Genomic DNA, 72,089 nt, shown 5'->3' with positions numbered 1-72,089 from the left:
CACATTGCTTAATATAACATATGCTGAATTTCAACTAACTTCTTCAGGAAAATGAAAGAACAGCCTAGGGGGTGGAGTTTTCCTCCAAACAGAGGGACTGAAAGCAACATGGCTGTGTCTGCTAGCCCCGCCCCCTTGCAACTTTCCTCTTGCCAGATTTAAAGGCACACACACATTCAGAAACACAAACAGTTGCAAGCCTCTTCTAAACTTGCAGAGTCTTTAAGGCACATAGTGGCTGTTGGGGCAGGGCTTCCCCCCAAGAGGGAGGAGCCTGAAAAACTGGGGAATCCCCCACCTGGACCTGGGGACTTGTAAGCCTAATTTAAAGGTTTTTTTAAATGTCATCAACAATAATGCAGACTGAGAGACATAACATCTCAAAAGGCCTGGTGGAAGAGGTGATATCAGAGCAACCTTGACAATAATTACTGATCTCCACTTTTCTTATCTAAACAGAGCCATATGTGCAAATAAATGGACCAGCATAGATTAAGTAGCAAAAGAGAGACTTTAAAAAAAAATACCTAAACCAGTGCAACAGTAGACTAGAATCCAGAGGCTAGGATATAGTACTCACATGTGATCAGGCTACATCAAAGTTTCAGGTCTACTCCCCAAATGGGTACACACCCTTTGTGCTTGAGCGTGACAGACTTTGATCTCCATTACACTTCAAACCACAGGAAGGTTCAAATTTCCCTTTCTTCACATTTTAGACGTCTCTGCCCCAGTGTCAGCAGGTTCTCATACTCCCTTGCACCTGGGCAGAGTACAGGCCAAAAAGACGGGGATAACCAGCCAAAAGAAAAAGGAGTGTTCTTAGGTTGCCCACTTCTTTCACTCCTTTGCTCTGGGATAAGAAAATAGACCCTGAAGGGAAAGGCTGGGTAAAATAATAGTGTCTAGGAATACTACATACCCCGCATTATTTCACTGTAACCTCAGCAGTTCTTGAAGATTAGTCAAATACAGATGTTAAAACACAGACAATCAACATTTTGGGGAGAAGACTATTTAAAGACCACTCACAGCAGTTTATAAACCCCTGGTGTGAGACTGGCTTCATAATTTGCATGATAGACAGGCATACTAGCAATTTGAGTGCTAGTTCAAGCATCAGTCTTGTCCTTTCCTTTATCCTTCTTAAGAACACAAGAGAAATCATGTTGGATCAGGCCAATGGCCCATCTGTCCAACACTCTTTGTCACTTCAGGTAAGCTTTACACATTTTTCAAAAAGTTGTGGGCACAAAAACACTGATTAGTTTGTAAGTCACTCTTCATCATAGGTCTTAATGGACAGCATACTCCCCACTAGGGGTGTGCATCCAGTTAGACCGAAATGAATACAGCCCTGAATACCAGCTAATTTGGCACTGAATATAGCTGAATCAGAATCAATGATGTTATCTGGGAACTGAATACAGCTGCCCAAATAAGGATTCAGCATTATACAGGGCTCCTGAATAGTTGCAGGAAAGGAGGTTTAGAAGTTAAAGTTACTTCCTTTGCTGCCATTTCTGGGCTTTTCCTGCCTCTTCCTTCACTTCCCTGAGATGGAGGGGGAAGGGAGAGGAGTCTCCAACAGCCAATCACAGCTATGCATATGCACTTTGCAAGGCTGATGTTGCTGTTGGGCTATGCCAGCCAGCTTAACGAGCTGGATGGCAACTCACAGAGACTGCTCCAAGACTTAAAGGGCCAGCAGCCCCAACATCAGTACTCCAGTGCACAGGGGCTTCCCCGACCCCCTGTGATATCTTGGAAATGGGGGACCCTGCAAGGCCACAGCTGTGGGGACCAGGTAGGGGATCCCCCAGAGCAACAGGCACTCAAAGAGGGGGCACCACAGCCTCAGGAGGTGCCAGGGATGCAATGAGGTAGGAAAAAGACAAAAATGACTCTAGCGGGGGGGGGGGGGTGCCAGCACAGGCTGAGGTAGAAGCCGCAGCAGAAGGTCAGGGGATCAACCCACCCCAGTGACCCCAAAATCTGGACAGAGACAGTGCTGGTTGCCTTAGTAGATGATCTCCGGAGATATCACGGTGAATTGTGGCAGTTCATCGCTGCTGACACGGTTGACCATGAGGTATTGGCCCATCGCCTTGCCTATTCAGGGATTAGCCTTACAGTGGCTGACCTCCTTTTTCCATAGTTGGGGACAGAGGGTCTTGGGAGGGAAAAATTATCCCAGCAGCACCCATTGAAATGTGGAGTGCCACAAGGGACAATTCTTTCCCAGATGCTATTTAATATCTATATGCACTCCCTTGCTCAGATGGTCCGAAGACTGAGTTGTCACCAATCTGCTGAGGACAACCAGCTCTATCTGCTTATGGATGGCCACCTGGACTCTGCCCCTGAAGAGCTGGTTGAGGCATTGCAAGCTGTGGCTGGTTGGTTGTAGTTGTTAAGTGCGCGGACTCTTAACTGGGAGAACTGGGTTTGATTCTCCACTCCTCCACTTGCAGCTGCTGGAATGGCCTTGGTTCAGCCATAGCTCTAGCAGATCTGTCCTTGAAAGGACAGCTTCTGTGAGAGTTCTCTCATCCCCAACCACCTCATAGGGTGTCTGTTGTGGGGGAGGAAGATAAAAGAGATTGTGAGCTGCTCTGAGTCTCAGAGTGGAGGGTGAGATATAAATCCAATATCTTCTTCTTATCCAGGTTTTGCAGGGCCTGCAAGACAGAGCTCTTCCACCAGGCTTTTAACTGATCCAGTGGGCATCCTCTGAAAATCATTGCTTCCTCCAGCACTTTATCACCATGGTGCTTATGTTGTGTTGATAGTTACCTTGTTCCAATCTTTTTGAAACTTGGTGGTTCCTTGGGGAAGAAACTTGGAGGTTCCTTGGGGAAACTTGGTGGTTCCTTGGGGAAGACAACAAATTTGGTGCCTCTTCCTCAAACGCTAACCCCCCCCCCCCCCAGCTCCCTGACATTACACTCTTTGTTTTTCCATTGACTTCAATGGCCCCTAGAGTATAATAGAGCCATATATTTGGGGATAGCTGAGTATCTCCTGAATCAGATTCAGGCACTGAATCTGATATTCAGAGATATACGCTGCCCCTAAATATCTTTGCACACCCCTATTCCCCACTTTTTATGGGGTTCAGCTGACTCTTGCAGATAGTAGTTCATTGTCTCTATTATCTTGCTTTTTATTTTATTTTATTTTTTATTTTGTGAATTTATAGTCCGCCCTTTCCCAAGATGGGCTCAGGGCAGAATACAACACAATAAACCAGTTAAAATCACACAATAAAACAGTTAAGCATTAAACAGTTAAGACTATTAAATAAAAATGAGAAAAGGCGGCGTCAGTGAAATAAATATCATTCACAGATTGAGATACAGGATGCAGTGAGTGCAGGGAGGCCAATTAGATGGTGTGAGGACTCCCACCTGCCTCAGCCAAAAGCCTGGCGTTACAGCTCCGTTTTGCAGGCCCTCCAGAATGGTAGAAGTTTTGCTGCCCTGCCTTCTACTTCTGTAATCAATTTTCTGTGTTGTTTATGGCATGTCAGTTGAAACAATAACAGAACTCTCCTCTCCTAGGAAGAGGTTGACAGGACCCTTGCAGCTGTGAGGTCCACCACTTGCCTCCTTGATCCGTGCCCATCTTGGCTGAAAGCTTGCAGAGACAGGATTCACCTCCCCCACCCCCCGTGTGAGATTATCAATCAGTCCCTATCTCTAGGAGTTTTCCCAGGGGACTGAAAGGCTGAAGGAGGCTGCTCTTAAAGAAGCCATCTTTGGATCCAATGGTCCTGGCCAACTACTGCTGAGTATTGAAATGTCTGTTCCTGGATAAGGTAGTTGAGAGAGAAGTGGCCAAACAACCGCAGGCTTTCCTGAAGGACACCTCTATCCTAGATCCTTTCCAGTCAGGGTTCTGACTTGGTCATGGGAACAAGACAGTTTTGGTTGCCCTTACAGATGACTTCTGGAGACAGCTGGACCAAGGTGGGTCAGCGCTGCTGTTACTTTTGAAATTAAATCAATTGACAAAATGGATTAAATCCATTGAAAATGGAGGTCCTGTACCTGAGTCATGGGGACCTGATTGGGGAAATCCAGCTCCTGACCTTGGATGGGGCATCTTTGATGCCTGTGTTCAAGGTCCAGAGCCTAGGTGCAACGCTGGATGCGGCCTGGAGGCCCACATCACAACAGCTGCCAAGTCTGTCTTTCCCCATCTTTGGTAGATCCTGCAGCTGGTTCCCTACCTTTCTCCTCATGACTTGGTTACAGTGATCCATGCAATGGTCACTTCCAGATTAAACTATTGTAATTTGCTGTATGCAGGCCTACCCTTGCATCTGATCCAAAAGTTACTGCTGGTGCAGAATGCAGCAGCACACCTGCTGTCAATGACACCTGTACAGGCACATATTCGGCCAGTCTTCTGTGGACTGCACTGGCTGCCAGTGGAATTTCAGATCAGCTTCAAGGTTTTGGTCTTAACCTTTAAAGCCCTGTATGGCCAGGGACCAACATACCTACAGGACCACCCCTCCCCATATGTCCTCCGAAGGGCCTTAAGATCAGCTGATCAATGTCTACTGGTAGTCCCTGGCCCAAAAGACATCTGCTTAGCCACCACTAGGATCTGGCACCTACCAGGCTCTGGCACCTACCAGGTGGAATGAGCTCCCCATGGAGATCAGGGCCCTGTGGGATCTCTTACAGTTCTGCAGAACCTGCAGGACAGAACTCTTCCACCAAGCATTTAGGTGAAGCTCTTTGCTGTGGGGCTGGACATCTGCCTGATTTGATTTGCCCTTCCTGCTATATGCTGTATGTTGGCCCAGACTGCTCTTACATTGCTTATCTTGTTAAGTGCCTGAAATGTAATTATTATTAGTAGGCTTGAGCAGACCTAAGGAACCTAGCCATCTGGTTTTACTGGTTTTATATTTAGGCTTGCCAATCCCCAGGTCCCAGCGGGAGTTCTCCCACTTTCCCAGGCTCTTCCCGCTCCCAGTCAGCTGGCTGGCAGGGGGGAAGCGCTGCCCCCACAGCCACCATGTGCCTTTCTGCTTCTGGAGGCTTCCTCTTGGGATGGTGTGCCTGTGTCTTTAAGGTTGAAGGGGGGCAGGGGGGGAGGTAGAACAACATGGCTGCTCCCAGTCCCTGTGAAAGCAGCCCAGACCCTCTGTTGGTTGCACAATCTTTTCAGAGGTCGTTTGCATAGGAAAGGTAAACTTGAACCTTTGGTTGCTCTGTGTTATCTTTGAAGACGTTGGAATTTCAGCAACTCATGAGTAGAGATGCCAATCCCCAGGTGGAAGCAGGCCCTCCCCCGCTTCAGAGTCATCAGAACTGTGGGGGGGGGAGGGAAATGTCTGCCCGGCACTTCATTATTCCCTATGGAGATCGATTCCCCTAGGGTATAATAGAGAATTGATCTGGGGGGCTCTGGAGGGGTTGTTTTTTTGAGGTAGAAGCACCAAACTTTCAGCATAGCATCTGATGACTCTTTTCAAAATGCTCTCCAAGTTTCAAAATGATTGGACCAGGGGGTCCCATTCTATGAGCCCCAAAGGAAGGTGTCCCTATCCTTCATTATTTCTAATGTAGGGAAGGCATTTAAAAGGTGTGTAGTTCCTTTAAATGTGATGGCCAGAACTCCCTTTGGAGTTCAATTGTGCTTGTCACAACTTTGCTTATGGCCCCACCCCCAATGTCTCCTGGCTCCACCCCCAAAGTCTCCTGGCTCCACTCCCAAAGTCCCCAGATATTTCTTGAATTGGACTTGGCAACCCTATTGTAAATTGTAAATTGTCTTATTGCTGATTTTTCTATGGTTTTAATGAAGTTGATGTATATGTTCTTATGCTGTTACCTGCTCTGAGCTTCCCTTGGCAGGATGGGCAGGATATAAATCCCAAAATTAAATTAAATTAAATTGGCTAATATATTTATTCTAATTTTGTAATCCTAGTCCTACTGCTTTGCTTAATGAATGTCTTATGCTGTTTGATTGCATGGTGTTTTTTTATATCTTGTAATATGACTAGAGTCTCAGTGAGAAAGCCAGGCTATAAATGAGATGAATAAATAAATAAAGTTGTAAAGGGAATGGAGAGGAAGGTATATTAATGATATCATAGACAGCAGTCAAATGATATTCCCAGACAGTGTTGCCTCTAAACTGAGTTTGTATGAGTTAGCTCACAGTTTTTTAGCCTCCAGCTCACTATTTTTGACTTGGTCCAGGAAAAATGGCCCCGGAGCAAGCTAATTTATGAAGTAACTCACAATTTTAATACTAGTAGCTCACAAAGTAGAATTTTTGCTCACAAGACTCCACAGCTTAGAGGGAGTATTGTTCCCAGAGATAAGTTTTCTGCATTTCAAACAGAATCACACAGCAGACTGACTTTTCAAAGCTTGTGCAGGAGAAAAAAATGATGACCAATTACTCACTAGCAGTCGCTCTGCCCCCAAGCTTGTGCTTTCTCGGGCTCAGGTTGCTTCATGGACACATTTTGATCTGTAGCTCCCTCCAATTTCTCTCATGGCTTCTTGCTCTTGTTTTTTTGAGTTCTGGAAGCCATGAGGGAAATTGGAGGGAGCTGCAGATCAAAATGCACCTGCTCAGCAACTGGTGAGGAATTGATTGCTTGAGTTGGGGAAAGGAGAAGCTGGGGGAAGAGCAACTGCTAGTGAGGAATCAGTCAATATATTTGTGCTAAGGGCAGCCAGGACACTTCCAAATCTATGTCACTGCATTCACTTTTATTCATTTTATTAATGCATTCTTTTATCCTGATGATATCAATTGTGGCTTTTTATTGCATGCACCACACCACAGTCAATGAGCAAAACCTTTCCCTGTAAGAACTGCAGTTACATTTACAGATACAGTTTTGGGTAGTTCTATAAGAAGAGCCTTGCTGGATCAGACCATAGGTCACCATCCTGTTTCCCACTATGGTCAAATAGATGATTTTGAGCATTAGTGATGATTACATCACAAATAGACTGCAGTCAGGATTTGCCTTTTGTGCACCACTTTTGTCAAGGAGCAGACCTTTGAGGAGCCCCCTTGACTGCCTCAAGAAGCTCTGATTCATTCATACAGGGGCAGCATCTGCTGCTTTCTCTGTCAATGGCTCATGGCTGAATGTATAGATTAGCAGAAAAGAGTAAGAGTCCAGTAGCATCTTAACAGTAGCATCTTAAGAATTAACAAAAGTTTTTGTGAGTCACTGCTCACTTCTTTAGATACCAATTAGTGATTAGTCATGACAGAGGACATTTTAAAAAGGTTCCTGTAGTGTTTTCTAACTATTCACACATGTAACTTATTGCTTGAGTTTAAATTTATCTTCTTAATGTTTACGCCATCTTTTTTTTCCCCAAAGACCAGAACATGTATCGCTTTATGAGGAGTTTTTCTAAGGTACTTCAGTCATGAGGTAAGAGACCTGGAAAAGGAAAACAGATCATCATCGAATCTGGTTCTCCTAAAATCAAGGAAGAAGGAGCTGGGAACTTTGGCAGCCTCAGAGCTTCAAAGGGTGAAGACAGGAGGGGGGGAGAGAAAAGAGCACTGTGGGCAGGGCTGGTGCCAGGCTTCTTGGCTCCCTAGGCTGCCTCTCACCCTCAACTTCCTATCCCACTGCCCTTCTTCCCTTGCTCCTCCCTGCTGCCACCACCACAGCAACAGCCTCTGCCTCCTCCTTCTAGCAACTTGGGAGGGTAAACTCTATGGTACCATAGAGTTTTCCTCACAAATTGCTAGAGCATCCAGGGAAACCATAAAGTTTTCCAGAATGCTCCTAGAATGGCCAGTGTGCGACATCGCTGGTGTGATGATGTCACTTCTGAGTGATGTCATCATGCCAACAACATCGGGGGAGGGAACGTCCAGGGTAGGAGAACCCCCACCCAGCCCGGTAACTTGGCAGCCCTATGTGTTTCATAGGGAGCAGAAAGAAGAGGTTTCCAAACAGCTGACCACTCAGCTGTTTGGTTTAAATGACTCTGAGCTCAGCAAGCCCAGGTGTAACTTTTCAAAGGGAGCAGAAAGCAGTGGTTAAATGACTCCAAGCCATGTAAACCAAATAGCTGAGCCACTCATCTGTTTTTCATGAAGAGCAGAAAGCCTACTCTTCGGTAACCACCATAAACTGCATCACAATTTGTGGAAGTTTGTCATGATTCTTCGTTCACAAGTACAAACCAGGAATCAGCCAAAATTTTTGATTAACTTTGGTATGTCAGCCGGTTTGTGCTCATCCCTATTCCGATTTCTATAATATAAATGCTATTGCATTGTGTATTGGATGTCCCATTCTGTTGTTCGTATGTCATATTCTGTGTAATCTGCCTGTCACAAATTATTTTTTCCTGTGAAACAATGGAAAAAACTTCTGCCTTACTGCTAAAAAAAAAGAAAAGTAAAGGTGGTCCCCTGTTCAAGCACCAGTTGTTTCCGACTCTAGAGTGATATCACATCAAGACCTTTTTACTGCATTGCCTTCCCCAGTCATCTACACTTTACCCCCAACATTTTACTGACCTCAGAAGGATGGAAAGCTGAGTCAACTTCCGCCGGGATTGAACTCAGGTTGTGAGCAGAGCTTGGACTGCCTTACTGTTACTGGGTTGTTAATCTGGTTTCCCATGGGCAGCTTGGCATTTGGAAGGGGCAGGGCTTTTTTGAGCAGGAACGCACAGGAACACAGTTCCAGCTGGTTTTGCATCAGAGGGTGTGACCTAATATGAAAATAAGCTTCTGCTGGGCTTTTTCTGCAAAAAAAACCCTATGCTAAATAATGGTGATGTCAGAGGGTGTGGCCTAATATGAAAATGAGTTCCTACTAGACTTTTTCTACAAAAAAGTCCCTGGGAAGGGAAATAATGGAAGGGGCAGGAAACCTGGTTCTGTGCAGAGGTAAGCAATTCCATGGGCTCTGCTATTTGAATTACAATAGAAGAAGATGAAGATATTGGATTTCTATCCTGCCCTCCACTCCAAAGAGTCTCAGAGCAGCTCACAATCTCCTTTACCTTCCTCCCCCACAACAGACACCCTGTGAGGTGGGTGGGGCTGAGAGGGCTCTCACAGCAGCTGCCCTTTCAAGGACAACCTCTGCCAGAGCTATGGCTGACCCAAGGCCATGCCAGCAGGTGCAAGTGGAGGAGTAGGGAATCAAACCCGGTTCTCCCAGATAAGAGTCCGCACACTAAACCACTACACCAAACTGGCTCTCCTAGAATACTCTAGTTCTGTTTAAATTAATGGAGTGAAAATGACTCATTCAGATCACAGTTACTTTAGTCTGATCAATTTCCTAAGGAAAACTTTTTAAAAGTAAGAAAATACTCTTGAATGGCTGATATTACTGGGGGAAAGAGGTAGTTTGACTTTTTATTTTCTTTTGAAAGAACTGCATAAATGGATATTTAGATTAACACCCTTTTCACACAGTAAAACATTTTTATTAAAATTGTTGTGGATGCTGGTGGTGGTCAAGACAAGAGTGAGTTAATCCTCATGTGCCCTATCACAAAAACTGCAGGTCTGATAACTTAGATTTGTGTACATTAGTTTTTGTAGTGAGGGCCTCCCATGCACACAAAGAGACATACACATCATGTCTTTAAAATGTGTGCAAGGAATCTCCACAGAGTTTTGGTAGAGGCTGATGAAAGGAAAGTCTAGTAATCCCGCATTCATAATTTCTGGCTATAAATATGGTATTTTAAATATCTAAGAGGACTGAAGTTTATTGTCCCTAATTTTAGAGCTATATTTACTCAAACAAAATGAACAACTCAAAATACAATTTATGGCAACTTCAAATGAATGTCAAAATCCATTTCTATGTTTGTATTGGTGGGGTTTTTATTTCCTTTTCCAAAGTGCTTTGTTCTCCAAATGTCACAAAAACTTCTGGGCCTCTGTTCAAAGCTCTTTTAGTGTTTGTAATAAGCAGCTGAGCAAAAGAGGTCTTTCTACTTCTCAAATGTCATCTACTCAGATTTATTTTGGAACTAAGAAAAGGATGATAACTACACTTACCCAGGTCCCTTTGACCCAGAAGCAGAAGGGGGGAAGTTCAGCCTTAAGGAACTCAGTCACCCCAGCTGTGTTCTGACATAATTAAAGATGGAACATAGATAAGCCTTTAATTTCTTGCCTCACGTTAATAGGGCAGAACAGATTTTAAAGGTTGAGCAATATATATTTTTTGCCCTGCCACTTTAATATCCCATGGTGCTGTTCCTCTCTACTTCACAGGGTTCTGTATCAGACCAACTGGAAAAAATATAGTTTCAGATTAAGAAGCTTTTGGAAAGGAAAAAGCACATTGTGGACACAGCACAAGAACTTCAAGGCAAAATTAAACGGTAATAGTTAAGCTTACTGAAAAACAGAAAGTATATTTTGAAAAACATATTGCATTGAAAAATAACAGTTCCAAAAAACCCTGGCCACCTTCTCACTTTATGCTAGTGATGTGGGAAACCCTACAGGGCAAGCCGGTTGAGTATTGTGTGGGGCACCGATGGGGGGGCAAGAGCCCAATTTGCTGCCCCCCGCCTCTCGGCGCCCTAGGCAACCGCCTTGTTTGCCTAGTGGGAGGGCCAGCCCAGACTGAGCCTTCTTTCGTTACTCTGACAGGATGGAGCTCTGCTGCAGTAGGTTCCTGATGCAATTCCACAGGGCCTATACAACAGAAATGTTCCATCAGGCATATGGCTGAGGCGCCAAAGTTTCCATCTAAATTGGCCTTTCCCTGCCTCCCTCCTCACCATTCACTGCTCTGTGTTGCAGCTCCTTACAAAGACACAGTTTGGCCAACCTCACCTGGATAAATTGTATTAGTGCTTGTGTCGCCATCTGATTTTTTCTTTTTTTTTAAATAACAATTTTTATTTTTTTAATCAAACAATTAATGATACATAAAAAGTCAGCATTATTCCATACCAAATTGTTAGCAAATTAGTCATATGTCCATCATACTACATTAAATAAAAATTAACTTGTCTTGTTACTTATACAAAGTGTTAAACAAAATTAGCTAATACAATTAGCTAATGTGCCAATCTCACCGCATTTCCTCCAACATTGTGGTGAAAGTGTTTTTGTTATATACGATAATTGCTGGGGGGTGGTGTACCAAAACGTTATAATTTTTAGAGTCTACTGTCTAAATTCTAATATGGGAGTGGTTGAAGCATAACTATTCCAGATTTTGTCCTAAGTCTCAACTGTAAGATTAAAACTACATAATGTTTGCCATTTTTGTTGGTATGGTAAACTTTTATTAACTAAAATGGCTTGATATATTTTAGAGAGTATTCCTTTAGAAACACCTGATTCTAGCTGTAAAAATTTTTCAAACAATGTTTATGGTTTTTTATCATTTCTATTAACTTAATAGACTCCTGGAAATGCTTAAATTGATAATATTCTAACCAATTGATTTGGAAGGATAGCTTTTTTTCTAATGATGTTTTGTCTATAAATTTTCTGTTCTTAACTAAATCATTAAAGGTGTCAACTCCACACTGATGCCATTTTTGATACTGTTGCATCTGATTTTATCTTGATTGCTATTATGTTAAATTGTTTTAATAATTTATTTTTATTTTATTGGATTTATATCCCGCCCTCACCGTTGAAGCAAGCTCAGGGCGGCTTACAACAATAAAAGTATTTACAATACAAAACAGTAACTAATTTAAACTATGAATAGTATAACAGTTAAAACATGATTAAAACAATTTGGTGCTAATGTTAGATTTCAGTCTCCTTAGCCTCCTTGAGTATCCTCATATATTGCTTTCCATTAAAAGTGAGTTGAAACAAAGCTGTCTTACAATCCTTGCGGAACTGGACAAGGTCCCGCAAGGTTCTTACTTATTCTGGAAGTTGGTTCCACCAATAGGGGGCCTCTATAGAGAAGGCTCTTTCACGGGTGGTCTTCAATCTTGCCTCCTTTGGCCCAGGGATCGATAGCAGATTTTGTGTCCCAGATCTGAGTACCCTCTGGGGAACATATGGGGAGAGACAGTCCCTAAGGTAGACAGGTTCTCGGCCATATAGGGCTTTAAAGGTAATAACCAGCATCTTGTAGCAAATCCAGTACACCATCAGCAGCCCACATAGGGAGCCCCAATAACAGCCTAGCCTCTGCATTCTGCACCAGCTGTAGTCTCCGGATTTGAGACAAGGGCAGCCCCATGTAGAGTCCAATTTGAGACAAGGGCAACCCCATGTAGAGTTACAGTAGTCCAATTTCAAGGTGACCATAGCGTGGATCACAGTTGCCAGGTTGCCACGATCAAGGAAAGGGACCAACTGCCTTGCCCACCTAAGATGGAAAAAGGCGGATTTGACAGTGGCTGCTATTTGGGTCTCCATTGTCAGTGAAGGTTCCAGTAGCACCCCCAAGCTTCTGACCATGGGTGCTGCTACAAGCTGGCAGGGGGATTCCCCTTCCCGGCCACCATGGCTCAGGCAAAGGACCTCTGTCTTTGTCAGATTCAGCTTCAGTCGACTCAGCTTAAGCCAACCTGCCATGGCCTTCAATGCCAGATCCAGGTTTTCTGGGGTACAGGCAGACCGACCATCCATCAGTAGATAGAGCTGAGTGTCATCAGCGTACTGATGGCAACCCAACCCATACCTCCTGGCAATCTGGACAAGGGGGCGCATATAGATGTTGAACAACATCGGGGAGAGCACCATCCCCTGAGGCACACCACAATTAAGTGGGTGCCTCTGGGATGACTGTCCCCCAATCACCACCCTTTGTCCCCGACCATGGAGAAAAGAGGAGAGCCATTGTGAGGCCAGCCTCTGAATCCCTGCATTGGCGAGGCAGTGAATCAGCAACTGATGGTCAACTGTGTCGAACGCAGCTGACATGTCCAACAACATCAGTATCGCTGACCTGCCTTGATTGAAATGCAGCTGGAGATCATCCACCAGGGTAAAAACCAGACTGATGGGGGTCCACGACAAAAGCATCCTCCAGAAAGCTCTGTAACTGTAGCACTACTGCCCTCTCAATAATTTTGTCGAAGAAGGGCAAATTCGAGACCAGCCGATAATGTGCCAATTTGGCCAGATCCAGTGTTGGCTTTTTCAGGAGAGGGCGGACCACTGCCTCTTTGAGGGCCCCTGGGAAGAGTCCCTCAGAGAGGGATCTATTTATGATATCCCATATAGGATATCGTAGCTCCAACTGGCAAGCTTTAATCAGCCAGGATGGACAAGGATCCAGATCACATGTTGTTGGGCGCACAGTTAAGAGAATTCTGTCGAATTAATTATGATATTGTTTTTCACTTGTTATTACCTGCCCTGAGCCTTGCAGTGCAAGGGACAATGGGCTGGAAGTTTAATAAAATAATAAATACACACATAAATCTCACCCATGTACTTTGAGGAGGAGACCTGAGCTGCAACTGCTAGCTTACTGCATATGATCAGGAATGTGAATATTATCAGCTTCAACTGTCTGCACATTACCAAGTCATCTGGTCATGTCTGGGTGCACCTGATGGATTTTCAATCCAACGTGTGTTGCATCATCACCCTTAAACTCAGTTTCCAAGTGCACTGGGATCTAATGTTCCCCAAAAGGCCACCGAGCAACCCCAGGGTCATTTCAAGTTAGAAAAAAAAAACACAGAGAAGATATAAGGCTCTTCTCCCTGCAGCCCTGATTCAAACTGTATGGAAAACAGTTTACAGTTTAAAATAAAGGCTTGCATTTTTAAGAACTGAAAAAGGGGGCAGGGATTGTGAAGGGAATAAAAAAGTAAGAATTAGATAAACTTGCATCATGTTACATGATGAAATAATACAAACGGACAGCAGGAGACAGCTCTGGGAGGGGAGGGGCCAAATGATAGTACCAGACAAGCCTTGAAGCCATTTTGGTGGCTGGCTCATATCTCCTCTTAAGCACCAAAGTGCCATGGCTTATGAAAAAATGTGCACAATGAGTTAGGTATAGGAGCAAGTGGAGAAGACTGAAGTTAACTTAAGTTGCATTGATTTCAAACAGAAATAACTTTGGATCCAGTGATTTCCATGGGCAGAAGGATTTCTACCTGTAGCACATGATTGGGATGATAGTGCTCACTTAGGGGACTAAGCCTTTCCTCAATGTAGAGCACAACTTTCTTGCTTTTCCCTTTCTGCTGCACCCCATGACTCTCCCCCACCTGATTCAGCTTGGAACCACCATGCCATGGGGTCTTCCTGCACCATATTCCCAAACCAGTCTCCCTGTGATGCTGCTGAATGGGTTCTGGTGCTGTGGTGTCGTTGAGAGTTCCCACTGGGAACTCCCTGCTGTAAAATAGTTGTGAATCTCCATGGTGGACTTGGGGATGTCATACATCCAGTTTGGCCCTTGGTTACATCTACTTCAGACATCCGCTTAGTCAGGAATGTGAACAAAACAGTTGTTCTAAATGTCCATCACTTAATCTTTCTCAATGCTCAGATCACAGAATGAAGTTCCTGGCTACAGTGAATGGTCAGCAGTCCCACGCAAAAAAGTAGAAGGTGCAAAAGAAAAGGAAAAAGCTGAAAAGCACAAAGTTTCTTCAAGATTTGGATGAAAAAGAAGTAGGCTTCCCAACCCTCCCGCCCTGGTGGGGGACCCCAGGATTTCCACCCTCTTCCCCCGCTCCACCAAAAAACGGAAGCGGGGGGAGGGGGTGGAAACGGCGCCGGGGAGCAAGGCCAGCCGCCGCATCCCGGAGCTGGCGAGGCCGCCGCACCGCTGCTGCCCCCTCCCCTCCCACCGCAGCTGCTCCTCCGAGATGGGCCCAGGCTGAGCCCATCTCAGAGGAGCAGCCAAGAGGTGGCAGCAGCACAGGGGAGGGCAAGGCAGGCCAGGAGCACGGCGAGCCGTGAATCCGGGCCCTTCTAGGACCCGGACTCGCGGCTCGCCATGCCCCCGGCCCGCCTCCACCCCCCCCTCTGCTTCCACCCCAGAGGCGGAGCGGGCGAGGCGGCAGCGGTGCGGCGGCCTCTTCTCTGCTCGCCGTGGCTGCTCCTCCGAGATGGGCTCAGGCTGAGCCCATCTTGGAGGAGCAGCCACGGCGAGCAGAGAAGAGGCATCAGCTGCGCAGCGGCGTCGCACACTCCAAGACGGGGTGGCTCGCCGTTTCCTCCCCTCCCCCCTAGCTCCACCCCAGTGTCTCCTGGCTCCACCCCCAAAGTCTCCTGGCTCCACCCCCAAAGTCCCCAGATATTTTGGGGGTTGGACTTGGGAACCCTAAAAAGAAGATAAGCCCAGTGGACTTCCATCCTCTGGGTTGCCCATATCTTCAGGTGCCCCACTGAAACAGGTAGAAGAAGTTACTAACAGCACATGGTTAAGAACTGACGAAAAGTGAGCACGTGGAAAATAATGTTTACACTAGAAAGTAGATCTGCCCTGTATCTACATTGTCAGATACCCTTTACAGTCAACTGACTTTATTACATTTATATAATATGGAGTGATAGTTGCTTCCAAAGCTTCACTTTGAATAAAACAACTTGCTGTTGATCATGACAAAACATATTAATTTTAACATACTAATTTATACAAGGTCAAAGCCACTAACTTCTCAAGTGGGGATTTGGAACTATACAAAGGTCAGCTCTGCCTGTTGAAGCATCAAATCTGGCATTCTGCCTTCAACTGATGGCCAGCCATTAAGTGTGTGTGTGTGTATACACACACACACACACATACACACACATATCCATATACACAAAAAGCACTCTCTCTCTGTATATGTGTATATCTTCCCATTTCCTGCAGTGACAGATTTGTGCTCAAAAGGCTTGCATGCATTTTAAATGCTAATTATCTTCAGTCATTTGTTTCATAATGTGGAATAGCACAGTCTTCTCAAAAAGATGTGTAATATGCTGTTCATTGGATAGCTGATACTGCTGAGGAAGAAGGCAAGCAGCTTGCATTATTTTACATAAGCTTACTATTTAGCCGGTGGCAGTGAATAATCTCCTGCCCCTGCTCTCAGTGCCCCGCCCTTGATAATTTAAGGAGGGAAAATTTAAAAATGAAGAGAATGACATCAGTGGTGACTTTTTAGGAATTCCCCCAACTCTCTAGTAAAGACCACAGAGACTGATGAGATTCATAGAGCACCATCTGGAAGTGACATCAAGTGAAACTCCTCCATCCACAGATATTGGCACTCAAATTTCCCACTCTTTGCCAATAGGGGTGTGCATTCGGATACATCCAAACTAAAAATATACCCCCATTCAGCATCCCAAAAAATATCTGGGATTTTTTTAAAAAAAAAACCTGGAGGAATCTCCACCACCACCACCCCCCAAAAAATCAAATATATGTTTGGGATTTTCTGGGAATACCAAGAGCCACCGTTTGCTGAGCTGGTTTGCACCTTATGATGGTAGGGAAAAGGGTGTTTGGTAACAGCCTTGCTAACCTAATAAGGAGGGCTTTAAACTAAATTGTATGGGGGAGCGAGACAATAATTCAAAGCCTGGTATGATGCCAGAAACTGGGGATAAGAACACTAAAGATTTGCAGAGAGTGGCGCATACACTAGGTAATGTTAACTTGCAGGTATGTTCAGAAACTAAACCCTCAGGATGCATAAAACATGGACTCCTATGTCTCTACACTAATGCACAGAGTATGGGAAACAAACAGGAGGAACTGGAAGTCCTAATACGAGAAGGAGACTATGACATAATAGGCCTTACTGAAACTTGGTAGGATGACACTCACAACTGGAATATTAGAATTTAGGGGTACAACTTATTTAAAAGGGATAGACAAATGAGAAAGGGTGGAGACGTAGTAGTATATGTGAAGGAGGTATATACTTGTGAGGAAATATGTGTGTCACATTCTCAGGGTGCAGGCAGGCAGGAGTCCAAAGCCAGTCCAAGGTCAAAGTCCATGAAGTCAAGCAGGAGCCAAGTCACCAATGCAAAATCACAAAATGGAATCAGAAGTCAATGTCTAAAAGCCAAAAGGTCAGGGTGCCAATGAAATCAAGCAGGTCAGGATCAGGAATCAGGAAGAAGTGTGGATGCAAGCCAGAGAATAGACTTGTTGCTTCCACAAGGTTACCAGGTCCTGGGTGGGAGCTATATGGGAGTCTAAATCAGCCTGCTCCCTGGGTGGCAGTGACTCTGCTAGAATTCAGGGCTGAGAGATCTGAAGCCTTGGCGTGCCTCATGTCTTCGCTCTGAAAGTTCTTTCTGGAGCCTGCTTCGAACTCTTGAGATGGGAGGAGGAGAGCTTGGAGGAGATTGATCATCAACAGCTGACACTGTGATTGATGGGCCAGCTGCTGTTTGTGCAGCTGAGGAACTGGCTGGCAACTCTTCCAGGTCTGTTAACCCTTCCAGATCCTCCTCGTCAGGGAGAGCCAGTTTGGTGTAGTGGTTAAGTGTGCAGACTCTTATCTGGGAGAACAGGGTTTGATTCCCCACTCCTCCACTTGCACCTGTTAGCATGGCCTTGGGTCAGCCATAGCTCTGGCAGAGGTTGTCCTTGAAAGGTCAGATGCTGTGAGTCCTCTCCAGCCCCACCCACCTCACAGGGTGTCTGTTGTGGGGGAGGAAGGTAAAGGAGATTGTGAGCCACTCTGAGACTCTTCGGAGTGGAGGGCGGGATATAAATCCAATATCTTCTCATGACAATGTGAACCTGAGAATGGCAGTGCAGTTGAGAGTCTCTGGGTAAAAATAAAGGGAGCTGGAAATAACAGTGATATTATGGGGGTCTGCTATGGACCACCAAGCCAGGCAGAGGACTTGGATGAGATACTCCTACAACAGATTGCAAAGTTCTCCAAGAGAAGGAACACAGTGATCATGGGAGATTTCAATTATCCAGATATCTGTTGGAAGTCCAACTCTGCTAAAAATGAGTGACTGGGCAGTAGTGACCATGTGATTTTGGAATTTACAGTTTTATTGAATGAAAAAGCTATACATAGTCAGACTTATAGGTTGGACTTCATAAAGGCAAACTTCGACAAACTTAGAACTATGCTGGGTAAAATCCTATGGTCAGAAATACTTAGAAAGAAGAGGGTTCAGGAGGGGTGGGAGTTTTTTTAAAAGCGAAATACTGAAAGCGCAATCACAGATGATCCCTATGAGAAGAAAAATGGAAGAAGCCAAGTTGGTTCCATAAACAGCTCTCTAAGGACTTGAGAAATAAAAAAGACTCTTTTTGGAATTGGAAGGAAGGCCTTATAACCAAGGATGAATATAAACAAATCACCAGTGCTTGCAGAGAAAAAGTTAGGAAAGCTAAAGCTCAGTATGAGCTTAGGCTGGCCAAAGATGCTAAAAATGACAAAAAAGGATTCTTTTCTCTTGTTCAGAGTAAGAAAAAGAGCAAGGACATGGTAGGCCCATTGCGAGGGCAGGTGTAATATAGTGGGTTCTATACATTAATGAGGCGAGGTGGTAGTGAACATAGCTCTTTTATTGAATACAGTATGGTATAGCGCTGCCTATGAAGACTGAAAACTAGGGCCGCAGGGCCCCCTATATATACACACCCAAAGTTCCCGCGCTGCCTGTGACTGGACCATTCAAACCAGTCGGGGGCTCTTGATTGGAGCAGGGCAGCAGGATTTGGATCCTGCTGCCTATTGTTCCTGAGTCCCCCAAGCTCTGTCCTTCAGGCCCCAGTGAGCCAGGCAAGAACTCCAGCTTATAGATACAATTCTAAGCACATATACAACAGCAGGAAAGTGAAATTGTAACAGGTAATGAAGAGAAGGCGGAACTGCTCAATTTCTACTTTTCCTTAGTCTTCTCTTCTGAGGAAAACAGTGCTCAACATGGCAAAAACAAAACATATAATGAGGGTATGAAATTGCATTTGCCTTTTTAGTCACCGCATCACACTGTTGACTCAGTTCCAACTTAGGATCAGTGTAGGGGTAGTACATAAACACCTAGTTTCTTTCAATGAAACTAAGTCAGGGCCAGATGAATTGCATCCAAGGGTTCTAAAAGAGCTTGCGGATGTAATTTCTGAGCCTCTGGCTAGTATTTTTGAGAATTCTTGGAGAACAGGAGAGGTGCCAGAATACTGGAGGTGGGCGAATGTTGTCCCCATCTTCAAGAAGGGGAAAAAGGAGAATCCGGGTAACTACCGACCCATCAGCTTGACGTCTATCCCTGGAAAAGTTTTAGAACAAATCATCAAACAGTCAGTCCTGGAACATTTAGAAAGGATGGCTGTGATTAGTAAGAGCCAGCATGGGTTTCTCAAGAACAAGTCATGTCAGACTAACCTGATCTCTTTTTTTGAGAAAGTGACTAACTTGCTGGATCAGGGGAACACTGTAGACATCATTTAGCTTGATTTCAGTAAGACTTTTGATAAGGTTCCACATACTATCCTTGTTGACAAGTTGGTAAAATGTGATTAGGATCCTGTTACCATTAGATGGATCTGTAACTGGTTGTCAGATCTCACCCAAAGAGTGCTTGTGAATGGTTCCTCATCCTCTTGGAGAGAAGTGACAAGTGGAGTCCCTCAAGGATCTGTCCTGGGCCCTGTTTTGTTCAACATCTGTATAAATGATTTGGATGTAGGAATAGAGGGAATGCTTATTAAGTCTGCAGATGATACTAAATTGGGAGGAGTTGCAAATACAGTAGAAGATAGAAACATGATACAGAATGACCTTGACAGGCTGGAAAACTGGGCTAAAGCCAATAAAATGAATTTTAACAGGGATAAATGTAAAGTTCCGTATTTCGGTAGGAAAAATCCAATGCATAGTTTTTGGATGGGGGAGACTTGTCTTAGCAGTAGTATGTGCGAAAAGGATCTAGGGGGTTTAGTGGACCATATGCTGAACATGAGTCAACAGTGTGATGTGGTGGCTAAAAAGGCAAATGCAATTTTGGGCTGTATCAACAGAAGTATAGTGTCCAGATCACGTGAAGTGATGGTATCGCTTTACATTGCTCTGGTAAGACTTCACCTGGAGTACTGTGTTCAGTTTTGGGCACCACATTTTAAGAAGGATATAGACAAGCTAGAACGGGTCCAGAGGAGGGCGACAAAGATAGTGAGGGGTCTGGAGACCAAGTCCTATAAAGAAAGGTTGAAGGAACTGGGCATGTTTAGCCTGGAGACGAGGCAGCTGAGAGGTGATATGATCACTATCTTCAAGTACTTGAAGGGCTGTCATATAGAGGAGGGTATGGAATTGTTTTCTGTGGCCCCAGAAGGTAGGACCAGAACTAATGGGTTGAAATTAAATCAAAAGAGTTTCCAGCTCAACATTAGGAAGAACTTCCTGACCGTTAGAGCGGTTCCTCAGTGGAACAGACGCCCTCGGGAGGTGGTGGGCTCTCCTTCCTTGGAGGTTTTTAAACAGAGGCTAGATGGCCATCTGTCAGCAATGAAGATCCTCTGAATTTAGGAGGAGGTCTTTGTGAGTTTCCTGCATTGTGCAGGGGTTTGGACTAGATGACCCTGGAGGTCCCTTCCAACTGTATGATTCTATGAGCTGCTTGAATATGTTATTTCAAAGCACTTTCTATCAGTATTGCTTTCCTCTCAGGCACATTATTTAGTGGGAAAGGAAAATTTTGTAGGAAAATAGGGAAAGCCCAAAAAACTAATTACAAATCTTATGGGATATAGATCCAGGTGAGTAGCCATGTTGGTCTGCAGCAGTAGAACAAAACAGAGTCAAGTAGCACCTTTAAGACCAACAAAGTTTTATTCAGAACGTATTGAGCATGGACACTGGTCCCAGACCTTGCAATAAACCCCAATGCCAACTTTGCTGCCGCATACATCCAGACAACACAATCACAGGACCTAACAGCATTAACTACATCACCTCAGGCTCATTCACTTGTTCATCTTCCAACATTATATATGCCATTAAATGTCAACAATGCCCTTCAGTTCCCTACATAGGGCAAACAGGACAAAACCTATGACAAAGGATAAATGGACACAAATCTGACACCAGGAATCACAAAACTGAGAAACCAATAGGAGAACATTTTAACCTTCCAAAACATTCAGTGAGTGACCTCAAAGAACAGAATGGAGAGGGAAATTGCTGAATTACAAATTACTATGAAACTTGGAACAAACACCTCCCCAGGACTGAACAGGGATACTGGATTTTTATCTCATTACATATACTAAACCTACTTTCACCAAGTATAGCTATATAGCCACAGTATTCCAATGTATTTCTCTTTTAGTATAGTGTATCAGAAAAATGTTTTTTGTATTGACATACTCAAATAAGGGACATTGGCTGTTTATCTCATTACATATACTAATCCACTATTTTAATGCATTTTTAAAAAATGGCAGACTAGAATGATGTTTTTATATGCGTGTTGCATGTTTAAATTAAGCCTCTGAGAATCTTATGCCCCCCCCTTTAACCTAGAGCAGACTCTCATTTATTGCAGAATACTTAATGGACATCAATCAGCTATTCTGGTTTTTATTACTGTTTTTGTTTTTTTTAGCCCAGTGGACACAGGCTGGCAGTCGCTAGGCCCTGGCTTGTGATTCTTTTAATCTGCTAAGGGACATTTCCATGATTTTGCATGCTGATTCACTGCCTACTTTCTCTACATTTAGGACTGCTTGCCATTCCATCCTACTGTCTGATGAAGTGTGCTTAGAGCACACGAAAGCTTATGTTCTGAATAAAACTTCGCTGGTCTTAAACTAAGTTGGCTATTTGACTATGCTTTGTTCTTATAAATACATACGAACAGTGGGTAAACATGCAGCTCTAGGACTCAAAACCAACTGCATAGGCATCCCCTCAATCTACTCTCCAAACACTAATTAGGAGATGAACAGTTAGATGCCTCATAGCGAAGTTGGTATCACCTAGCAAAGCAAGCTTCATAAGCATATATTTAAAGTATTTAGTGGGGTCATTGACAGGCATATAAAGATATTTGGGACCAGGGCCTTTTTTGTAGCAGGAACTCCTTGGCATATTAGGCCACATACCCCTGATGTACTCAATCCTCCAAGAGCTTACAGGGCTCTTAGTACAGGGCCTACTGTAAAATCCAGGAGAATTGGCTACATCAGGGGTGTATGGCCTAATATGCAAAGGAGTTCCTGCTACAAAGAAAGCCCTGTTTGGAACCCAGATCCACTTTGCAGGCTGCTAGTTTGTCGTACCTATCCAAAATTAATCAGAAGAGAAAGGTAGAAAAGCTCTATTTCTCTGCTAAAACAAGACAAGCTGATTGTGGTATAAATCATGAACTGTTAATATTGAAAAATACAATAAAGTTGAAGAAAAACACCAAAATATTCATAGTTGTCAGGCATCCCCCCTGTTCACTCAATAAACAGTCCATTTAGTTCAAAAGTTCAGTTTTTTCATGTGCTTCAGGCGGGTAGATTTTCAGACAAAGTCTGAGTTAGAACTGAGGTGAATGAGCATACAGACAGTAATATACCTTAACAATAAACAACTATGAGCAGTGGCAAGCCCCCCCCCTTTTCTTCCCATAACAACTAGTCTTTGGGAGTTTTCCCAAGGTTGCAATGTTGATATAGTTTGTTTCTGTGAAGCTTTATGCATTAGACATAAAAGCAGGCGTGCATTTGTTGGCATGGGATAGTTTGGGATGGAAACTTGGGAATGGGGGGAGGGAGGATACATTCATTGCATCAATAGCAAACACATTCACAGCATTGTGACTATTTCCAACATTAACCCTATAATGGCAAGGCACTTAACATCAGTGCCAAAATATAATCTAAACAGCATTCCCAAAGAGTTTAAAGAACATGTAAAGAACTGTTTTGAATGACTAATTTCAAGTGAATGGGAACTGGAAGAACTATGGGCTGAAATCAGAAATATTATTAAAGAAGAATGGACAAAGACTATTCCTGTAGCCAAAAGTAATGAAAAGCCTCAAAGGATAACTAATAAAACTCTTAAACTTGTTAAAGATCATTGGTATACCTAGCCTATTTGATGCCCAGAACGCATAATTTCTTTAACACCCTCCTCCTCTTTTTTTAATTTTTCTTTTTTTTGTCATCAAGTCACAGCTGACTTATGGCAACTCCATAAAGTTTTCAAGGCAAGCTACGTTCAGAGGTGGTTTGCCATTGCTGCCTCTGCATCAGCCCTGCTTAGCTTTTGAGATCTGACCAAATAAGGTTAGCCTGGGGCTATCCAGGTCAGGGTTCCTCCTCAATATGGCAAAATTATTTTCAGTAATAATCATGAAATAAAACAAATAATAATGATGCTCAGAGAAGAAATTCAGACAGTGAAAATATTCTTTCATTTAACTTTGCATAGATAATCATGCCAGTAAAAAGAAAATTCAAATTCCAAAATGCTATTCCATCACGAGAGCCAGCATGCTGTAGTGCTTGAAGTGTTCGACTAGGATCTGGGAAATCCAGGTTCAAATCCCCACTCATGCCATGGAAGTTTGCTGGGTGACCTCTGGCCAGTCACATTACTCTCAGCCTAGCCCTGACCTGGATAGCCTAGGATAGACTGATCTCATCAAATCTCAGAAGCTGAGCAGGGCCAATATGCATGTTTTGGGGAATCTAGAAATCGTATTGCCTCATATTTAACCCATACTGGCAATCTATTAGAAAACAAACAGACTGAACAGACAAGAGAGATCTTTTCACACAAAAACCCTGAAACCTTTTAAAAAAAAAACCCAGGGAGTTTTTTTTAAAAAAAAATGCAAAATAAGAGAAGCAGGTTGTCCAGCTTTAAGAAACAAATGCCCTCTCAGTGGCTGTTGCTAGGCAACCACAACAATATTACTACACTTCATGTCTTATTTTCTGTCATTAAAAGGCAGTGGAAGGAGTCAGTGCCTTTCCAGGGCTGTTTTAGCCATTTGGCGTTAGCTGCTTCTTACTGTTCAACAGCAGCCACCCCATAAAAGCCAGTGTAATCCAGTGGCTGGAGTTTCAAGCTAGGATCTGGGAGAACCACTTTGCCATAGAAGCTTGCTGGGTGACCTTTGTCCAGTCACATACTCTAACCTATGTCATGGAATTGTTGTGAGGATAAAGTGGGAAAATGGAGAATGATGAAAACTGGTTTTTCGTTGTGTGGAAAAGTGGGGTACAGGCCCGGGGCTAGGGGTGCCCATGCCCCTAGGCGACCCCCCGAGGTTTTTTGCGTGTGCATAGCGTGCTCCAAATGATGTCATAATGATGTCATTCCCCTCCCCTCCCTGTAGCCGGCCGCCACTGTTTACTTCCCCTCGCCTGCTGCCGCCATCATCCCCCCCCCACATGCCGGCTGCTGACTCAGCAAAGTCTGGGGACACTTGGCAGTGACATTACTATTACGTCACTGCCATGCATCCCCCCCCCCCCGGACTTTGCTGAGCCAGCACGGGGGTGGGCGGGGACAGCAGCAGCGGACAGACTGCAAAAGGGAGGAAAGTGACACGACAAAGCCTCTTCTCCATGCCGGAGTTGCTCAGCAACCCACCGCAGAGGTGGGAAGCGCGGCCCCATCATGCCATTTTGCACCTTTTTGCTGCTGCCTCCTCCTCAGATGCTGCTGTGGCTGCCACTTCCTGGCCCAGCTCAAGCTCCCGTGGTCTCTGGCTCCATTTCTGCGCTGCCTCTCAGGCAGCTCCCCTGCCCTCTGGGTATCGAAGGAGGCAGGAAGGGTACCTATGGGCTTTGCAGTCAGGGTGTCTCAGTTGGGGGCCTATTCAGGGTTGGAGGAGCATATTACGAGCCTTAAGGCTTGGCAGTTGTGGGCCGGAATGTGTACTCCCTCCCCTCTATGCAGTATTGTGCGGGCTGTGATGAGTAAGGTCCGGAGGTATCCCGGACCTGACTCTTAGCCAGGGTGGGTTTGCCCTGTTAGGATGCTTGCTCTGCAAGCACAATACAACCCGTGCTTTAATGTGTTGCAGATCAGCTTATGTTTAAATAAAATTCCCAGTTTAACCCATAACTTGTGTTGTGTTTCATTCGAGCGGTGGGCGGGCAATACTTACTCGCTAATACTTTCTGATACATGCAATCTCCAATATGTGCTACTGCCCATTTTTTGAAATGCAGACCTTGACTCTTCTTCTGCTCTTTCTCTCTTCGTTGTGCTGCCTCATTCTGTTCTCCAAGCTTAGGCTGTAAATTGTTTGGCGAAAAGGAAGCAGAAGAAACAAAAATATGATTCTTGTAAACCTAAATGAATGTTTCTCTTTGTATACTGAATGGGAAGCATGGTCATAGTGCTCAATGGAGCAAACAAAATTATTCAGTTCCAATATCTGACTGTGGTTAAGGGTGCATTTACAAGCTTGGTTTTTTTTTTCGTACTCAGCTATGAAGGATTTTTTAAATCAAATTTGTCTTTCTGAAACACTTCTGAAATCCTTCTTTTCTATTGGCAAGATACAATCTGAATTCATTCCATAGCATATAGCCACAAATGAGGACTCATTTGTCTACAAGGACACTTGGACAAGTTCCATTTAGACTCAATCCTTTTCACCATCCAAAAAGGAAGAGACAAGACAGGGAAATGATCACAATATTAAAAGTGGAAAGGAGGCATATCTCCTGTCATCCTTTCTGTTTTCTAAGTCCTGTGATATGGTCAGATAAGAGTGGAAAGGAACTCCTGAAGCTGCAGTAGCTATTTATTTTGCCATTTGCTATGAAGCTGCCTTCTACTGAATCAGACCCTTGGTCCATCAAAGTCAGTATTGTCTTCTCAGACTGGCAGCGGCTCTCCGGGGTCTCAAGCTGAGGTTTTTCACACTTATTTGCCTGGACCCTTTTTGGGAGATGGCGGGGATTGAACCTGGGACCTTCTGCTTCCCAAGCAGATGCTCTGCCACTGAGCCACCATCCCTCTCCTTAAAGCCAACCTTGCCAATTTAATATGAATCCAAAGAATGTGATGTCTACATTCATCTTGAAAGCGGCCATAATAAACAACTGTAGAGCTCTGATATCAGATTCTACTTCATTTATTCCCCACATAACAAAAAATTATTCTATTTTAAAAGCACATGTATGTCTGGGTACATAATAGCACAAGGAAAATATTATGGAAGCTGCTAGGGACTGCTGCATCTTGTTAGCATGTATATGTCCAGGCGCTTATATGTAGAAAAAGCCCAGCAGGAACTTATTTGCATATTAGGCCACACTCCCTGATGCCAAACCAGCCGAAACTGAGTTCCTGTGCATTCCTGCTCAAAAAAAGCCCTGCATATGTCCCAAGAATTTCAATACTAAATCTACTTGAATTGGTGAAAGTGTGGTAGCCAGGTTGTCAGGCATTTGTTACAGGGACAGTATTTCTCCTGTGCTGAATGAGCTGTGTAGGCTGCCCATCTGTTTCCAAATCAATTCAAAGTGCTGGTTCTTACCTTTAATGCCTGAAATGCCTTGGGACCACTTCCTCCCATACTGTGCAGGCCACCAAGAGTTGCCATTTCCAGGTTGGGAAATATCTGGAGATTTGGGGTAGAGCCTGGGAAAGATGGGGTTTCGGGAGGGGAGGTGCCTCAGCTGTATAATTCCATAGAGTCCACTCTCCAAAGCAGCCATTTTCTCCTGGGGAACTGGTCTTTGTATCTGGAGATGAGTTGTAATTCCAGGAGATCTCCAGGCACCACCTGAAGGTTGGCAATCCAAAGCCCACTAGTTAAAATCTGTTTCCCAAACCTTGCTCTTTATGCCCCTGCCTTCAGAGGTGAGGTGTGTGGAAACTACAGGCAGGGAGTTTTCAGTTACAGCACATTGCGTTTGGAATGCCTTCCCCCTTATGGCATTCCATACCTTAATATCTTTTAGGTAATGCCTTTTACCATAACGTCTTTTAGGAAATGTCTTTTAACAGAGGGTTTAAAAAACTTTTTTATGCTCTGCTACTGGTCTAAGGTGTGTTTTATAGAAACTTGTATGTTGTTTTTATATCTCTGTAATGTTTTTTTAAAAACTGCTTTCTCCATTATAACTTTATTGTTTTCTTTCTCTCCTTTGCCTTGCATTCTCCAGAGGCAAGAAGGGTTTTAGAACACAAACACAAAGAACCTAATTTAGAGGCAATCATTATAGAAGAAAGAAGGTTACAAAGTGCTCTGTATTGCAGATTGCACCCAGACAAGGAGCAGTGTCAGATAGAAACTTCTCAGAGTTACTGGACAGCAACTGTTCATCTTAAGCAGTTACACTCTTCCATTGAAGTCAGTGGAGCTTAGGAAGGCATAACTCTGTTTAAGGATTGCCGTATGTATTTGTTTTTGATATGCTTTGTACTTGTTTAAATGCATTCCTATAAACCAGGAAGACTAATCAAAGAAGGAAAGGGTACTTCTCAAGTAGAACAAAAAACGCTAATGATCAAAGTTTCTGAAATAGAATGTTAAGGCATCCTGCATTAAAATATCCTTGTATGTTAAAATATGTTTCTCTATTCCTACAACTAGCATAATTAGTCATTCTGGTATGCCTCATTTCTAATGGACAATAAACTTGAATTGGATCCAGAGAATCATGAGAGAACTTCACTCATGGAACAAATCTTTTCTACCTCACATTCCTTTGTCAGCATATCCAGTTTCCAACCTTAACTTGTAAATTATCACTTAGTTGTAGCCATTGATTCTTATTCTAAATTCATTGCTGATAAGTAATTCTTTGCTACTACCCACACAATGCTATTCCTTCTAGTGTATCAGTAAGGTCAGGGTACCATGATCTCTTAGCGCTTTTTGCTATGCTTTGCAAGCTACTGAGCAACACAGCTAATTGACTAATATTCACTAGCCCCATGGAAACACAGAACAGAGTGTTGTGCCCAAAAGCACTGTGTCTCCATTTTGTATGTGCAGTGTCACATCATTTATATGAATGGCTTGAAGGCATTCAGAAAGTTAGCTGCCAATTCAGCATTTCCCTGAATGCTACTATACTAACCTAAAGAAGCAGCTGCTGGCTGAGCCAAACAATCTGCCCTGTATTTTGGATCTGGTGTGCTCAACAAATGGATGGATCAGATTTGCTTGTGGCCACATCTGTTTCATGCAATTCATCACATGGACATTGTGGGAAAAACAGTCTAGTTGGAGGCTCTGGTTCAGATAAACATATTAAAATTTACTTATTTCTAGAGCACACAGTAGATTCATAGTATTGTATTACTATAGGATCTACTGTACTGAAAAAACTGGGAGGTTCCATAGTAAAAAGAGTTAAATACCAAAGGCCTGTAAGCAATAGACTCTGAAATGGCCTGTATATAGGAAAGAAATGAACATAGAGTTTTTCAGCCAAGAAAGCTGTCTATATTTTCTTTTTCCAGGATCCTTTTTCCAGGATCTTGCACTTGACCCAATTGATCTTGAAGAAGCCCTCAAGGATGTTAATAAGTGCCTGGTTTCTCCCAAAGAGTTCTTTTATATTTTCCATGTTAGTCCTACTGTACCATTTGTCAACAGTTAGCATGTTATCATGCAGTCTGTCCAAGTGTTCTAAAGCAGCGCCAAAGGCAATATATCTGGAACATCTTCTGTATACTTTGGAGACTACAACAAAAAAGTTTTGGCAGCTAATTTATGAAGTTTACATTTTATCAGTTTTGCCAGCATTATATTAAGTGTCTAGGAAGCTAATGTAGTACAGAGTTATGAGTATAGGTAATGGCAGTAGTTCACTGAATAGTCCAAAGTATATTAGGCTCATGTAACAGGATTAAGATTTTTCCTTCCCTGACAAATCAAATAAAGGTTTCAATGACTGCAAATTATCCTTGAAACCATTATTTTGCTTTGGCATTCTAGATGGCATATAGATTGGTTTTTATTGCTGCATTACAAGTGCTGACTAAACTCTTCCCTTTTCTAAAAACAATGTAGGCAAATCAGAGGTATTGGTTATCAGAACAAAGGTGTTTTCAAAAGCCACAAACACCTTTTAGTGTGTAATGTGTCCCTCGAAAATACTGCTAATGTAGACTAGCAACCAAAAGAGAGTTGGTTGTAAAGTCAGCATATGTATTATGTTGGAATATCTTCTTACATTCAAATTGAAGCTTTTAAAAAATTATCAAAATGTCACTTGTGCAGATTAACTTTCCTCCGAGTTCCCAAATCCTCAGATTTATTTTTCCACCTCCAGTTTTTTGGACCTGTCCTGTTTGGGCTTACTGCTCTCTCTCTCTGTTGTTGTCTTAGAATGCACAAGAAAATGTGTCTCTTTCACACAAGCCACAAAACTGCCATGCCAGGAATGGGGCAGTCATAGAAGGTAAATTCTATGATAACTGCTGCTGTGGGGGAAGTCTCTGCAACAACCTAGCACAAATGGTCTAATAGCCCATTTGGTGAAGTTGATGTACTCTGGCTAATACTGAACAATTATGTGATGTTTTAGAGTGTTTCTAAAGCTCTTCACATGTTTTATCTTAGTAACTTTTGTAACAATGAGGAAGTTAAATAGTAGCTTGCCTTGTTCATTAGTGAATTTCTGAGAAGATGTTTGAGGGGGAGGTAGGGTTGCCAATCCCTGGGGGTGGGCAAGGGATCCTCCGATTTGGAGGCCCTCCCCCTGTTTCAGGGTTATCAGAAAGAGGGAGGAGGGAGGGAAATGTCTGCTCAGCACTCCATTATACCCTATGGAGATTGATTCCCATAGGGAATAATGGAAAATTGATCCATGGGTATCTGGGGCTCTATGGGGGCTTTTTTTTTTTTTTTAGATAGAAGCACCAAATTTTCAGTATAGCATCTGGTGCCTCTCCTCAAAACACCCCCCAAGTTTGAAAAGATTGGACCGGGGGTCCAATTCTATGAATCCCAAAAGAAGGTGCCCCTATCCTTCACTATTTCCAGATGGAGAGAAGGCATTTAAAAGGCATGCGGTCCCTTTAAATCTGATGGCCAGAACTCCCTTTGGAGTTCACTTGTGCTTGTCACACCCTTGCTCCTGGCTCCACCTCCAAAGCCCCCAGATATTTCTTGAGTTAGACCTGGCAACCATAGAGGGAGGGCTTACTCTTTTAGCCAAATGCTACACTTGCTCTCAAGAGTTTTAATTCTTCAGTGATTTCTTTGTGTGTGTTTCTAAAATATTAGCCAGTAATCTTATGTGCACTATCATGGGACCATGGTGCTCAGTTTGAATACTGTTATGAGCTTCCCAGTTTGGTGGGTAGCAAGACGATCTTCTTCGTGGTCTGTGCTTCACACTCATGGGATAGAGCACCTGCGCCGATCCCCGAATCGGTACCTAAAAAGCCTGGGATTTTTTTCGTGCTCGGCACCAATGGGCATGCACAGGTGTCCCAGTGTGCATGCTCGCCGGTACCACCGCGAGGATCCCACCAGTTCCTTTCTGACCACTGAGCTGAGAGGATCTCCTTTCGAGTCCCTGGTCGGTAATGTAATCTTGGATATCTTTTTTTGCCTGTTGTATATAGCCCATTTGTTATTTTCTTAGTGTAGTTAGTTAGTTAGTTGTTAGATAGTGTTGTTTAAAAAAAAAGTGTGTTGGACGGGGATCGGTCTCTGTCCTGCCTGACAGACGCGGCATGGTGGTGGAGGAAGTCCAAACTCAGTCATCGGTGTCAATCCGGTCACCCGTCAGAGAGTCTACTCCGGTGCTCTCAGAACGTTCTCTACACACAGAGTCTTCATCGTCGGACTCCGAGGTCGGTACTGACGATCCAGACTGGGCTTTGGCACCTTCCTCGGTGTCTCATACGGCTGAGGATCTTCCCATCTCATCATCGGAAGATCTGAAGTTGTATGGGTACCTGGTGAAGAGGATGGCACTCTCCCTCTAGCTTCCACTGACACAGCCGCAACCCGTTGTAGATGATAACGTGTTCGACATCCTGCAACAGGATGCGTCTACAGCGGTTGCCCTGCCAGTGATGAAGGTCATCCTACAGGCGGTGAAGGAGCCCTGGGCGAAGCCTGCTTCTACCCCCGTGTCATCGAGAAGGTTGGACCATATGTACCATGTCCAAGAGTCCGGGGCTGAGTTCCTCTTTACACACCCAAAGCCAAATTCGGTGGTCGTTTCCTCCTCGTCGAAGGCCCACAAGACGCACTCCTCTCCACCAGACAAGGAGGGAAAGAAGCTGGATAACATCGGGAGGAAGTTCTACTCTGCTGGGGCGCTGGGAGTAAAGGTATCTAACTATGCCGGGTACATGGCTAGATACCAATACTCAGTGTGGGAACAACTAACCCCCCTCCTGTCTTCCCTGAGTGAGGAGAAGAGGTCGGCTGCAAAGAAGTTGCAGAAGGAAGGCTTTGCTATATCCAAACAACAACTGGCTGCAGCAAAGCACATGGTCGACGTCTCAGCAAGGACCATCACTTCTGCCGTCTGCCTCCGCCGCCACTCCTGGCTCAGATCTACGGCTCTCCAGCAGGACACCGGGGCCTTCGTTGAAGATCTGCCCTTCGAGGGCGAAGGCCTGTTCAGCTCTACCACCGACAATGCACTTCAGGAAATAGATAAAAGTATAAACACTTCCAGGAACCTGAGCGTACCGGCATCTTCCAGAGCTGCAAAACAGAAGCAGTGGCACAAGCCTTGGGCAAAGAAACCATACCAAAAGTTTTCCCCAGAACAACAGTGGAGACCTCACTCTGCTCAACATGAGAGTAGGTCCCCATACAGGGGGAACAACAGAAACCGTTATGCTTCACAGACCACAGGCATGTCCAAGGGCACTTACCCTCAAAAGCAGTGGCGCTTCCTTCAACCCATGTTTCAGCTCTGGGGGTATCCTCAGGTGGATGTCTTTGCCACAGCCGAAAACCGGAAGTGTCCTCTGTTTTGCTCCAGAGGGGGCTCAGATCCAGGGTCATTGGGAGATGGTCTGTTGTTCCCGTGGGAAGGTTGATTCCTTTATCTGTCCCCACCTCTGCCACTACTGACAAGGGTGGTCAACAAGATCGCAAGAGAGAGACCATGCTTGTAGTGTATCGGACTCAGCGCAAGCGCCGCGCGACCCGAGCCACCCTCGGGTCGCCGTGCGCAGCGCGGGAAAAGCCACCGCCAATCCTGACCAAGGGCGGGAAGTTTAACTGGCCAGGATTGGGCTGGCCAGCGAAGGGGATGTTCCGGGAGGCATGTATATATTAGCGGACCCGGCCGCGTGTTCTGGGTTGCGTGTGATGTACCAGCCAATAAAGACCTATGCTTTCACCACGTCTCGTCTCCCAGTACATTACACTGGCGACGAAGGTGGGATCTAGATAGGCCCGGCCGCCCCGAGGGGAACCTGACCGGGCCGGAGACGAGGAAGGCGTGAGACCGCAGGATCGCACAGCCCGCCGCCACCATGGCGAACACTACAGTAACGACGGGCCATCTTGCGGAATTCAACCCGGAGCACCCCGAGAGATGGGAGACCTACACAGAAAGGGTCGAGTGCTACCTGCGGGCGAACCTGATCGAAGACGACGACAGGAAGAGAGACGTCCTGCTGAGCGTCTGTGGAGAAGAAACTTTCGAGATCGCAAGAGGCCTCTCCGCTCCAGCTAAGCTGACCGAGAGGACCTACCGGGAAGTCGTGAGACTCCTCACGGGCCACTTTTCGCCCCAACCGTCCATCGTCGCCCGCCGATTCCTCTTCCACAAGAGGGACCAAAAGTCGGGGGAGACAGCGGCGGTCTACCTGGCGGCCCTTCGACAGATCGCCGGGAACTGCAATTTTGACAAAAGGGACGAAGCCCTGAGGGACCGTTTCGTCTGGGGCCTCCGAGACGAACGACTGCAGCAGAAGCTCTTCGCTAAGGAGGAGCTCACGCTACAACAAGCCTTCAACGAGGCGACGGCGTTCGAGAGGGCCACCAAGGCGTTCGGCCAGCCGCGCGGCGAAGCAGTCCACCAAGGAGAAACAGAGCTGGAAGACCGAGCAGAGGAAGAAGCGTTTCAGCTCCGGAGGCCTCAGAGAACGGACACACGGGCCCCTGCGAGACAACGAGCGACGGAGAGGGCCACCGCCACCACCGGTTCCAGGTGCGCCAGCTGCGGCGACCCCCACGAGCGACGGGACTGCCCGTACCGCAACCTGGACTGCCGCAGCTGCGGGAAGACAGGCCACATCGCCCGGGCTTGCCGGGCCAAGAACAGCCGCCGCCAACCGTCAGCGCATCACGACTCCCTGGACACACACACGACGGCATCCACCAGTCTGCAGGTATTGAACTTGCCCCTCTCGGCCCCAGACAAGGTCAAAATGTCGGTCCTAATCGAGGGCGCCCCCTGCATCATGGAAGTAGACTCGGGTTCCTCCATCTCTATCATTTCGGAGGAAACCCTCAAGAAACTATGTCCCCGCCGCCGTATCCAAACGAGGCCAGCGGACTTCGTACTGAGGGACTTTCAGAAGAACCCAGTACACATCGTGGGGTGGGCCCGGGTGCATGTAGAAAGAGGGGGTTTTAGGGGGCCCCTAGACATCCTAGTGGTCAAGCGCCAACTGACCACACTTCTCGGGTTGGCGTGGTTCAATCCACTGGGGATCCAGCTGGTGGGGGTGGACCAATTGCAGGCCAGCAATTTCGACGAGGTCTGCCGGGAGTTCCCCGAGGTCTTCGACGGGTCCTTGGGGAGCTACAAGGGTCCGCCCATCACCTTACCGATAGACCCAATGGTCAGGCCCATAAGGCTTAAAGCGAGGCGCGTCCCGTTCGCCCTTAAGCCTAAAATAGAGGCAGAACTGGACCGCCTAACAGCCCAGGGCGTCCTAGAACCTGTAACGTATGCGGAATGGGAGACCCCCATAGTAACGCCAGTCAAACCCAACGGGGAGGTTAGGATCTGCGCTGACTACAAGTGCACGATCAATAAGGCGCTGCAAGACAACCCCTACCCAGTCCCGGTGGTTAGCCACGTCCTAGCAGCACTAGCCGGGGCGAGAGTTTTTGGAAAGCTGGACTTAGCACAAGCATACCAGCAACTGCCGGTCGACGCTAGGACAGCGGAGGCGCAGACGATCGTGACCCACAGGGGCGCGTTCAGGGTTAAACGGCTGCAGTTCGGGGTCAGTGTAGCTCCGGGGATATTCCAGAGCATAATGGACTCTCTCTTGAAAGGGATCCCCGGAGTTCAACCCTTCTTTGACGACGTTTTAATCGCCGCCCCCACCGAAGGAGAGTTCAGCTGCCGCCTGCGAGAGGTCCTCAGACGGTTCCAAGCGGCGGGGCTGCGAGTCAAAAAGGAGAAATGTTTGTTGGGTGTTCCGCGAATGGAGTTCCTGGGGTTCGCCGTGGACGCGGCTGGAATTCACCCGACGGCGGACAAGACCAGGGCCATAGTCCAGGCCCCTGCCCCCAAATGCAAGGCAGAACTACAGAGTTTTCTAGGATTATTGAACTTTTATCATGCATTCCTGCCACACAAAGCCGCCGTGGCGGAACCGTTGCACCGCTTGTTAGATAAACAGGCCCCGTGGGTCTGGGGTAAACGCCAAGCCGCGGCGTTCCAGGCAGTGAAAGACCTCTTGGTCTCTAACGCGGTACTTCATCACTACGATGAAAACCTACCCCTGATCCTGGCTTGCGACGCCTCCCCCTACGGAGTAGGAGCGGTCTTAGGGCACCAACTCCCGGACGGGAGAGAGGCGCCGATCGCTTACTACTCCCGGACTCTGTCCCCTGCCGAGCGGAACTACGCCCAAATCGATAAGGAGGCCCTGGCGATCGTGGCGGGGGTGCAAAAGTTCAACGACTACCTCTACGGTAGGCGTTTCACCATCGCCACTGACCACAAGCCGCTCCTCGGCCTCCTAGCCCCCGATCGTCAGACCCCCCAGATTCTGTCTCAGAGGGTTTTAAGGTGGAACCAGTTCCTGAATTCATACACTTACGCTCTGATACACCGCCCCGGTAAAGCAATGGGTCACGCAGATGCCCTCAGCCGCCTGCCGCTACCCACAACGGACCCAGATCCCGCCCCGGCACACGGGGTGATGCTCATTGAGTCGCTCCCCGAGCGCCCACTGCACGCGGACGAGGTGGCTCGGGCGACTGGGAGAGACCGCATCCTCGCACGGGTCAGGGACTGGGTGGGAAGGGGGTGGCCCTCGGGCAAGGTGGAAGAAGCATTTCGGCCGTTCGCGTCCAGGAAGGACGAGCTATCGACACACAAGGGGTGCATACTTTGGGGGAGCCGGGTGGTGGTGCCCCCCCCCCTGCGCAGACAGGTATTGGAGGATCTCCACGAGACCCACCCGGGCATCGTGAGAATGAAAGCCCTGGCCCGGAGCTACGTGTGGTGGCCGGGCATGGATGAGGAAATAGAGGGGTGGGTAAGAAGGTGCCAACCATGCCAGGAGTCCAGACCCAATCCGCCGTCCGCCCCGGTCCACAGGTGGGAGTCGAACGGGCGGCCGTGGTCCCGCCTCCATGTGGATTTCGCGGGGCCGTATCAGGGCCAGATCTTCTTTATACTCGTGGACGCATATACAAAATGGCTAGAGGTAATCCCGGTGGCCTCGACCTCCACCGCAGCAGCAGTCAGGGCGCTCAGAAGGGTCCTCTGCACACACGGGATCCCTGACACCCTGGTGACGGACAACGGCACGGCATTCACCTCCCGGGAATTCCGGGAGTTCACCGAACGGTACCTCATAAGGCACATAAGGTCCGCCCCGTTCCATCCAGCCACTAACGGCCAGGCGGAGCGCATGGTGCGGACCACCAAAGAGGCCCTTGGCCGTATAGTACATGGGGATTGGGACCACCGCCTCTCAGCATTCCTGTTCCACAACAGGATCACCCCAAACCCTGTAACCGGTTTCAGCCCCGCAGAACTGCTCATGGGGAGGAAACTGACCACTCGTCTAGATAGGCTACACCCGGACCGGGCGCCGGATGTCCGCGGGTCCCCCGAGGTCTGGGAAGCAGTGAGAGGATTCTTTCCGGGCGACCCAGTGTATGCGAAAAACTTCGCAAGCGGCCCCGAGTGGTTGGCGGGAAGGGTTCTGAGGGTGACAGGCTCCCGGTCATACGAGGTAACCACCGCCGGAGGCCAGGTGCTGAGGCGGCACATCGACCAGCTGCGCCGCCGCACCCTACCCGAGGAGGCAGAAGAGGCAGAGAGTAGGGAACCGCCAGCAACGGAACCGCCAGAAGGGGCCCCGCCAATACAGGAGCTACCCACGTACGAGGCCCCCGCAGCCGCGGGACCAGAACCGGAGCCAGCACCCGACCCGGGCCGGCAACAGCCAGAAACGGCGCCACCCACGTTGGGATCGGGCCCCACACCAACGGCAACCCCGAGGAGATCAACACGGGAACGCAGGACGCCAGCGTACCTACAGGACTATGTAGTTTAAACTAGGAGGGGAGGAGTGTAGTGTATCGGACTCAGCGCAAGCGCCGCGCGACCCGAGCCACCCTCGGGTCGCCGTGCGCAGCGCGGGAAAAGCCACCGCCAATCCTGACCAAGGGCGGGAAGTTTAACTGGCCAGGATTGGGCTGGCCAGCGAAGGGGATGTTCCGGGAGGCATGTATATATTAGCGGACCCGGCCGCGTGTTCTGGGTTGCGTGTGATGTACCAGCCAATAAAGACCTATGCTTTCACCACGTCTCGTCTCCCAGTACATTACAATGCTGTATCCTGGTGACTCCCCAGTGGGCTCACCAGAACTGGTTCAGGGCGGTCATGTACTCCATCACAACGTGCCCCACTTGAAGCTGACAGTGTGGTTCATCGACCCTGTGGGTTCTCTAGCAGAGTCCAATATGTTTTCTTGAACAGCAGGAAACTTTCTACCCACACTTTCTATGATAGGAAGTGGCGGAGTTTTCTGCAATTCTTAGTTGATCCCTCAGTTTCCCCCCAAAGGGTGGGATTGTCAGTAATTTTTGAGTTTTTGTTATCTCTGGTGGATGCTGGCCTTGTTTTTTCTTCCATCAAGGTTTATTTGGCAGCAATTTCTGCGTTCCATGAAACAGCTGAGGGGCACTCTGTTTTTGCACACCCTCATTCTAAGAGGTTTTTGAAGAGTTTGCTTAGGCTTCATCCTCCATCGAGATCACCCCCACAGTTGTGGGATTAGACTTTAGTGTTGGACAGGCTGACTCGACTTCCTTTTGAGCCAATGGCCACATGTTCGTTACAGCTTCTATCTTGGAAGACTGCTTTTTTGGTAGCCATCACATCAGCACACCGTGCAGGGGAGCTCACGGCTATGCGTTGTGACTACCCATATCTAGTTTTTCAGGAGGCTGGAGTGTCATTAGCTCCTGATATTTCTTTTCTCCCCAAGGTGGTTTCTCAGTTCCACCTCAACTTAGAAGTTTGGTTGCCCACTTTTCATCCTACACCTTCCTCGGATGAGGAACGTAGGTTGCATGCTCTAGATGTGAAGCGGGCTTTATTGTTTTATTTAAGTCGCTCCAAGAGTTTTCGTAAAGACCAGCAGCTTTTTGTTTCTTATGCTGCTCCTAAGTTAGGTTCCAGGATCTCATCTTAGCGGCTTTCGAAATGGCTCACTGAGACTATTAAACTGTGTTATTTGTTGGCTAAGAAGCCATTACCTGGTCCTATTCGCGGACACTCTACAAGAGTGATGGCGACGTCGGTGGCATTCCTGAAAGGCGTTTCCCTGACGGATGTTTGCAAGGCTGCCACCTGGTCCTCTCCGCATGCCTTTATGAAGCACTATGCACTGAACGTGCATGCTCAACAGAGGACTCGTCTGGGAGCTGCGGTGCTGCAAGCTGTTTCTTCTGGTTGACCGTCTTCCCGCCTCCAGGTATGTCTTGCTTGCTAATCTCCCATGAGTGTGAAGCACAGAGACCACGAAGAAGAGAGACGGGTTGCTTACCTGTAACTGTAGATCTTCGAGTGGTCATCTGTGCATTCACACTACCTGCCCTCCTTCCCCACTGCTGACGGTCTCCCTCCAGTAGGGGCTTCCAGCAGTCAGGAAGGAACTGGCGGGATCCTCACGCTGGCACCGGTGAGCATGCGCACTGGGACGCCTGCGCATGCCTGTTGGGGCCGAGCGCGAAAGAATCCCGGGCTTTTTAGGTACCGATTTGGGGATCGGTGCAGGCGCTCTATCCCATGAGTGTGAATGCACAGATGACTACTTGAAGATCTACAGTTATAGGTAAGCAACCTGTCTTTCCAGGATCAGCTTTTCCTGATTTGATTGCCCTTGGAAGAGACTTGAGACTTTTTCTGGTGCTTGCCTGATCTACAAATACAGAAGTAAAACACAGATGAAAGCAAAGAGGCACTGCTACTGGGCAACAGATGCAGTATTCCACATCAGATACTCAGCTGAACAGCTTTTGTGCCTTCAGGGGGTTTCAGCATACTTACAGCTGGCTTCCCACTTTCTGTTTCTTCCAGTCTCCAAACCAGCCATTTGTTCTCACATGTATACATGCCTATCTGCGTCCTCCCTTCAGCTTGTAGGTGTCATCTCCTCCAAGATCTGATGAGTGCTTCAACAAAGCCATTGGAAGCAACTACAGACCTTTAGATAAGACCCCTCTCTTCTGGGCTAATTCTTACAACACCTAGACCCAATACAAACTCTTATGAAAATATTGCATTACCTGTAAGGACCCTCAAGAGTTCCCAAGAGCCCTGAAATGTTGTTTGTCTCATCCCTTGTGTCAAAACACAAATATCAAACCCATGAAAAAATTACTAAGGTACACAATATTGAATACAGTGAAAACAATTTAACTGTAAACCTCTTGTAATGTCAAAATTACTCTCATATATAGAAATAGAAGGAAACAATTTTAGGAAACAATTTAAAATTATTTTGCACAATCCTTAAACTGATACAAAGTCTCTTGTAATCATCTTAAAGACACACACAATTCAATAATCTCAATAAAAGAAATCTTGGCCCAAAGAAAAGTCCTAGAATTCATGAAAACTTCCTCATGCTTATATTCCAATACAAAGTAAGGATAGGTGAAATAATGATCAATCCAAAAATTCATGATTTAAATGGAGAAACTCTCCTTTCTTAGTTGGCAAACAGTTAATGGCCCAAGGGTGATTTACTTGGCAATAATCTTCTGGCTTCAGAGCCACTACCATGAAGTCTTGCTGTTTTGCATGCAATGCTTCATCAAGAGACAAAGCATGGAACTGTTTTGCCACAACTTCACTGTCTATCATGAACAAATACACTTTAAACTGAATACAAACTGAATATAGCCATAATAATCACATTTCAATGAACAGTAATATCATTATACTCACTAATTCTTAACATACATAGAGTAGAAGACCACAAATATTTCTTATAGACACAAATGAATCTCTCTCACAGATACTAGTTAATATCTACATTCACAAATCAATATATCCGAACCCCTAATTGTGAACAGCTGAAAAATCCAGTTTCATACATATTAAAGAAACAGGACAGATATCTCCAAAATTTTGGGTTATGACTTTAAGAAAACTGCAGAGACTTTTTTGCTTGGATTACAATTAGAAAAATTCCCAAAGGAAGACAGGACTTTAATTTGGTACTTGCTCTCAGCTGCTAGGACATTGTATGTGCGGCTGTGGAAACAGGGAAAAATACCAGAGAAATGGGATTGGATTGTGAAAGTTTTATCGTGGAGTGAGATGGACAAATTAACTAAAACTTTAAGAGACTATGATTTAGATATATTCAAAAAGGAGTGGAAGAAATTTAAAGGATATATGGAGAAAGAGTGGAATGTAAAAAGACATTGGACAATTTTTTAGTATTAATGAGAAAAGAAAAGTATTGAACTTTGATTGGTTAGCGGTACCTTTATAATTGAATTTAAATTTATAACTTTGGGGAAGTCAAATATTGGAGGAAGGGGGGTTGAAATATCATATGGGTTAGTATAGAAAAGAGACAACTAAATATTGTAACCATGTGTTATTAATAAATTGTTAAAACACAGGTATCTGGTCATTCAGTTACATTGAATTCTCTGATTATGCAGACATGTAATCACAAAATCAATGTTGGAATTAAGCCCCATAGGAGACAGAGTGTTCAGCCTAAATGTCCAATAGAACTTCACTCTCATATTAGGCCACACCATCTGGGATAATCAAGTGCAAATTGAACTGGTGGTAGCTGGCTCCCACCCCACACCCGTGCCACCCCTCCCTCCCTCTGTTCAAGAGGAAACTGCAGCTGTTCCCAGAAGACCTTTAAAGGCACCCACAAACCCCAGCAGCAGTCCTTCACAATGCCCACCACTCAGGCTCCACAGAGAGAGAGGGAGAGGGGGGGGGAAGGGAAAAAAGAAATGGGGGAAGAAAGGGAAATTAAATAGAGGGAAGAAAGGGTTCTAAAGGAAAATAAAGAAATGGGGGAAAGAAATGGAAAGAAAGAAATGGGGGAAGAAAGGGAAATAAAGGAAACGAAAAAAAGAGAATACAGGAAAATAAAGAAAGGGAAAGAAAGGGAAATAATGGAAAATAAAGAAAGGAGGAAAGAAAGGGGAATTAAGGAAAACAAAGAAATGGGGGAAGAAATAGAAAGAAAGGGAAATTAAAAAATGAGGGGGGGAATTACCTGAACTGTGCCAGTGACATTTCCAGGCCTTGTAGAGATCCTGGCCGGCCAGCCAGGCCCCGGGGAGGTTGCTGCACAGTATGGCTGGGCCCCATGATCCTTGCTGGGCAGCTGGGCCCCAGAGAGGGCACCTCATAACTCAGCCCAGCAATTCCCGGTGTAAGCCAAAATGCCCTCAAAACGAGGTTAGGGAATTGACAGGTGGACACCTGGCTTTAAAAGGATCTTTGAATCTATGTATACAGGATACACGTCCAGAAATTATTGCTTAAAATTACCAGGGACACTAATTAAGTAAAAACAATTAGAATTTATTTTAGAAAAATATAGACACCCATACAAGGTAATAAACTCCTAAAACACACATAGTCTTAAGAAAAATAGAGAGAGATTCAGAGATAACACAAGGATGGACAAAAAGGGTGATAATTACTGATCATAGTCTTCAAGGAAGGCTCCAATGGCGACGAACGAGGACTAGGGGGAGGGGACCCTCAACTGATCAGGAATCGGGGATGTATCTAGACAGCGGAACTAGGGTACTGCTAGATGCACACCTGTGGGGAGCTGGATCACAGGTTATAAGGACTACCTTGAGCCCTTAGGGAATGGGAGGTACAGGGGCGGATGATAGTGGTCAGCTGGTACATGACCTCAGAAAAAGGGGAGGCTCTGCAATGACCATAAGGGCTGGACTTATGCAGTAGCCAATAGCCAGTTAATTGGCGGTCCCTGATTGGATGCTCATAGCTAGCCAATGAGCAGACTTGGCCTTAGTTACCTGATTGGACTTCCAGGTAACAATGGGCCAAGGGGGAGGCTCCAGGATGACCATTAAGGACAAGAATGGGAAAAATTATTAAGGGGGGGGGGGTACTTAAGTCTATCAAACTTATCTAAAAAGGTGACAATAGATGGCCAAATTGCTACCTAGGTAACACCCGGTCTATACAAAGAAACTTGGCTCTGGGTGAAGATGTTCTTCCTCCTCTTCAATCTTCTACTGGCACCAGTCTTTGTCTTGAGTTCCGTTGGACAAAGGCTTAGGCGGTCTGGCAGGATCCACGCCTAAGATAAGCTTGATGGCTTTATGCATAGGTGACATCTGTTGAGTATGTGAGCCTCCTGCTTCGTTGTGATGGAGTCTGGCACTGCAGGAAGATAGCTGCTGGTGGTGTTAGCCTCCCAAGATGAATTTTATGGTTGAGGCAGGAAACCACTTGCCTGGACAGTTCCTGGTGGCATACCTTCTTCCGCTGCTATGGCCAAGATGGGGATTGCACGGAGCGACTGGAAACCATCTGTTTCTCCTGGTTAGCATTCCTCAAGAGACACGGAGTGCTACTGCAACATTGTGGCTGTTAGTACTCATAAGTCCCTTCCAGTGTGGTAGACAAAACCCACATTCTCCTGGCAGATGTGTGTGAATTGAGTCTCCAGACACCCTGGCAACCAAGAGGGTGACTATGATGTTCTGGAATTAGGGGTATTTTTCTCACACCGGAGGCCAGATCAAATGATCTCGAGGGTTGTAAATGGCCCTCTGGATGGACGTTCCCTTCCCCTGTACTAGTGAGATATTTAATGTACTAGTGAGATATTTCTAGTGAACCTCTTCTGTAATATCACCATGTTTAAACATGATGCAGTAAACAAAGACTTCAATGATCCATGTATTTGTAGCAGAGTCCCCTGGTTTCAATAGAATTTAAGCCTAGTTTACATGTGCAGGGAAAAGAGTGGTAGAGACTCGAGGTGGAAGAAAGGACTCTACCACTTTAACACATGAAAAGTCATGAAAGCTGACATTTGGAGATGCTCCCATATGTTATAAACTCCATGCAAATAGAAAACCAGCAAAAGAAATAACTATAGAGTAGGATCTTTCTCCCTACTGTGCTAGTTTTCCTGTTGCAAGGAAAAAAAATGTGAAGGAACTTTCAGAGCTGGAACTCACCACCTGCAACAGTGCTGGATTAAACCTTGTAGAGACCCCTAGGCAGTCAAAATCTCGGGGGCCTCCTCACAAATTATCTCAGAGTCAGAGCACCCGCCCTGCTGCCCATGGTCCCCACTGCAGCCTGCAGGCACCTTCTCAAAAGCCCCTTTGACAAAGCTGTGGGGGAGAGGCAGAGAGGCAAACTTGGTGACAATGCCAGCAGCAACCACACCAGGCAAGTCAGGAAATGAGCGGCTTGATTGCTGGCTGTGTGTGCAGGCTAGGAGGGCTACAAGCAGGGGGAAAACTAGGGGGGGAGCCAGCCCAGGGCCCCTAAAGGTGTGGGGGCCTGGAGGCCAGTGCCTACTTGGCCTAATTGTTAATCCAGCCCTGACCTGCAGTCTCAAGTGGTACCAGGGTTGCCAGCCAGTGGCAACCAGGGGAAGTCATGGGAGGCAGGAACATAGTGAGCACCATTGGACAATAGTGTGATGTGACCTCCAGGTAAAACCTGGACATCATGTCACACCTCTCTGGTGGTTTCTAGAACAGACACTTCACTTTTCAGATGTCAGATGGTGACATCACAGTATCACCTGTCTTTTTTCTCCTTATTTTTCTTCCACAGGAGCAGAAGCAGGACATAGGAACCAGGGAAGGGGATTTCCCACACCCAACAGGAAAACTGAAAGCCTGAGTGGTACAGTCCCTTTTACTACCTCAGGCTTTACTTTCAAATTGTGCAAAAGTTCACAATGAAATAAGCATACTAACATTACCTTATTTCCATGCAGTGCTTCCTTTTTTTGAGAGGCAGCTTTATGAAGCACACAATCTGCAAATATAAGGTTGTTAACCCCACTTTGAGAAATTCCTGGAGATTTGGGAGCAGTACTTGGGGAGGCCACAGCCTGAAAAGGAGATGGAACTCAGTGAGTTCTGTGATCCCAAAGAGTCTGCTGACTGGAACTGCCATTTCTTCCAGGAAAATTGAACTCTGTAATGTGGAGATCAGGCGTCATCCTGGAAGAATGCCAGGCCCCACCTGGAGGTTGGTATCCCTATGCAAAAGCCATCTGAAACCAGCATCCTTATTTGAACTCACCAAAGTATAATTTAGAATAATGTGGGAGTTCCAAGCAACCGGTAGAAAGCATCTGGACTTTTTAGTATTAACAATCAACTTCATTGCTTGCAAGATTTCAATTCGAGAGTTACTAAAATGAAGCACAGATGCTACTGAAAGAGAAGTTGTTATATGTAGTACCACATGTAATAATTGTGACCTCATCTTCTTCATAAAGTGCAAAAATGAGCAGCTGGAGCTGGCAATTGAAGAGAGGTTTGAATGGGTCAATAATTAAAGCTGGATTTATGACATTCCTGTGGTCTCAACAGGAATGTTCATTGCTACGTCTGTGGCACATCTCATTACTGACCTGGACTCTGTGTGTTGTTTGCACTCTCAGCAATGTAATTAGAGTATTCCTTATTTTGTAGAAAACATTGATGAAGAACAGGTTGTACAAAATAATATTTGAGGCTGCAGTGACCAAAAAGCAAAACTGGACTACAATTAACAGTTTGTGAATTATAGGTTCAAGTCTATCGAGAGGGAAATGGTTTAGTACACTTCACACCCACAAATATCCAGTCTTTCCCTCTCTTCAGGCTGAGTTCCTTGGTTCTTGTGTGCAATTTGGGTAGCAACAGCCCCACATGTGTGAATGCCAAAACAGAATGACATTAAGCAGTTCCTCCCTAACTATCTTTAACGGGAAGTGTGAATGTTTACAGATTAACTGAGGGCTAATCGTTGAACTTCCTTGCTGAAGAAAAAACAGCTTGGTCACATTTTACCATCCTTTTGGGGGACCAGAGGGGAGATGTAAAAACATTTTAATTGGCCTGAAATAAAAGCACATGCTTCACACACTTGTAACCAACCTCAAGGAAAAAAAGCCCAGTCTTTTTTGGCTTTGAACATTTTGAACAGGAAGCCATTTAGAGTTGGAATGCTTGGTTAGATGGTCCAAGAAACACCCGTTCTTATTACTTCTGGGCTATCAAGAAAGATTCAGGTTAAAGAAGTGTAATTTATAAGTAGAACCCTTTTTCCTGTTTTGTTTCGGTCTCTCCCCACCCCCTTCTCTGCCAACTGTGTTTTCAAACTCTACATTAGGAAACACTTTTTCCTTCTCTTATACTTATTTTTCATTCTATTTACTCAGCTGTTCATGTACTTGAATTTATAGCTCCTGTTCTTACCTGGCTTAAAGGCCAGACAAAAAGAGGGAAAGGGGCATGTTACACTTTCCTGGTTTCTGAGGCAAAGGAGGAATTTAGCTGGAGATGAGGCTGCTATGGAATCACTATCAAAGAAGTCAAAATAAAGCTTTCCTTCAGGATGTAGCATCTAAATGTTTTAGAAAGACAATGCAAAAGGCATCAAGAGACAAATGACATGAGACAAACATACCATAAGTACACTGAACCATGAGGATAACTTCATATATATATATATATATATATATATATATATATATATATATATATATATATATATATATATATATATATATATATATACTCTGCTCATGACCTGAGTTCAATCCCAGCAGAAGCTGGGTTCAGGTAGCTGGCTCAAGTGTTGACTCAGCCTTCCATCCTTCCAAGGTCGGTAAAATGAGTACCCAGCTTGCTGGGGGGAAAGTGTAGATGACTGGGGAAGGCAATGGCAAACCACCCCGTAAAAAATCTGCCATGAAAACAATGTCACCCCAGGGTTGGCAGAATCTACTCTAAAATAATAAGTACACTAAAGGTAAAAGGTAAAGATAGTCCCCTGTGCAAGCACCAGTCGTTTCCAACTCTGGGGGTGATGTCGCATCATGACGTTTTCATGGCAGACTTTTTAATGGGGTGGTTTGCCATTGCCTTCCCCAGTCATCTAGACTTTGAGCAGAGAGCTCAGACTGCAGTACTGCAGCTTTACCACTCTGCACCATGGAGCTCCTTAATAAATACACTAAAGAACTGCAAATATAGATGTGAAGTGATGTGGACATTAAGTGTGTTATGTATGGATTTAGACAGAGATGAGGCTGGAAAGTGGTACTTTGAAATGGTGAGAGTTGAACTATAGCTAAAGGATTATCCTGAATGCAGATTGAGCAAGTTGTAGGCTGAAATATGACACATTCTTATTGAAATACCTGCATCAAATAATCATTTTCAAAGGTGTCCTGCTGTTTCATGCCAGTTTTGTTGGATTAATCCCATCAACAATCCCAGCCATTCAAGAGTATGTCATTCCATGGTGAAAATAATTATGTCATGACACCATGCAGACAATTGCCCCCCCCCAGGACAAAATAACGAGACAGACACCAAGTGATTGGAATAAAATTGGGCCACTTTATTAATTAACCTCACAAACAGCAAGGGTACCCCACCAGCGGTCTGCCAGGGCTAGGGGTCACCGCGACTGCTCCCCTGCCATAACGGGCAAGAGACCCAGCCCCCCGGCCAGAGCTGAGCGCCTCAGCTCCCTCCGGGCAGGCCCAGCAGGGAGGCCCGCACCAGAGGGCCCAAACCCAGACGCACGTCTCGCCAGAAAGCACCCTCTAGCCGAGTCTCCCAGCAGTCTGCAATCTCCACCCAGGTCTTCAAACCCCAGGGTTGATCATGCCAGACCCAAAATTCCCCAAAAGGGGGATGCTTCACAGTCCTCCCCTGGCCGCATACTGCCCTAAATCCCAAAAACCTGCCACTACTAAGGCCAAGTCTCTACTTAGGGCTTAGCGCCCACCGGGAGGCCCAAAGCCACCCGCAACCCTTGCTGCAAATCTCTCAGGAAAAGCATATTACCGTTTTCCGAGAGATGGACCCCATCCCCTCTGTAGAGGTCAAGACATCTCACCAGAATATCCGGATGGGGCAGATAGCGGCCCAACCCTTTCTCGAGCAGCTTTTTAAGCTCCTTATTAGCCTTGCACCTGGCCATTTCTACTGCTGCGGGGTCTAAAGTACAACGCCATACCAGGCGGGGCACACTATGATGGTCCCCGGCCATCGCTCCCGAATGTGCATAAAATCATCACGGACCTGCCAAACTAAGGCCTTGCCCCTCAGTAACCCCAGATCATTACCTCCCAGGTGAACTATTAAGACCTGAGGAGGAGGACCCACTCTATCACGAAACAGTAAAGGCAGCAGGCATGACCACTGAAGGCCACGGCGCCCCTGCCACTCAATAACAGCGTGCTGGCTGAGTCCCAGCTGAGAGCCCACAGCAGTTCTCCGTGCTTGCAGAGCAGCCCAAACCATGTGGCTATGGCCACAGATGAGAACTCGGCTCCGTCTCTTCTGGCCAGGAACAACAGCATCTAAAAAAAAAAAAAGTTAAACACCAACCGAACAGAACATTCCCTGAAACCCAACTCATTCACGGCCTAAGCAAAGGCCGCACATAGGCCTTATAGGCTGATGAACACCAGTGCCCCAACCTCTGAATAGAGGCGGAAGGATACCCCATTGCAGCAGCAGTTGAGGCTGCCCCAATCCTAAAAGAGTGGGTCCCAAACCGCACCCCTGACAGCCCCAACTCACCCAAGGCTCGAGACGTCACAGCCCCAAACTGGTGCTTCGTCAAAGGGGCACCCCCAGAATGAATAAACAAAAACCCATCCTGACTACCCCGGACTGCCACATAAGCAGCCAAAGCTGACACGGGACACAAATCAAGTTCAGAGCAAGTGCCCAGCTCCAACACTGTACCCCGCTGCAACTGATCCATCTTAGAATGACGGACAGTAATAAATGCCTTACTCCCAGACAACCACAAATCCCTCAACCGCAGTGCCCTACCAGAAACATCGTTCCTGGATTGGGCCACCAACTCGCTCACCCTAAACACCCCAAAGAAAGCCACCAAGGACACGGCATGAAACAAGCATGCCTCGAATAATGAGGAATACACCCCATCCCACACCCTCTTCAAGCCATGCAGAATCAATGGCGACACCGGATTCCGCGTATCAAACCTAGGCCCAGCCTCCCTGGGCCAACCCTCCAGCATCTTTCGAATATGAAAATCTGCTGTATCCTCCCTATAACCTAGCGCCTTGCTGGCAAAAGCCAGCGCCAACAGGCGCCCCCTAATAGTACGCACCACTAACCCCTTACCTCGCAGCGACACACAGTAATGGAGCAAATGCTCCACTGGGAGGGGCCAAGCCCTGCGATACCCTACCTCTGCCTGAAAGTCCTCAAACTGCCGCACAGCCCGTTCATAAGACTTCTGAGTACTAGGCGCAATGGCTAGACCTATCGCTCTGCACGCCTCGGCTCTCCAATCAGCCATAGCTCCTGGGGCATTGCAACCAGCTCTCTGTCGGCCTCCAGGGCCAGCTGATGAAACCTCTCCATCTGTTTACGAGATAGAGCATCAGCCACCCCGTTACTCACACCTGGAACATGCTTGGCTAAAAACAAAATGTTAAGCCGCAAACAGTGCAGAGTGAAGGCCCTCACCAACCGCATAACCCGCCCGGATTTGGATGTAAGGGAATTAATGATGTGGACAAGTGCCATATTATTACACCAAAAATGCACCGTGTGATTGGCCATATCCTTCCCCCACAGCCAAACCGCGACTAAAATGGGAAAGAACTCAAGAAACGTGAGATCTCGGTTCACACCCATCAGCACCCAGGAGTGAGGCCAACTATCCGCGCACCAATGTCCACGAAAGTAGACCCCAAAATCTAATGATCCCGAAGCATCAGACATGACCTGGAGCTCAGCTTCAAGCCTCAAATCGTCCCTCCAAAAAGAGACTCCATTAAAGGACTCCAAAAATTCTGCCAAACCTCCAAATCATCCCTCATGCTGCGTGTGACCCTAGTTCTATGCTGAGGCAAGCGTAAGCCTGCCATAGCATTGCACAACCTTCTAAGAAAAGCCCTACCAGGAGCAACCACCTTGCAAGCAAAGTTGAGGTGCCCAACCAGCTGCTGCAGCTCCAACAATGTAACTTTCTTCTTAAGAAGAAAGGTAGAAATCCTAGCCCTTAGCTCAACTATTTTCTGAAGGGGCACCCTCGACAAGTGCTCAACAGTGTCGATCTCAATCCCCAAAAAGGTCAACCTCTGGGTTGGTCCCTCAGTCTTCTCAGGTGGTAGTGGAACCCCCAGCTCCTCAGCCAGCTCAACAAAGTCAGACAGCAGCTGAGCACAATGCCCCGATCCTAAAAAACCCACAAAGAGGTAGTTGCCCAGATAATGAACGACGTCCTGCAAACCCACTTTCACTCGCACAGCCCATTCTAAAAATGTGCTGAAACGTTCAAAAGCCGAACATGATACAGAGCAGCCCATTGGCAATGCTCTGTCCATGTAAAATTGCCCTTCAAAATGAAACCCCAAGAGTTCAAAATCAGCAGGATGAACAGGCAAAAGGCGAAAGGCTGACTTAATGTCGCATTTCGCCATTTCAGCCCCAACCCCACAACACTATACCACAGCAATGGCCTGGTCAAAGCTGGTATACCTAACCGAGCATAAGTGCTCGGGGATCCCATCATTCACAGACGCTCCTTTCAGAAAAGACAAGTGGTGAATCAAACGAAATTCACCAGGCGTCTTCTTGGGTACCACCCCCAGAGGAGAGACTCTAAGAGTACTCACTGGAGGACATGAAAAGGGGCCCAACACCCTTCCTTCACCTAGCTCCTTAGCAATTTTATCTCTAACCATGTGCTCTAACCCAGCACAGACTTAAGGTTACCTGAAAGAAACGGAACTCTAGGCCCATGAAATGGGATCCTAAAACCAAACCTAAAACCATCCAACAAATACAAACTATCGGCCCTTCTGGGATACTCTGCCAGCCACCGTTCAAGAGGCCCCACCCTTATTGGGCTGGGGCCCTTTTTTAGCTGGAAAGGCTCTTCCACCTCCCCCAGGCTTTTTCGGGTTCTTACGTCCCCTGGCTCTGGGGCAGCTGTCAAAGGAATGTGAGCCCCCGCACAAGGGGCATTCGTGCCTAAACTGGCACGCTTTCCTGTTGCAAACCACAAGGGAACCGAACTCCCAGCAGAGCAAGCAGGGAGAGCCTGACGAAGCCGACACAGAGGAGGAGGACCTATTTACCAAATGGCCGCTGTCGGAGCGGTCACCCAGATTAGGCCTGGCAGGGGACATAACTTGCAGCCAAAGCTGCTGGTGGATCCTGTCCCACGGAAGAGATGGATAAAGGGCAGCCCTCATCCGAAACTCTTCGTCATACTGCAGCCACGCCGGGCCACTAAAGGCCGTATAGCCCTTATATATAATATCTAAGTACTGAAAAAGGGCTGCAGCCCTCCAAGGCTGGGCCCGGGCGATCACCCCTGCATATATACAGAACCCTGGAAGCCAATTGGCCCAGGTTCTGTCCACCTTACACTTCTTCAATTTTTTCTTCTCTTTTTCATCTAAATCCTCCTTATCTTTTTTCCCCAATTCCCTAAAGAGCAAGGAAAATATATCCACATACTCCCCTTTTAATATTTTCTCACGCGTTGCGGGGAGCAGGTGGTCACCCAATGGTAGAGCAACATCTCCAAAGGGCAAAAAAGCAAAAGGCACCATCCTATAGAGGGAAGGTGTCCCGATGAAGGGGCTAGCCATACTCACTTGACCAGCATCCACACAAGCCCCGCAAGGCTCCCCTTGCCCACTAAACCCAGGCCAGGTAACAGGGGACCCAAACCCAAAGGCAGAAGGCATGCCTGAACTAGACGAGGGGCACCCTTGTCCAGCCAATAAGGTGGGGCCACAAGGACCCCAAGGCCAAGCCTGACCACTACCCACCTGCAAATTTCCGGCCAACTTACCAGCCCATCCAGAAGGAACAACTGCCGTCCCCAGACCAAACGCTCCTGCAGCCGCTGCAGCATCCGCCCCACTGGACCCAGCATCCATAGATGCACCAGCAGACCTGCCCTCAAGGAGAGAAAGCCTAGTTAAAATGTTGGCTTGGTGACCCCTTCTGGATGTCCCGGGACCGTCTAGCCCCCCAAGACAAGGGAGACCTGACGCTTGTTCAAGCGCCCTCACTCTGCTCATAATGTTAGCCTCCACCACCCCATCACCCTCCTCATCAGAAGAAGATGCAGGAGGTGGAGGTCTCTTAGGCAGTGCCCTAGGTGTCTTGGGCGCCAGCTTCTTGCCCTTAGACTTCCCAGACCCCTTACCACCAGCCATGATGACAACACAAAACTCTTAAAGAACTCTACACCAACCCTTCTGATGTATGAGCCCCAAAATGGCCAACGCCTTGTTACTGGGCAAATTGGAGCCTAAAATGGCCGACAGCCCTGAAACCTAAAATGGCCGCTGCCACCCTCAATGTCAAATAAGCCAAAGATGGCTGACAGACCTGTTGCCAGGCAAAATGCTACCTAAAATGGTTGCCGCCGCCCCCTCAATTGAATGGACCCAAGATGGCCGCTCGCCCTATTACCGGGCAGAAAATATACACAATGTCCGCCCACCAGGCTCTAACCGCACCACCAGGCCACACCCTGAAGGGTCTGCCTCAAAGGCCACAAACCAGCCCCCCAACCAGATAAAAGAATGGAAGGCTGAGTCAACCTTGAGCCGGCAACCTAAAAAGCCCAGCTTCCGCCGGGGATCAAACTCAGGTTGTGAGCAGAGCTTAGGACCGCTGTACTGCAGCCCTAATACTGCACCACAGAGCTACTCCACATGGAATAAAAGGCATGCTTCAGGGACCCAGGGAAACACCCCCAAATGCCCTCCAAGCAGATCCCACCCCCGGGACTCCAACACCGCACACACTATCAGCCCGCCGTCCACTAGCACAGCCCCCAAAGGCTCCAGAAGCCCGCGCCTGACCACCCCCATCCAAAAAAACAGAAAAACTCAGCCAAGACGCCAGCAGAGCAGATCAGCGACGACAAAAATTCTCCCGACGCAAGCCCTTCCCGCCGAGAAAACAGCCAGCCGACCACGGAACCTTCAAAAAGCGTCCCAGCCGACCACGGAGCCTTCAAAAACGTCCCGGCCGAAGCAGCGCCCGACACAGACTGAGAGGAGCGCAGGTCTGGCTGTCAATCAGTCAGATCTCACCCTCCAGCCTGCGCGCCTAAACGGGCGCCCTCTGTCTCTCCCCATCCAGGGAGGCAAACGCGTGCCTCTGCAGCCCAGCTGCTGCGCTGAGGGCTGCAGGCACCTGATTAGATTTGGCTACAAGATTATGCCACTTTAGACAAACGAAGCCTACTGAGAACTGAGGCAATGTTTCTTAAATCAACAACATGGATGTTCCCAATCAATCAGAGTGATATATTGGATAAGATGACATCATAATACTAGGTAGCTAATCAGATTTTAATTTGTGCTGACGTCACTGTGATATAATGCAGCCAATGCAGATTGAGAATATTGCTTTTTGAAGCTGTTAAACACTACTAAACTTCACACTTAAAAATTGCTATAAAGGGGTGCTTTTCAATGCTGCTGAAAATATTTTCAAATGGTACCCCTAACTAACAATAAGGTCAAGAAGTCTATGTCCCTTCTATCAAAATCTTCTATATTCAAACATGATGTAAGTGCATTTGATGACATAGATTTTAGCATTTAAACTGATTCTGTTGAAAAGTGTTGCACTGGAGGTAATATTAGGTGAAATGAAAGCTCTGGCTATGGCGTTTGATTATTAATTCACATACACTAGTCCTCACATGATGGATGCTTGTGGGTACCAACCTTTGGAAATACTGAAGTCCAGAATATGAGGAATTCTGCTTCTCATTTGTACCTGTACAAGGGAAAATCCACTTGATTTCCTCTTTTTCTTTCCTGAAAGCCCCCACAGCCTTTCCACTTTTCCTGTTTCCTTCTCTCCTTCAAGAGTTGCCAATCTAGAGAACTCTTGAAATCACAACATATCTGCCAACTACAGAAGGCAGCTTCCCTTAGGGTTGCCAGCTCACAGTTGGGAAATTCTTGGAAATTTTGGAGTGGAGCCATTTTCTCCAGGGGATCTGTTAACTGTCATCTGGACAGCAATTGTAATTCTGGGTGATGTCCAGGGCCCACCTGGAGGTTGGCAATCCTAGTTCCCATGGAGGAAATGGATGCTTTGGCAGGTGGAGTCTATTGAATTATACCCCTTTGAGGTCCCTCCTCTCCTCAAACCCTACCTTCCCCAGGCTCCACCCCAGAATCTCTAGAAATTTCCTAATGTGGAATTGGCAGACCTATTTCCTAGCCATCCAACAACCTACCTATCTTTTCTGAGTTGAAACAAATTTATTGGTAATATATGGTAGTATATTCAATTTCTTACATCATTAATAACTAATTTTTCCCTCCATCCCATATATTACTTTCTACATACCCCTACCCCTGTTACTTGACCCCTGCCAGTATACTATACTTAAATATTAGTATTAAAGGTACCCTTAATTAATAAGAACCAATATTCATATCCTCCTCCCTCTTATACTTAGTCATTATCAAAAATTGTCCAATGTCCTTTTATTCTGCACTCTTTTTCTACGTATCTTCTGAACTTCTTCCACTCCATCTTAAATACTTCTAAATCATAGTCTCTTAAGGTTCTTGTTAACTTCTCCATTTTACTCCATGTCATGACTTTTACAATCCAATCCCATTTCTCTGGTATTTTTTCTTGCTTCCACAACTGCGCATACAATGTCCTAGCAGCTGAGAGCAAGTACCAGATTAAAGTCCTATCTTCTTTTGGAATTTTATCCATTTGTAATCCCAACAGAAAAGTTTCTGCTACTTTGTTGAATTAGTATCCCAAGATCTTAGAAGTCTCTTGTTGAATCATCTGCCAGAACTTTTTCGCTCTTTCACAAGTCCACCACGTATGGTAGAAAGAAACTTCATGTTTTTTACATTTCCAACATCTGTCTGGCATCATTGTTCATCTTTGCCAATTTTGCCAGGAGTCATATACCATCTGTACATCATCTTAAAACAATTTTCTTTGATACTCTGACATGTTGAGAGTTCCATAGAGTTCTTCCACAAATATTCCCATGTATCCATCTGAATTTCTTTATTTACATTAATTGCCCATTTAATCATTTGAGATTTCACTACTTCATCTTCTGTAGACCATTTTAAAAGTAACTTATAAATTTTCAAAATTAATTTTTCATTATCTCCAAGCAGAATTTTTTCCATTTCCATTTGTTCTCATCTTATTCCTTCAGTTTTAAGATCATTTTCCACCAAACTCTTTATTTGTTGCATTTGAAACCAGTCATACTTATAATTCAGCTCTTCAGCAGTTTTCAACTCTACTTTCCCGCTTTGTATTTTTAATAATTGATTGTATGACATCCATTTTCCCTCTCCTAACTCAGCTGTTATTTTTATTACTTCTGCAGGCACTATCCATAGTGGTTTTCTCTCATCGCCATATTTCTTATACTTCATCCAAATATTTAGCAAATTGTTTCTTATATAATGGTGAGAGAAAAAAACATCCATCTTTTTCTTCCCATAGTACATATAAGCGTGCCAGCCAAATTTATTTCCATGACCTTCCAATGTTAAAAGTTTTTTATTCAATAACATCACCCAGTCTTTTATCCACACCAAACAAACTGCTTCATGATATAGTCTTAAATCTGGTAGTTGAAAAACTCCTCTTTCTTTAGCATCTGTTAAAATTTTCATTTTAATCCTTGGTTTCTTCCCAGCCCATATAAATTCTGAGATCTTTCTTTGCCATTTATCAAATTGTTTGCTGTCTTTCACAATCGGGATTGTTTGACATAAATACATTATTCTCGGCAAAATGTTCATCTTAATTGCAGCTATTCTCCCAAGCAAAGACAAATTAAGCTTGTTCCATTTTATCATAACTTCATCCATTTTCCGCCATAACTTTTCATAATTATTTTTGAACAAATCAATATTCTTCATTGTTATTTCCACACCCAAATATTTTACTTTAGAAGTAACCTCACATCCCGTTAGGCTCTGCAGTTCCTTTTGCTTATTTACTTGCATATTTTTACATAAAAGTTTTGATTCTCCAAAATTTTGTATTTTAGCTAATAACAAAGGTGTTACTTGTAAAGGATTTTCATTTAGAAACATTATATCATCTGCAAATGCTCTATATTTATAGGTAAAACCTTTAATTCTCATTCCTTCTATTTCTTCATCATCTTGTATTTGCATCAGTAAGATTTCAAGAGTCATTATAAACAACAATGGCGAAAGCGGACAACCTTGTCTTGTACCTTTGCTAATTTTCATTTCATCTGTAAGATCTGCGTTTATATATAACCTTGCACGTTGTTCAGTATACATTGCCTTTATCATTCTTATAAAGTTCTCTCCCAACTTTATTTTTTCCATTACTGCAAACATAAAGTCCCAGTTCAGATTATCAAAAGCTTTCTCTGCATCCACAAAAAATAATGCAACTTTCTTCTCTGGATATCTCTCATAATATTCTGCAATATTTACAACAGTTCTATTATTGTCTCTTATTTGCCTTTTGGGAAGAAAACCCTCTTGATCTTTCTTTATAAAATTTATTAAATATTGTTTAAGCCGTTCTGCCAGGATTCTTGTATATATCTTATAATCATTATTTAATAATGAAATTGGTCTATAATTCTTTACATTCGTGACATCTCTATCTTCCTTTGGAATCAACGAAATTACAGCTTCTTTCCATGTATTAGGTATTTTCCCATCTGATCTTATCGCATTCATCAATTTTTGAAGTTTTGGTACTAATTCTTCTTTAAGCATTTAAAAAAAAAATTGCCATATATCCATCTGGTCCAGGTGCCATTCCAACTTTCATTACATTAATTGCTGCTTCAATTTCTATTTTTTCATTTGGATCGTTCGAAAAATTTTCCATATATTCAGTTAAGGGTGCGATTTTGATTTTTTACAAATACGTTCCAATCCTTTCTTTCTTTACTTTGACACCCTTAAATAAATTAGCATAATATTTAAAAAATTCTCGCTTTATTCCTTCTTGATCCACCTTCTCTTTCCCATCAACCACAATTTTGTTAATAATTTTATTTTCTCTTTTTTTTCTTCAGTTGCCAAGCCAAGTACTTTCCAGGTTTATTTGCTTCCTCAAAAGATTTCTGTTGTAATTTTTTTAAATTCCATTCCATTTCCTTATTTAACAAATGTCTCATTTGTGTTTGCAATGTTGTAATCTCCCTTATAATTTTCTTTTTCCCTGGCCTTTTTCTTAATTCACCTTTTGTCTTAATTTCATTTTGAATGTCTGAAATCTGTTTATCTTTTGCTCTCTTATCTTTATTATTCAGTGTTATTAATATTCCTCTCATTACTGCTTTATAAGCATCCCACACCGTCTGAAATTCTATATCTTCTTTATCGTTTATTTGGAAGAAAGCTTTAGTTTCATTTTCTAGAGATGTCACTATTTCTTTATTCTGTAGTATATCTTCATTTATTCTCCATCTTCTCGACTTTTTAGACAATTTTGTAATCCAAATTATTGGGTTGTGGTCAGCTCCTATTTTGGGTAAAATCTCTATCTTCGTAGTTATGTCCCAAGTTTTTGGTACCCCACAACATGTCGATTCTGGAAAAAAAATTATGTCTGGCTGAAAAAAAGGTATAGTCCCGTACTTCAGGATTGAACTTCCTCCATATATCCTTCAAATTTTCTTGTTTAACCAACTCAAAAAATGATTTGGGCAATTTCCCTTCTTTATCAATTTTTTTCTTCCCAGATCTATCTAGTGTATTCTGAATTGTTCCATTAAAATCCCACATCAACAAAATTTGCTCATAAGTCACTTCATCAAGATGTTGCGTAATATTTTTAAAGAAAGTGTCCTTTGCACCATCTGGAGGATAAAGTCACACCAACAAAGTTTTTTTAGCATTCAATAAAATTTCTGCTGTGTGATGTATGTTCCATCTTTATCTTTTAAAACCAATTTCGGATCTAATTCTTTTTTAATATAAAAAATGACTCCTCTCTTCTTCTATTCAGCCAATGTATAAAATTCTAGTCCCAATTGCTTACTCCATAAAAATTTATAATCCTTTTATCTAATATGCACTTCTTGTAAACAAACTATATTCCAATTTTGTTTTTTTATCCAATGAAATGTTGCCCTTCTTTTTTGTGGTGAATTTAGTCCATTTACATTCCAAGATATTAATTTGTAATCCATCATGGTGCAAATTCTTTATTTTCTCCATAAAATCTACGCAGTTCCTGTGTATTTGTAATTGTAATACTTTTCCCTTGAAGTTCAAAGCTCAAACCTTCAGGTATTATCCATCTGTATCTCATTCCGTTGTCACTTAATTTTTCTGTCAGTTTTTTGTATGCATTCCTGTCATTTAACACTTGTCTTGGCAACCCTTTCATAATTCTTATGACATATAAAAAAGATCGAGAATTCTTATCTCACCAAATTAAATTTGGACCATCAGGTTTAATAGAGTGAAGCTTGCCCTTTCCAATGAACCCAATTTCGCCGTCCTCTGAGCCTCCCAGGCTCAGATATTAAAGTTTTTATTTTCCCCAAAATGGCGGATGCAACTTTTGCTTCACTTTAAAATTTTTCCTTCTTTTCCCTTAATCCAATTCAAATTTTCTTCACCACTGTCCAATAGTCCTTATTTTAAAATTACCAACTCAATTAATTCCACCAATTTTTAATGTCCCAGTCACTTTAAGAATGTTGTTAAAACTTTGTCCTCTCAACAATGTCTGCCGATGTTTCTCTCTGATATTATAATTCTAGAGTAGGCTGTTTGCTTCTCTTGCTTCCTTCTTCTTCATCTGGTACTTCCTGCTTTTCCTGCCACCAAGTCTAGTTTCGCTGGTAAAGAAATCTTGCGATGTCTGACGTACTTCCTGAGTAGGCTGTGAGCGCTACAGATCTATGACGATGGGGCTACTTCCTCAACTGCAGATAGACAAAACCCTTTCTCCTTTTAGCACTGTCTTTTAAATTTACAAAGTTCAAATTTAGCCCCTTTTCTTCTCCTCCTTTCAGGCTTCCATTATATCCAACTCCCACCTTTTAATTTTGTTTTGTTTAGCTTTAATTAGTCCCGGAGTGAAAAGATAGTGATCGATACCTTTTTTTTGTAGTTTATCCAAATCGACACCAGTCTTTTGTAAATTAGATGTATAAAGTTGTAAAAGAAGACTCGGATCTTGTCGCGCTTAAGTCAAATAAATGACTCTGGGAACTTCTGTAGATGATGAATATGCAACTTCTCTCTGGAGATCCCTCAAAGGAGCCCCCTCCGGAACTCCCTTTCAGCCAAGGTAAGTCTCCTCAAAGTATCTGTGCATATCTTGGACAATTCTCTAGCTGAGAAAAGTAGGCAGAAGGCATTAGTTTGCCTTTTACTACCCCAAACAGAAGTGCTAGCCTGCCCCCGTTAAGGAAAGCAGCTCAGCTCACCATTTTCCGATCCCGGAAGTCCAACAACCTACCTATCTTTATCTGTCTCAAGCTTTCCCTTCCAACCGGCAGCCGCTACTTAGGAAAACTGTGACCCAGTTGTGTGGTGACAGCCATTGGACCAGACCCACTTACATGGTAGGGAACTCTCAAGGACTTGTGAAGTGGCTTTCCCCCTGTATTCCCCTCCTCAAACTGTTTCCTCACTTTCCCCCTGTATTCCCCTCCTCAAACTGTTTACTCTTTCCCTCTCCTGACAATCCCCATATCCTCTGCCATTTTCCTGTCTCATTCCCTCCTTCTCAGTTATTCACCAACCTTCTTTTTATCTGCCTTCCATCTTCAGCTTCATCTATTAGCTTCATCTATTATTTACTTCAATTATACCTCACCTTTCTCCATAGTGGGGACCGAAGCAGCTTACATTATTCTCCTCTCCTCCTTTTTATCTGCAGCAACCCTGTGAGGTAGGTTAGACTAAAAGTATTTAACTTGTCCAAAATTACCCAGTGAGCTTCCCCAACAAGATGGGGATTCAAACCTGGGTCTTCCAGACCCTACTCTGATGCTCTCACCACACCAGCTTTCCTATGGTGGCTGCTGATGAATAGTAGGCAGCAGACAGGCCTAGTTGAGTCATGCAAGTCAAGTTGTATCAAGTCACCTTGTGGTTGCTGCCAGGCCTAGGGTTGCCAACTTCAAGATGGGACCTGGAGATCTCCCAGAATTAGAACTAGACTCCAGATGACAAAGATCTGTCCCCCTGGAGAAAATAACTACTTTGGAGGGTGGAATTTATAGTATAATATATGGATGAGACCTCTTCTCTCCCCAAATCCTGTACTCATCAGATACCACCACAAAATCTCCAGGAATTTCCCAATCTTGAGCTGACAACCTTAGCCAGGCCTGGCTCCTTTGAGTACACCCTCAAAAGCCAAAATGGGCCCTGCTTTTCACTGACGGATCAAGCCTGGAATACTGTGGTTGCCTAGCAACAACCACTGAGGGAACCCCTTGTTTTAAGTGAAAGCCTTCTCAGCCCCACCCACCTCACAGGGTGTCTGTTGTGGGATTGGAAGTTAAAAGAGATTGTGAGATGCTCTGAGACTCTGGAATTCGGAGTGGAGGGCGGGATATAAATCCAATATCATCTTCTTCTGGATTTAAGTATCCAAAAATTTAACCAGCCTTTTTAAACCAGAAAATAAAAAATCGGAACAGAAAATACATTGGAGAATTCTTGAGTAAGTTTTAAAAGACAGTATTACTGAGATTTTATTTCTTAGAATGTCATCTTTGGGTCTGAAAGCAGATATGGAAAGGATGTACTGAACCTTTTACATGTACCATTAACACATGAAGACAGAGCATATGTTGAGTTTCTGTTATTTCAATAGCAAAAAGTCTGCAAAGGGACTCATCCTACCTTAAAGTACTGAAGAACAGAAAACTGCCTCAGTCTGTAAAAGTATTTGCAAAACAAATTTGAATTATGACTTTTCCTCACTAACTGTGATATTAAAAAAAAAAACTGATCACATCATGAACTATTTCAAAGGCTAACCACTGGCAATAAACATATTGTTCCAGTAATTTAATGCAGGAATTATGGTAGAGTAGATGCTGTTTGGGGTCTGGCTGTGGAATACTGCAATAAAATCCAAGCCCTCGTGGAGTGATCTGATCCCGCCACTGGGGTTTTCATTCACACTGAATTTTGTAATGAAAGGGGACATTTTGTAATGAAAGAGGGCATTGGGGAATGGGGGCTGTTTTCCTGGCAGACCTCTGACAGTGGCCCTGGTTCTGCTAGATCAGTAAGCTGTTCTTTCCAAAACCTATGTATGATGTCAGTGTATACTGAAGTAGTTAATGTACCTCTGAGCATTGGATGCTATAGACAATCTGTTGGAAATGCCCATTATCTTTAGGCTCAGTGTGATCTGTCTGATCACTGTTGGGAGCAAAATGTGGTGTTAGACGGTTCATGTTCTTCTTCTATTATGCTTCCCCAATATTAAATAGGATGCTTTTCAGTTTTTTATTATTTCTGGATCAGCTCATCGCTGGAATTTATGTCATAATCTAATCTAATCAGATCCCCATTCTATACTGAGCTGTTTGTTCAACTCATATCCAAACTGTATTGGTTCTGAAAAATGATATTCACTGATAGTAACACATTCTCTATTTCCTGTTTTTTTTTCTGTCATCTTCAGTATGCCTATTTTTGAAGTATTCTTTTAAAAAGAACTGTGTGTGTACATGTATTGGAAAGATAGTGGTCATGGTGAGATTTAACAGTTTGGTGCTGTGCATATGGATCCTAATCCAGTGTGGTAAAGGATGCTCCCAGGCCCAAATCTTGGAGATAGCTCCAATCCCAGGAACCATGTGTGCTGCACATGGTTACCAGTTTACTAGGGCTACTCACAAGAAAATTGTTTCCTTATGCACTCTGCAATGCAAATGGGCAAAACAGGTTCATGGCAAGCACCCTTGATTAGACTGTAAACACTATGAGCAGTCAGTGAATGCTAACTTAGTCAATGACTATTTTCTGCATAACACAAACTCAATAGAAAAATGAAGTGACTTACTTTTCTATTGAGTTGGTTTTATGCAGAAGACAGTCACTGTCTAAGTTAGCAATCACTGACTAACTCTACTGACTGCTCTCCTGACATTGACTAATCTAGCAATCATTGACTATCTCTACTAGTGGAAATGGATTGCTCCAATTACTAGACAAATGAAGGAACTCCATGGTTCCCTCCATCTGCTATGGATGAGGATGTTACTTGCATAGAAAAGGATGGCATAGAAAGTTAATCTGTAGTGTCTTCTTCTGCTACTGGTGATAGGTCTCCTTAAACCAATATCACAACAGTAAAATAATTGTTAAAGCAAATGTCCATCAAAATCAGTAACACTGTTTTTTCTTTCTTTCAGATACTTGAACTTCCAGGTCAATACAGATTAAACCTTGAACTTTTCTGTGTAATAGCAGCTCTGTCAGAGAAAACACAGCTTGAGTAAGTGATTAAATCTAAGAACAATTATTTTATTAACGGCCGTGCCATTTGGTAAGTTTAGCATCATGAAATGAATCAAAACCTTGGGAATAAACCATTAAAGAGCATTTAAAATGTTCCTGCACATCAGGCCCAGATCAATCCGTCATAGGGGCTCAGAGTAAATTTCATGATGTGACAATGCATGAAACAGAGGAAAGGACTGGCCTGTCTGTTATTCATTCTAGGTGATTGTCTAGGGTAGGGGTGTTGAACTCATTTGTTATGAGGACCGGATCTGACATAAATGAGTCCTTGTTGGGCTGGGCCATATATGTACCTATTTTATTTATTTATTTAGCGGATTTATAGTCTGCCTTTCCCATAACAGGCTCAGGGCGGATTACAACACAATAAAACAGCTAAAAATCCAACAATTAAAACAAGTTAAAACAATTAGATAAAATAGCATGGACGGTGTAAGCACATTTTACAGATTAAGACATAGATGTCATAGGTGTCCTAGATGTCAAAGATATCAAGAATGTCAGTCTGATCTTGAGCAATCAAGATGGTAAATCAGTTTTAGATTAGATAGCAGAGATATAAACTTTATAAAGGACACAGATGAACACAAACATTTTTAAAAAACTTAAAGCATGCTTATAATGTTAGCACTCATTGGTTTTAAAGGTGCTTTCTTTGTATTTCTCCCATGGGATCCAAGGAACTGGGTAAATGAAGCTCTGGCTCTTTCCTTTGTTCCCCAGGGGACTGGTGCAGGAGAAAGGAAGAGAGGCTTGCTCAGTAGCTCTGCTGTGTGATTGAGAGAGCCTGGAAAAACAAGCTCTGCCTCCCCCCCCCCCATTTCCTCCCCCAAGGGAGAAACCTCAGCCATTGGAGAAAATAGAGGTGTATATATAAAAATTTTTGCCACTGTGTGACACAGAGTGTTGGACTGGATGGGCCGTTGGCCTGATCCAACATGGCTTCTCTTATGTTCTTATGTTCTCTGTAGCTCCTGTGCACTTGAGCAAGCCTGGGAAAGCAAGCTGTGATGCAGAAGGAAGCAAGAGAAAGGGAGAAGGAAGCAGATGACAGCCAGTTGCTTGGGGGCCTGATTTGTTTGACACCCCTGGTCTAGGGCACTGGGATGGAGGGATGTCAAAATCTGACCACTTGCTGCCTTGTCTGCCAACAGAGTCAAAGTTTGCTTCAGCAAACGGAAGTCCCAGGTGGATCCCCATGCCAAGTGAAAGCCAGCTTTTTCCTTACCTGCCTTCCTCCATGGGGGGAGGAGATCTGGGTCATCCTTCTTATTTTCTTCCCTCTATGAGGAAGGCAGACTGGGGCTCCTTTTGAGGGCATCCTAATCCACCTCTGTTGAAGAGTGTGGCACCATAGGAAGGCACAGCTCTGGCCCCAGTGAGGACAGCCTGAGTGGTGGTGCCTTCCTCATGGTGCAGTGGGGAGGAGGAGAACAGATCCAGATTCCTAACAGTATACGTGGAAGTTGGTGACAGCAGTGGCTTTCCCATGGTGGGAAGGAGGACAAAGCACAAGGCAAGTGGCAAAGACTCAAACTCCTTGGGCTGACCCTGAGGACAGCCTATCTTTTTTTTCCCTTTCCAAAGTCTAATAACTGCCAGGATGCCTAACACACCTGACTGTATGATCTGAGACCCAACATGGGAGCTATTCCCTTTTTACAAGCTAGTACAATCCATTCACAGGTTTGGAAGCATCACATCTGTTTTCCTTCTCATTGACAAGTATTTCATTCATGATCAAAATATTACCAGCCAAGAAACACAGTGATATGTTCTTCATTATCTCACATTAGTTGCTGTATTTAAGAGGCACATTTGGGACATTGATCCTGTTGATGTTGCTAGGGCTCTAATATAGGAAATAGCCTACTCACACAGCCATGATGACTGAGAAACTCCAGTGTCCAACTCAAGCTATGCTATGGTGCATTGGTCCCCAGTGATCCCATACACTTTGAGAAGGTCAGAAATAAGTTTCCCTGCAAACCTAAAAATAGAAGATGCAGTCAATTTTTGTTTTCAAATTTGCTTTTCTCTGTAGAACTGAATATTTTTAAAAGGGGACATTTTGATCTCCAAGGAAGTTAGCCTGTTTCCTCAGAGACTTTTTTTCAAGGCAGCAGAGGGAATGCCTTTGCTGCTTACCTTGGCAACCCTGAATTGCTAAATACTCTTCCCATGAATGCAAGCCTTTCAGTGCCGTTAGCCCTTGCCCGCAGGTATAAACATTCTTTCATGAGAAAGATTGGAGGGACTGTATGCTGCATAGATAAAAATCAAGGTGATAAACAAATGCATAGTGCATGAAAGAATGATTTCAGAAGGGGGGGGAAAGATGAGGCAAGTGTTTTGTAGCAACAATTCTGATTATGGTTCAATTTCCTGTTCCACATACACTTTTGGCAACCAGTCTGGGCACTGGTAATGAGGAAACAAAAGCTTAACAGGGTTTTTCTGGTTTTTGCAAAATGGCAGCTACAAATAAATAGTGTGGTTCCACTAGTTTCTCTTACTGGCATGAGGCTCAGAGTGCAAAAAAGACATACCTAAACCATGTTATCCACTCTTTAACATCCACAACATTTTTTGTCTCACTAGGCAAACATTACAGGCAACATTCCCAAAATATTTATCGATATCCAGTCCTTTTGCTAAAATAGAAAGGGATTTGTTGTTCCTTTCCAGTAAATGAGGCAATTGCAAAGTGGCTGAATTAAATTTTGAAATAATTCATTCTCCTTCCTTTAGTAAAGTTGAGTTTGGCACATACTGTATCAGTCATAGGGTTTATATTACATTTTGTAAACGGGTTAGCCATTCCTGTAACTTTATAAGCACCATGGAGGGTGGTTGAAAAAACATAATAGCCATAATGGCTTCTTTTTACTTAGTAGCTGTAACAAGTCCATATTGCGCAAGCAAAATACTGAAATTGTTTACATTCAGATAGTTTTTTCCTACCTAAGAGACTTGTCATGAGATTTACGAACAAACATTCACATGCTCAACTTAAAACTCATCACACTTTTGCACTCCCAAGCACTTATCAACCATTTGCAGTTCTTTGACAGCTAATACTGGCAAATTGTAACCAGGTTTGGGTTGACTGTATTTTAGATCATACTTATGGCTCACAAGTAGAAAACCAGACTGCCATTCAAGCTGAGATGTAAATGGGGAAAATCAGCCATTTTGAGTTCTCTGAGAATATCTGTAATTACACAAGAGTTCTGCTGGAATAGATTAAGGGTCCATCTAGTCCATTTCATCCAGTAGCCTCACCAATGCTACAGGATTGTTGCTGTGAGGATAAAATGCAGGAGAGGAGAATGATGTAAGCTGCTTTGGTCCACATTGTGGAGAAAGGTGGGGTATAATGAAATAAATAATATCTTCAGCTGAAGATAGGGAGCAAATAAAAAGTAGGTTGGTTGTTGGGAGGAAAGAAGAGAACATGGCGACCTGGAACAGTGATCCAAGCAACGGTCACCTCGAGGTTGGACTACTGTGATGGAACATGGCGACCTAGCAACAGTGATCCATGCAACGGTCACCTCGAGGTTGGACTACTGTAATGCCCTCTACATGGGGCTGCCCCTGTACCGAACTCGGAAACTGCAGCTGGTGCAGAATGCAGCGGCCAGGCTGTTAGTGGGACTACCCCGGTGGGAGCACGTGCAGCCTAGGTTGCAGGAGCTGCACTGGCTGCCAATTGTGTTCCGAGTTCGTTACAAGGTGCTGGTTATTACCTTTAAAGCCCTATATGGCCGAGGACCTGCCTACCTTAGGGACCGCCTCTCTCCATATATTCCCCAGAGAGCACTGAGATCTAGCTCCCCAAATCTTCTAAAAATCCCTGGACCAAGGGAGGCCAAATTGAAAACAACTCGAGAGCAGGCCTTCTCAGTAACGGCTCCTCACTGGTGGAACCAATTACCAGCGGAGGTTCGAGCCCTGCGGGACTACAATCAGTTCCGCAGGGCCTGTAAAACCACCCTTTTTCAAATGGCCTTTCAAGACTGAATCTTGAAATGACATCCAGCCATCTGACATACATCCGATAGGTTTTGTATTATAGCACCTTAATTGTAAGTGCAATGGTTTTAATTAATTAATTAATTTAATGGATTTTAATGTATTTTACTGTATAATGTATTGTTGTAATCATGGTACTCTCCATGTCTGTGAGCCGCCCTGAGCCTGCCTCAGCGGGGAAGGCGGGATACAAATAAAAAATTATTATTATTATTATTATTATTAGTAGTAGTAGTAGTAGTAGTAGTATTAGAAGGAGGTAGCAAAGGGTGGGGATATGGGGGCAGCCAGGAGTAGCGAAAAAGGAATGGGAGGGTGATACAGGGATTACCCATGCAATTAAGTTCAGACCAGCAGCTGGCACCATGCAACTGGGCCTGACCCAGTGGCCAGCACTGCACAGCTTTTTTAGGTAGGTTAGCTGGTGGGTGGGAAGGAGATAAGGATGCAAGAAAAGGAGGGATGCTATGAGGTATTCAGGATAGAGAAAAAGAAAATAGTGGCAGTGGGTTAAATGATATGCCTGATTGTAGGTTCCCCACTTTTAATTCTATAAACCTTTGCACATTACATTATTTTTAAATGCAATGCAGGGAAGGGAAATGATCCTGTTGCCCCACCTGATTACATTATGTTCAAATTGGAACCCTGTATGTATAGCCTAACCTGAAAAATTGCTATGCTCCATTATTGGTTATAATTACGAGGACAGAGCTTGCACATAATGTGTTGTACGATGTCAAACATTTCTATATGAATCAGGGCTAGAAATGACACAAACTATCAGGGTGGGCTAGAGCATCCAACTACTGAGATTTTTAAAAGTTCTGTTACTTGAGTGAGGCAACACTCTTATTTGTAATGGAGTAGGTCACAGCAGATCCAAAGGTAAAGCTCAGCATTTTTGGTGAGTGAATCTGGGACTGAAATTTAATGGTTCTTCTCATGGTCTGTGTGCATTACACAAGTGGGTTCCACACCTATGTAGTCCCTTGATAACTTTCAATATTAGGCTATTCAGGCATAACATCCTAACTGGTTCAAAGCCTGCAAGCCAACATGCATACCTAAGGGGGAAGAGACGCAATTTCCCGCTCAGTTCACTTTTGACTGCCACAGAAGCAGCATTGATTGGGAATGCACTTTGTTGGCATTTTTCTTCTATTTCTTCAACTTTTGTCTTCAGCATTTTCTTGTCTCTTCTCTGTCATCTCCACAGATTTTGGAGGGAATTTTTCCCCCTTCAGCCCTAAGTACTATTAGCAGTGAAACAGACTGAAAGTATGGAGAGTTTGAAATGTCAGTGTGATTAGCTACTTGCCCTCTTTTCAAGACCAGTTAACCTCATTAATTTCAGAGTTCAGGCAGGCTGCTATTTGTGACTGTTTTGTGTTTAGCAATGCAGTGTTGTATGCAGTTATCTAATGTAATAGGGAAATAACATGAAGTCCATCCAAAGAAAGCAGCTCAGCAACCAAACACATACTCCATAAGTTTTTAACAAGTTCTCAGGAATTATTTGGGGACCCTAACCATGGAAATTTGTCATTCTCAAATAAAATTCAGAGTGCTTCAGCAACTAAGTAAAAACTATCCACCAAGAGATCCTAATCAAGACAGCAAAAATAGATTCCTTGGCCATCCACTTCACTTTCTAGATGAACTGTGAGTAGAATAGAAATTAGGGGGCAGAACAGTAAACAAAAAGAAAGAACAAGCTGAGTGGCTTCCCCCCCTCAAGGATTTACCCTCCCCTAGTAGGAAATGTAACTCTGATAACTTTTCAAGATTAACTTTTCAGCTGCTTTCAGGTTACTTGCATTTCTTTAATTCCTAGTAAGGAAGATAAATTTGTTGATGTGGTATGCGTAGCAACTTCACCAGCAAAATAGTGTAACTGATGGACTTTGTTAATAGAGTTTAACATTTAATTTGTGCGCACTTACTGGCCTCCTCAGGATACTCTGTGTCTTCCTTTAGTACCACTTCTTCCTAAACTGCTTTGTAGAGAATTGGCTGCCTCTCAATAATGCGTCAGGTTGGCATCATAATACTTCAAACTATGTCCCAACTGGAAAGTTTCCCATTGCCCTGTGAATGCCAACAATTAATCCAGCAGTATGTGCCATTTATGTGGCATACAGTCAGTTCCTTTTTTACTATTTTCATAAGGCTTTGTGGAACAAAACCTAGTACTCACTGCATGGAACATTAAGGGAATAAAGCCATTAATTTGCCAGTACAGAGCCTGAAGTTGCACTCTTGAAATCCAGAAAGTGTTTCTCTTAATGCCATTAAATTCCTGCTGAGTCTCAAGTAGGAAGGCTTCTCCCAAAACTAGCATGCACAATATGTTGTCATTCACAAAATAGTTACTTGATGTGTTCTTGCATTTTTGAGCTCTTTCTGGAGATCTACATATAGCAGCTCTAGCAAGTGGTACTACTGGCTATACAACCCACAGGCCATCACCACCATCTCCAAAACAACCAGTAGCCATTAGTGGCTATAGATAGGCTTCCCCCTGCCCTGGCGGGGGACCCCCGAAATTGCATCCTCCTCCCCTGCTCTCAAAAAATCGGGGGGGGGGGGGAGAGAGAACATACCTTTAGGCATCATGTTGTAGAGCTTCTGATCCGTTTTAAAATGTATCCCTTTAAGGCTGCACAGGAAACAGGAAGGGCTTCATGGGAAAGTAACAGTTTCCATGGAGAACGGCCCCTCCCTTTCTTTTCTTGTGCAGCCTTATTTTTGTTTTCACAGCAAGCACATTCTGCTGTAAGAAGGCCAATTACGGTAAGTGTTTGTGTGTGTGAGAGAGAGGGAGGGGGCAGGGAGGGGGGATTCCCTGGTATGGAGGCCCTCCCCCCCTTAGAAAGCTGGGGGGGGGAATGTCTACTAGGCACTCTATTATTCCCTATGGAGAACGATTCCCATAGGAAATAATAGGGAATTGATCCGTGGGTATTGGGGGCTCGGGGGGGGGGGCTATTTTTTGAGGTAGAGGCACCAGATTTTTAGTATAGCATCTAGTGCCTCTCCCCAAAATACCCCCCAAGTTTCAAAAGTTCCAATTCTATGAGCCCCAAAAGATGGTGCCCCTATCCTTAATTATTTCCTATGGAAGAAAGGCATTTAAAAAGGCGTGCTGTCCCTTTATATGTGATGGCCAGAACTCCCTTGGAGTTCAATTATGCTTGTCACATCCTTGTTCCTGGCTCCACCCCCAATGTCTCCTGGCTCCGCCCCCAAAGTCCCCATATTTTTCTTTAATTGGACTTGGCAACCCTAGCTATAGATGATTTTTGGTCAGAAGGCACTGTAAATAATCACTTCCGTTCAGGGATTTTTTTTTTTTTTTTTTAGCAGGAATGCACAGGAACACAGTTCTGGCTGGCTTGGTGTCAGAGGGTGTGGCCTAATATGCAAATGAGTTCCTGCTAGACTTTTTCTACCCAAAACCCTGTGCAGAACAATGGTGACATTAGGGGATGTGGTCTAATATGTAAATGAGTTCCTGCTGGGTATTTTCTACAAAAAAAGGCCTGTTTCCATTTTATAGTGGCAGCCTAAATGATAGCTAAAAGACAAAGCTCCCACTTCTTTGTCTACTGTGGTGAAAACTGGCCATTTAAATGCACTTGTGCTATGAGTAGTCCATGGTACAAACGTTGAAGCATGAAGCAGTCATTGATTAGTTATGTGACATGTCTCATTTTCACTCGTGCATGGTCATTAGATTGTATATTTCTGAAATACAATAAAATATGCAGGAAATATTTCTAGAGATGCTGCAAACTTTGTGGCAAACATATTTACAACATGTTACATTTACCACATGTTCTACAGCCACAATCCCCCATGGGCTGAATTTGTTCTCCTTTCTACTGTCCACCTAGAATAGCTGTTAAACAACTATGTACCTTCACTATAGCTATAGTGGAAGAATTTCGTTTCTTTGGAGAGCCAGTTTGGTGTAGTGGTTAAGTGTGCGGACTCTTATCTGGGAGAACCAGGTTTGATTCCCCACTCCTCCACTTGCACCTACTGGCATGGCCTTGGGTCAGCCATAGCTCTGGCAGAGGTTGTCCTTGAAAGGGCAGCTGCTGTGAGAGCCCTCTCCAGCCCCACCCACCTCACAGGGTGTCTGTTGTGGGGGAGGAAGGTAAAGGAGATTGTGAGCCGCTCTGAGACTCTTCGGAGTGGAGGGCGGGATATAAATCCAATATAAATCCAATATCTTAGTCATTATGTAGTTTTGTTTCATTTCCTTGCTTTTGCATGTGTTCAGTAGGGGACATGATTCTACTCAGGGTCATGGATGGCCAGGTCAGGTCATTAAATGGTGTGAGGGAAAAAACTGTGCTTCCCAAGTAAGAGGAGGCAACAAAAGGGGGCTGCTGAATGGTTTTCACAGCCTGGTCCACACCCTGGTTGTACTGTGCTGTACCCTGCTAGGCATTATTCAGCAACTTCAGTGTCTCTACCACTACCTACTGATAGGAGAAGATGGTGAAGGCACCAAAGCTACTGAAAGGCATCCAGTATAGACCGGGTTCTCATTCAGCAGTTTCTACCAATAGGAGGAAGTGAGAGAAGCATTGAGATTTGCTGAATAATGGCCAGTAATGCCAGACACTGCACAAATAATCTTGCAACCCTGGTGCCTTTGTCTTCTGATAGTAGGCTTCCCACCCACCCACCCCCCGCCCTGCCGGGGGACCCCTGGATTAGCAGCCTAATCCCCCACTCCCTAAAAATCTGATAGCGGGGGGTGGGGGAATGGCGTCGTGTCTCTTTCCTTGCCTGGCTTCAGGATTCTCCCTTCCTCCAAGTTACAAAGACCCGCCCACCACTGGCCTGCTATTCGCTCCAGTCTGGCCTCCCTTCGCGAGGTGCATGCTGGGACTTGTAGTCCTTGCATCCTCTCACGTCTGCTGAGCATTATTCTTTATGTGGAGATTGATTCTCATAGGGTATAATGGGGAATTGATCTGGAGGTTTCGGGGGCTCTGGGGGAGCTGTTTTTTGAGATAGAAGCACCAAATTTTCAGTATAGTATCTAGTGACTCTCCCCAAAGTATCTTCCAAGTTTCAAAACGATTGGACCAGGGGGTCCCATTTTATGAGCCCCAAAAGAAGGTGCCCCTATCCTTCATTATTTCCTATGGAAGGAAGACATTTAAAAAGGTGTGCGGTTCCTTTAAATGTGATGGCCAGAACTCCCTTGGAGTTCAATTATGCTTTCCACACCCTTGTTCCTGGCTCTGCCCCAATGTCTCCTGGCTCCACCCCCAAAGTCTCCTGGCTCCACCCCCAAAGTCCCCAGATATTTCTTGAAATGGACTTGGCAACCCTATCTGCCAGTAGAAAGTAGTGGATGCTTGATGACTGGAATTGTGTGAAACAGAGTTTTCCACTGAAATGTGGAAATGAAAATAAAATAGGTAACATCAGATGTACTAGTTTTAGGATATGTTCAAATGTCCCTTTTTGTAATTCAAGTCTCTTTTTGATGGTACATTTATCTTGAATGATTATTTATCAAACAAAAACATAAGAAACAGCTGATTTTAAAAATAAACTGGATAGGGAAACAAAATGGGAAAAATATGGGTGGAGCCTTTTTCATGAAAAAAATGAATTTATAAAAGGGATAAGATGTTTAAATAATTGTATTTTGATGCTTATTTACCATAGCCCTGTGATTAAGAAACTGATCAACAAGCTGGATTTTGAAGCCCTAAGTGTTTGCATTGAGAAAGCCAAGGAGCTCTGGCATCTCCTCCAGGAAGACAAAGAAGAAAAGGAAAGGAGAACCAGGGCTTTTTTTGTAGCAGGGACTCCTTTGCATATTAAGCCACATACCACTGATATAGCCAATTCTCCTCGAGCTTACAGTAACCCGTACTAAAAGCCCTGCAAGCTCTTGGAGGATTGGCTACATCAGGGGTGTATGGCCTTATTTGCAAAGAAGTTCCTGCTACAAAAAAAAGGGGCCTGAGGAAAACAAGCAGAAGATCTGAGGGATCAATAAGCATTCACAACCTGGCACCTGAACTGGCAGCAGGTGGATTTTCATGGGAGGCTATTAATTTTGTAAGTCAAAGTCATTAAAAGTCAGTTTCCCTTTTCATGCCTAGAAGGCACTACTCCTGAATCTCTAGTTGCATTTCCTCTGATGCTTGCTTTCACCCACTTGCTTTGGAAACTATGCTCTTTGTTAATTTTTCATAGTGGCTGGGATACTTTTTTTTGTTTCACACCAAACTATCTTACTAAACATAAATCTGTTGAGATGAATATCCTATCGTTGACTGTAACCTTTCAGATTTGGGGTTTCTATGGGTATATGATGACATCTAGGAGCTAGAAAAAAAGATCAGAAGGCAAAGTTATCCATCTTGTTTGGCATGGATGCTCTTTTCCATTTTATTCTGTTTTCCTCTCAAAGAAGATTTTTATTAGCATTAAATAGCATCAAATGATTTTATAAATACAATTAACACAAATAATAAGGTCAGATGGTGCAGATTTTTTCTCCACCATGGGAGGTCTGATTCAGATTTTGTTTGCTGATAACGTTTTTCATCTCATTCATAGTCTTCACATGATCTTCACTGAAAATGAGATAACTTTAATTCCTTTTTATTACAAAACATATGTGGGGGTCTGTTTCCCTGTATACCCTCGCATATACATTATCATCAAACATTATTCAGAAGGATTCAGCCTCTTTCCCCAAGAATTCTCTCAACCAAGGGGGAAGGAGCCAAGTGTCTTCCAGTGACAATCCTTATGCCTTACAGGGTTAGGCTTAAGAGCTAGCCTTACCTTAGCAGGTTTGTCTTTTGAAGGAACAAGAGGATGCCATTTGAAAGGGGCTCTTAAAAGCCTCTTCACAAGTGTCAGAATTGATGTGTCAGTATGGATCAATACACTAACTACACATGTGCATATACAGAATGTTTGATCAATCCAAC

This window comes from Heteronotia binoei, chromosome 1 (genome assembly GCF_032191835.1).
Source record: "Heteronotia binoei isolate CCM8104 ecotype False Entrance Well chromosome 1, APGP_CSIRO_Hbin_v1, whole genome shotgun sequence".
NCBI classification, from domain to species: Eukaryota; Metazoa; Chordata; class Lepidosauria; order Squamata; family Gekkonidae; genus Heteronotia; species Heteronotia binoei.
Note: the sequence above shows the minus strand (reverse complement) of the source record.